At 33.4% G+C, this 72,089-nt stretch overlaps 4 protein-coding genes and 1 long non-coding RNA gene across 7 annotated transcripts; 2 read left to right on the top strand and 3 right to left on the bottom strand.

The window, feature by feature from the left end:
* The first annotated feature begins 2,484 nt into the window (after nucleotides 1-2,484).
* Nucleotides 2,485-6,496, top strand: LOC134265271 (uncharacterized). Its single transcript, XR_009991712.1, has 5 exons — nucleotides 2,485-2,532; nucleotides 4,085-4,169; nucleotides 5,025-5,127; nucleotides 5,730-5,880; nucleotides 6,379-6,496. It is a non-coding gene; the product is annotated as an uncharacterized LOC134265271 (long non-coding RNA).
* A 17,513-nt stretch (nucleotides 6,497-24,009) lies between these two features.
* LOC134265268 (uncharacterized) lies at nucleotides 24,010-29,786 on the bottom strand. 3 transcript variants are annotated; one of them, XM_062747514.1, is made up of 6 exons: nucleotides 29,628-29,744; nucleotides 29,366-29,399; nucleotides 28,229-28,251; nucleotides 27,539-27,747; nucleotides 27,268-27,423; nucleotides 24,010-24,739 (listed from the first exon to the last, which is right to left on the bottom strand). In XM_062747514.1, exons 4-6 carry the CDS (start codon nucleotides 27,735-27,737, stop codon nucleotides 24,528-24,530), a joined length of 567 nt encoding a protein of 188 aa, XP_062603498.1. In that variant the 5' UTR covers nucleotides 27,738-27,747; nucleotides 28,229-28,251; nucleotides 29,366-29,399; nucleotides 29,628-29,744; the 3' UTR covers nucleotides 24,010-24,527. The 3 variants fall into 3 exon arrangements, with proteins under 3 accessions (XP_062603498.1, XP_062603497.1, XP_062603496.1); XM_062747513.1 differs by lacking the exons at nucleotides 28,229-28,251; nucleotides 29,366-29,399 and having other exon boundaries at nucleotides 29,628-29,786; XM_062747512.1 differs by lacking the exons at nucleotides 28,229-28,251; nucleotides 29,366-29,399; nucleotides 29,628-29,744 and adding an exon at nucleotides 27,819-28,064.
* A 3,682-nt stretch (nucleotides 29,787-33,468) lies between these two features.
* On the bottom strand, nucleotides 33,469-35,167 carry LOC134265267 (uncharacterized). Its single transcript, XM_062747511.1, has 3 exons — nucleotides 34,941-35,167; nucleotides 34,603-34,749; nucleotides 33,469-33,912 (listed from the first exon to the last, which is right to left on the bottom strand). Exons 1-3 carry the CDS (start codon nucleotides 35,128-35,130, stop codon nucleotides 33,746-33,748), a joined length of 504 nt encoding a protein of 167 aa, XP_062603495.1. The 5' UTR covers nucleotides 35,131-35,167; the 3' UTR covers nucleotides 33,469-33,745.
* Nucleotides 35,168-46,938: 11,771 nt separating this feature from the next.
* LOC134265263 (uncharacterized) lies at nucleotides 46,939-57,699 on the bottom strand. The gene is made up of 4 exons (XM_062747509.1): nucleotides 57,600-57,699; nucleotides 51,893-52,104; nucleotides 51,474-51,617; nucleotides 46,939-47,108 (listed from the first exon to the last, which is right to left on the bottom strand). The coding sequence occupies exons 2-4, from the start codon at nucleotides 52,092-52,094 to the stop codon at nucleotides 46,948-46,950; spliced, it is 507 nt and encodes a 168-aa protein (XP_062603493.1). The 5' UTR covers nucleotides 52,095-52,104; nucleotides 57,600-57,699; the 3' UTR covers nucleotides 46,939-46,947.
* Nucleotides 48,851-51,007, top strand: LOC134265262 (uncharacterized). Its single transcript, XM_062747508.1, has 4 exons — nucleotides 48,851-49,739; nucleotides 49,958-50,074; nucleotides 50,173-50,275; nucleotides 50,364-51,007. Exons 1-4 carry the CDS (start codon nucleotides 48,863-48,865, stop codon nucleotides 50,812-50,814), a joined length of 1,548 nt encoding a protein of 515 aa, XP_062603492.1. The 5' UTR covers nucleotides 48,851-48,862; the 3' UTR covers nucleotides 50,815-51,007.
* Nucleotides 57,700-72,089: the final 14,390 nt, after the last annotated feature.

Here is a 72,089-nt window from a genome sequence, read left to right as displayed (position 1 = left end):
GTAAATATAAGGAATAACTGTCAGATTTTTCGAATTCATGAAGATGATCAATGGATTGGCTTGTGTGATAATTTTATGCATAAACGCCTTTCGGCGTTTATGCAAATTATCACACAAGCCAATCCATTGATCACTTCATGAATTCGAAAAATAAGACAGTGTTCCTTAAATAAGCAAACGATAATGACTTTCGACAAGAGAACCATTTATTTGTTACTCTGCATTTTTTCAACTTACAAAAGAATCAAACCAAGGACACCTGTCTAATGACAGGTGCACCAATACACTACCCACAGCACTACAAATGGTAACTAAATATTATTGTGCACTAGCTTTACAACAAAATTTTCAAAATTTTCAGCATATGTGTGTAATAAAGAATTTGTTTTTAAATGCATCAATGTCCTTTCCTACTTAAATGAAATATTCTGTTTTTTTATCAAGAATTATTTAATGCTTCAGTGCAAGGATATACCAATAACAGAACATTTATATTTGTGCAGTAACTGTTTTATCTATGATATACTTATATATACATTGTAAAAAAAGTTTTCCATATTTTTTTTTTTTCAAATCCTGAGTCATTCCCCATAGGACGATTTTCGAGGACAATATTTCAATTCAAACAATTGAAAAGAGAAAAAACGACATTAAAAAATCGCAACATTGAAGCAAAGTAGTAAAGTACCTGAATACTTGAGCCGTGGTTCGAAATTTTGGTTTATATGTACTAGGTCTTATCGTCTATGTACAAACATAGAAGCAAACGATAATGACTTTCGACAAGAGAACCCTTTATTTGTTACTCTGTATTTCTTCAACTTACAGAGACAAAAAACGACCCGATTGTCGAAGTCTTTTAGTTATCTTGTACTCGAGACAGTCCCCATGCCATCTTTGTTGTACTTTCGGTTTGACAAATCATCTAAATTTAAACTCTCCTTCGATCATGCATCCCGGAAATAACTGAACATCGTATTTTTTATGCCTTTTATTTGGAAATTTATGTACCTTTCTTTTCACTGTAAGTGAAATCGACGTCAGGCATTTTTGATAGAATAAGCGTCGGGTGCGTTTGACGTAATAACGTCACTGACGAGAATAACGTCATATAGCGTTATTTCACGTGGTATGGACAATTACCTTAACTGCTTTTTTCTAAATATACTAGGCCTATACATCATATCGGCAAAAATATTTAGGAGCCCCTCTTTTTATTCCATGAAAAGGGGAAAACTTAATTAAATTCTAATACTCAGTATAAGATCTCATAATCACACTTAATCATAGTGAATGTAAACAGTTTATATTTCCCATCCTGCATCGCTCTGTAGGCGCTTTATTTCATTGGTCAATTTCCCGAAGCGCCATTTTTGGAGGATCGAGAAGGACGAAGAAGAAGGTGTAAGCAGCTGCTAAATGTGAAAAGTTAAGATGGTTTCACCACCCAGTGTCTTTAAGACTGTGATAAATGCAATGGCCAACGATGAAGGATTACTGTACGTATATTTTTGTTAACTTTTTACGGTAAATAGTAAAAAAAATACTGTTGTAATATTTGGCAACAAATCTTCACTATCGGAGGCAACTTTTGTTCTGACGCCATTTTGAAAAGTTGGATACCTAAGTTTTAAATTGTTAAGTGTATATATTGCAGAGAGAGAGAGAGAGAGAGAGAGAGAGAGAGAGAGAGAGAGAGAGAGAGAGAGAGAGAGAGAGATTTGAGACAGTGATATAGCATAACTTAGATTATGGAGGCCCCAAAGGCACCGTGCATGTGCATGCTGTATGTTATAAAATGGCAACGTTTCGCCTTTTATCATGTTTATTAAAATGTATGCTCCATATGTATGTTCTCTCTCTATATATAAATGAATACTTTTCGGAATTAAAGAAAATAAATATTTTTAACCCCGCTCAAATTATCCGGATGATAATAGTTACACCGAGCATGGTTTTGTAGTTAAATTCAGACTGTAGAACATCCGGTTTGAATACATGTGTTTTCAAGGTATCACACCGGTAATTGACCAATCAAAATGAACTTAGTCAAATGTAGGTCCATATATATAAAATATTTTTTCTTTCCTTTTGAGACGTTTTTCTATTTTCTTCCATGCCATTTTTACAACTTTGGTACCTGTGCCTAGTAAATTTTATGTACTTTGTGAATAAATAAAGGTTTTTGACAGGAACTATTTTTTTCATGGCATAGGAGGCTACTTCCTGTAGTGCACTCGAGGTGTTTATAAACACAGTGAAAACACGTGGATTTGAGGGTAGCCGTGTTTGCAGATGGAAAAAGTCCGAAAATGCCGTTTGGGTACCCTGTTTTTTGGTGTCAGCTAATGTGACAGGTAATGTTTAACACCTCCTGCTAAATATTTTTTCATGTAAACAAATACCCGATTTTTAACGATTTTTTATTCTATATAGAATTATATAGTGAAAATAATTACCGGTGTGATACCTTGAATTCAGACTTTTCGGATAGTCAACTCTTGTTTTTTGGAACTTACGACTTATGGCAAGGTATAAATTAAATATTTTTGGTTCAAAACTTTGATAAAAGCATCGATATTTTTACAAAAAGTGTCTTCAATCTCAGCTTATCCGATTATTCATGAAGGATATCCTCATCAGAACAGTTGGAATAGATTGTAGCGAATAGCGTAACCCTTAATCATATGCATGACGATGATATGGAGGAAAAATATACATAAAAAGTGAATGTAGGTGAAAGCCTGTCCACTTTGCTGAAGAGATTAGGTTTGTTATATTGTTTATTCAATACTGAAATAGTTTACTGCTCAAAAGATTTTTTTTTGTAATGTCTAACCTGTTGAGATGAAGATGTAAAAAAAGAAAAGCCTAATAGTGAATTAATATTGATAGTATGTCAAGAAATGCAAATAAATCATCAGCTTGAATTATCAGTTTTTTCACAATTATTGACCTGAGTAGGTCAATGTATAGCGAATAATACATACTCTTTTCCATATCACATCCTAGCCCGAGACACCAATATCAGCCAGAGGGACAGAGGCCCTAGGGCTGATATTGGTCGAAGGTCTGATACAGGATGTGATGTGGAAAAGGGTATGTTTCATTATGTTTATTACAAACTTGGTAATAAAATACAGAACACTTCAAGTTGAGAAGATCAAGAAAATAAGTAAATAATCATGCACAATAATACTTACTTACATACATGTACATGGTATTGTCTTACTGAACAGATTTAGCTGTCATTAGGTCAAAATTGCAAATAATAACATGCTTCTTATATCTGTTTACACAGGTAACTCTTGATGGCTTGAACTTCAATTTCTCGGAAGTTCTTGATCGCTTGAAGTGAGTCTCCGGTCCCGATTTTTTCCACTATATAACTATTAAGCAGATTTGCTCTTGATTTCTCGAACTCCTGATCTCTCGAAACCCTTGATCCCTCGAAGTCAAAATGCAGTCCCGCTGTGCTGTGAATTTTACCCTTGTTACCTCGAAGTGGCTGTGTGTATACCAAGTTATAATGTTCAAACTTTTGCCATAACTGTATATTTGTGTGTCTGTCTGAGTGTCTGTTGTCAACTTAAACCTTCACCATAACTTTAGAACTATACGAGATAGTGGCTTCATATTTAGTATGCATACTCCACTAATAAAGTGCTTTCAAACGGCAACAAGGACAATGATTATGTGATCTTGACTGTGACCTGTATGCTAAAAAAAATTGCATTTTCGAACTTTGTTGCTGTGTTTCACAAGTGCATCTTGTTTTTAGCTCTACTGGTCAGAGACCAGAAGAGCTTATGCGATAGTAATGCGTCCGGCGTCCGTATGTCTGTCTGCAAACACTACTCCTCCTTAAATTTTAGTCCGATTTTAATATAACTTGGCACACAAGTAGACTATACTAAGATACATAATTCTGTGCATCAGTTTTTGATAAGTACAAACCAGTAGAGCTACAGTCTCGACAGAGACCTCTGGTTATTTTTTCTTCCATCCCGGTTGTTGCTAATGCTATTACATAATTAGTTTAAATTAGAATGCAATAGTACCTGGACATAATTTATCATTTCAGAGAGAAGAAAACTGTGTGACGTTAAAAGAAAACCAGTGAGATAAAATCATAGAAAATGTATGATGATTCAGGATGTGGTCATTTGGTAAGTTGTAATTCATTCATGATTAGTATGTATATGACAATTGTCTGGAAAAAAAAAGATTCTAAATTTTATTTAAATACTGAACTGTGGTATATCACCTGTGAGCTTCAAGAAGTTTTATGTAAAAGCTAGGGCTGAAACAATTTGCCCCCTCCATGTTATGTGTGTATTGCTATAATGATTGACATACAATCAGTTCTCTAATACATACACTTCAATAAAACTTTGTCGTCTTGAACCTGGATTGAACAGGAAAAAACTCTGAGATCTCTCCAAAAATTTGAATGAAAAAAGGAAATGCTTATTAACTGATTTCTTGCTGGTCAGTATTTTGATTACTTAAAGGAAGCTCTAAAATAATATCAGGTAGTTTTATGAAGTTAGAGTGATCTGTCCATAGATTGAGATTATGAAAAATGTTATTTTACAGTCAGTTAGATTATTTTTAATAGATTAAATTATTTTTAGCATTATTTAAAATAAAAAAATAGGAAATTAATTATTTTCATAAATTTTTCCAATGTAAGTAAACAGCAATGATTTCTGCTTACAGATAGTCCATTGTCTTTGAAAATTTCTTGGGGAAATGAGGCACATACCATATGTTCTAAATGCATAAAAAAGGCTCATTATGCACATATTTATATGAAATATGATAGATTTTTTTCTCTCCAAGGAATAATTTCTGCAAGTCACTAAGTTTTTAGAGTTTCCTTTATTTTATAGATATTCAATCAAATTATTTGAAGTATTAAATTTTGGTAAATTTTATGATACTAAAAGGTTATATGGATGAAAAAACAGCATGCGTGTATGACAATCAGGGCTTAAATTTTTAATGTCTTAATTTTTCAGTGACATTAAAACAGGAATTGTCATCACCAATAGACGAATTTCACATTCCTAAGAGTTTTCTCCAATTGTCGGCGTATCGCTCATTTTTCCCACTTTGTCCTTAGTAAGTTACAAGTAAGTTACTTGTTAATATATTTTCAATCTTCAAAAATATTGGACAATTACGATCTGTGTCTGTATTGCCAGAGTATGGGGGCAACATGAAAATCATAATGAATATGTTCATACAGATTTTATTTCTAAGATATTGTCCCTCAACGTTGATACGGTTAAAGAGGGAAAACAGCGTCTTAAGCCGGTTGACCCCAGATCGAGCCTGCGAAGGGGAATAACTTTTGTAAATGTGAAAGTCCTTTATGGTATATCATATAGATCTAAAACTGACTGAATTTTGATCAGCCAATTCATGAACATGATGAATGGATGTAAATAATGTTGGTCAATATATGAAAAAAAAAATTAAATTACTTGTTTATACATGTATATACATTTGTGGTATCTCTCCCATTGAAGTTTATAAACTTGTTATTTATTTCTTAAATAAACTGAGCGTACATGCAATACCGGTATAAAACTACTCATAAGATACATGTATACTTAAACCATGATAAAATCATCTGTGTCCAATGCAGCATATGATAAATCATTAACATACAAGTACATGTGTATATAAACTGTAATACATATATATTGCATTATTTTTAGGTCCTGTTCTGTGGATGCCCTAAGACAGTGTCTACCCATCACTCCATCTGATATCACTTGTTCTGTGCATATTTCTCTCTCAAACTTAAACTACAGAGAGCCTGTGGATAGAGGATGAAGAGTGACCTTGGACTAATTTTCTAGGTCAAAGGTCAGTATCAAAATCTACTGTATATCTTTATTTAAAATCATAGTCCAGAGTAGATTTCTCCCCTGGTGTAATCTAGCTTTTGTGCAATGGGGTGGAGGGTCTGCAATGATCTTCAACCAATTTCTAGGTCGAATATCAAAATTTAAAAAAAAATCTCTCCCTAATATTTTTGTTATTATAAAGGGTATGTTTTCTCTCAAACTAATCAAACTTAAAGCAGGGTTCTTAGTATGAGATACATGTAGTAATATATTCTCAATGACATAATCAGGCTGAAAACATTATTTATATTATGTTATTTTTTTTTCACGTATCATAAAGCATTAAATATTAAAGATATACATTAAATGCTGAAATCATATGTATCATGGTCATGGAAAGTAATTATTGATATTGGTATATTAATTAAAAGGACATTGACTGATCTTTCAAATTTCTAAGTTATATTCAAGCATTATAATTCTGACATCATATAATAATTTTGTATGAATATTGCAGATCATAGGTGATGTGAAGAAAACCAGGAAACTGATGTTGAAAGAAGTACTTAATGACCCTTATAAATGGACTTAAATGTGAAAGACTGTTCCATTGTTTATCTAAGATATATGAGTTTATTTAATATTTTGATATCATTGAAAAATTCAGTTACAGTTTTTGTACATCAAATGAATTATTAAACATATAAAATGGTAATGCTTTTTTCTTTTACATGTAATAAATTTTTTGATAGATTTTTAAAAGAATACGCATTATTTTACATTGCTTCCTTTAGAAAAGTTAGGGAATCTTGAAGTTTCCCAGTAATTTCCACCAGGAATAGGACTCCAGATAATTCCACCAAGTTTCCGCCACACAGAAAGTGCTACACAAGTTCCATATAGTTTCCTGAGTCAAGGAAACTTCAGGAATCATAAGGTTTCACGAGCTTCCATGTAGTTTCCCATAAAAGAAAACCTTAAGATTCCATCAAGTTTCCATTCCACGGAAACCACTACGCTCATATTCCATATGGTTTCCTGAGTCGAGGAAACTTTAGGAATCGTGAGGTTTCCCGAGCTTCCATGTAGTTTCCCGTACAAGGAAACCTAAACCAGTGGAATCTTCAGGTTTCCCATTACGGGAAACTACATGGATGTTCGGGAAACTTCAGGTTTACAGAGGTTTCCGTGTTTCGGGATACCTTATGGAATCGGAGCGTAGGGGGTTTCCGTGTCACGGAAACTTGGCGGAATAACCTAGCATCCGCTACGGAAACCACTGGGAAACATGATGTAAACTTGAGGTTTCCATGTGGTTTCCATAAAGTTTCCCATGATGGGAAACCAATTTTTTCACCCAGTGTTACCGTTTTACTATTGAGGGAACGGTAATCAACACAAAAACGTTTTGTGCCATCTTTCTTTTCTAGGAGGACTACTCCTGCGGCCCAAGGGCTTGAGGAACGTTCTACTATCCCTCTGTCGATCATGTTCTCTACTTCTTCATCTACGAACTCTACAGCGTGACGTGGTAATCTTCTTGGTGGTTGTTTAGTCGGTCTAGCATTTTCAGTGTTTATTTGAGGCTTTGTTAATGAGGTTCTGCCAAAATCATTCTTAGATTTTGAGAATATCTTTTGCTACCTTAATGAAGTTCTTTTAACTCCTTCTGCTTGTCCATTTGTTAAACCCTTGACTGCAACATCATATAATTCTTTTAAATGTTCTGGGATGGTTTCCTCATTATTTCCAGGTTTCACAGAATTCACTACTCCTTCTCTTTGGTTCTCAAAAACACTAGATACTGGTGATGTAATACCTACTACTGTGTTCTTAAATACAGTTTGACTCTGGTCAGTGGTATTCATCAATCGCAAAGCCATATTGGCATTTTAGCTGACAAGACATCTGGCTACCAAGGCTTTTCAACAAATCTGGAATTTAGTGTTCGTTTCTATCATCAACGGCCCTGGTACCACCATACCCGGTGGTGTTATCAAATGGCCAGAATACACCACTTCACTTCTAGGGGTAATAGATATTGTTTCTTTAAGACTTACACGGAAACAACCAATGTGCCCTTGTAACTGCAACTTATGCTCTACACCCTGGACATACAATTTTGTTTGTGAAATGTCCACCAAACATTTGCTTGAGTTCAAGAAGTCTAAACCGAGAATACCATCATCTATGATATTTGCTATAACAGCATGGCATTCAAATTCATTATCACCAAGTCGGAGTGAAAATTTCGCTCTTCCTTTAAACTTTAGGGGTGTTCCATCTGCACCTAGAATACTTTGATTTACAGGCTCTAGTCTACAATCTCCTTTACTTTCTATTTCATTGCATAGTCTATCGGCTAAAATTGTCAAGGTTGCCCCGGTATCAACCAACAGATTGCATGGCACATGATTCACCAAAGCATCGATGAATAAGCCAGCTTCTTTTTATGATTTTCCTTGCTTAACCGCAGTTGTACTAGATACTACTTGGTTGGTTTTCTTCCCGGTTTGAGTCTCTGTACCAGTCTTTGATTCAACGTATGACTCGGGTTTCTGCATCTTTTCATTAGTTTTCTTAAGCTTTACCAAGCAGTCTTTATTCATATGACCACGCTTTCTGCAATTGTGACATTTATATGGAAAAGCATCTGGTTTTAATAAATAATTAGAACCTGGTACTTTTGGAGTCTCTTTTGTAATAGCCATGTCTGCAATTTTCCTTTCTAAACTTCTTAATGATTCTTGCAGTTCATTACGCAGCTGCTTCCTTTCATCTCTCACACTTGAGTCCTTGCGAGACTCTGAGATATTTTCCCGATCTCTATTAGCTCCTCGTGCAAATCCGACATCATGCCGACGTTGACGTTCGGCTCTACAGAAAGGTGACACTCATATTAGTTGTACCCTCTGCGCCACGGTTACTGGCCGATTTTGATGTCAATTCATACAAACTATTTTCTAATAGTTTGTCTCTTACATCTTCCCCGGAGTCTGGAACTACGTGAAAACTTGGATCTTGTAGTCTGGGGCGTCGATTTCATCTTATCTAATGTTTCTCTCAATTTTTCTCTCTTTGCATCAGTTGCACTTAGATCAGCGTACAGCTCTGCTTCTATATTATCCATGCTCATTCAATTTTCACAAGACCTTAGGCTGTAACACTTGACACACAGTACTCAGTTTCAATACATTTTATTACTCTACACTCAAGTATAATATACCTGGTAAAGAGAGAACCCGGTAATACTGCACTTGGTACTTAACATCTGGTATCACTACTTTGCTTCACAGTACTTGGTAATACTGAACCGAGTTCCTTGCACCCGGTGTCAATAGCACCCGGCATCAGTACTTCGTTCACAACACTGCTTAACACTGTACCCAGTTCAGGGCAACAAGTATCAGTATACTTACACTAAAGCACCCGGTATCACTTCTTCAGTGTACCTGGTGTCAATATTATCACAAATGTTAACAAAGTAAATTAGACAACAATCAAAAATTAATCAGAAAAAGCCGTGTCCTTTATCCCTTGACCGGCTGCCACCAACATGTAACGTGTAGATTGGGTTCTACAAGGGATATATGCACGGTATATAGCTTTTTCTCTTACTCTGAGTTAATGATTGGACTAATAATTGTACGGCCGCTCTGTCGGAGGAAAAATCACAATTTATTAAAATTTTTGTTATCTAGAGACGTGGACTGGGTATGGCTTTTGCACCGTGTTTCTACCCTAGGTCCCTTTTGATAGGAAAGAACTGGGTGTCTCAATCTTCTGCAGATTTACTGCACCCAGAACTTCAATTCCCTAGATTACCTGCCACTGGTGCTTATTCTATTCTTACCCTTTACTTCTTCTAATGACTTTCTCTTTCAGTCTTCTTATTTCAGGCATAACTTTCTGAATGCCCGATTTCCCTAAAGCATCGATTTATATACCCTTGGACTGGTCTATTCCAAGGGTAGTCAGGTCATTCCATTATTCATTATTTAAGGTCTTCTCTGCGTTTATTTAAACACCCCTTAACCATTACAAGACCAAAACTGTAGGAGGGGTAGCATTTTTCAAAGTATTTCACAGAAATTTCTATTTTTAGTAACCACGGCAACACCGTTCATCGAAATCAAAAACCGATACACAAAATTATTTATCTTAGTGTAGTCTACTTGACGTGTGCCAAGTTATATTGAAATCAGACCAAAACTGTAGGAGGAGTAGCATTATGAAAAATTCTTGACAGACAGACAGACAGACGGACGCCGGACGCATTACTATCGCATAAGCTCTTCAGGTTTCTGACCAGTAGAGCTAAAAAGGTGCTTTGAAACTGAACATTAGTTTTAAACACATAATTTTGATTAATGTTCTTCTATTTTTGCATTTCACAGAATATAAATATACTCGTTTGAAAGTAACGGGGTTTTTTCAAATCAGTAACGCCAAGGAATCTTGCAGGCAGCGAGTTTATTTGTTATTTATTGTTTCTGTTTTTATAGTGTCCATTTGTAATTTAGTATTCTAGAGATTGCTTCAAATAAAGCTTGAAGTATGTCTGGGAGTCTCTTTTCATTTCCAAGAATTGACTGTGAAATCTGTAGGGCTTATCAATATATCTATATTCTATAATCATATCGTATCGAAAATTAACTTCCAATATCGGGCAGACATTATTTTCTTCTAATTCTGTGAAAAAGTTGGGAATTTCATTCACAAATGATTATATTAAACTTATTTAATGACTGTAAAATCAACGTGTTTGAATAAAATTATCTATGTACTGTAATTTATGTTTTAATCTAATTAAGTGTTATTTGTAATGACTTGGAGGCATGAACTTTGAAATGGTTTATAAAAACCTTAGTTTTTACAAATTTCATCCATTTAATGCACAGCCCTAGAAATCTGGACATTTTTTGAGATTGACCCATATACACCCACAGGATTGATTGATTGTATACTGTTTAACGTCCCTCTCCAGAATATTTCACTGATATGGAGACGTCACCATTGCCGGTGAAGGGCTGCAAATTTGGGCCTATGCTCGGCACTCGGGGCCATTGAGCAGGGAGGGATCTTTATCGTGCCACACCTGCTGTGACACGGGGCCTCGGTTTATACGGTCTCATCCGAAGAACCGCCCCATTTAGTCGCCTTTTACGACAAGCCAGGGGGTATTGAGGACCTATTCTAACCCGGATCCCCACGGGATCACCCACAGGATATAAACTGACAGGATATACACTGTTTAATATAAGTAAAGATTGGCTTACTTGAGCTGAAGGCTCAAGCAGAACCTCTCTGGGCAAAATTTGTCATTTGCCCATCGTCATCGTTGTTGTCATCATAACTTTGGAGACGCCACCTCTACAAATTTAGTCCTATACTCGGCACTCTGGGCCATTGAGCAGAGAGGTATCTTTTTCGTGCCAGTACCTACTGCGACACGGGACCTCGGTTTATTCGAGGGACCGGTCTCCACGTCCCACATTGGGATTCGAATCCGCGACGTAAAGATGATCTCCTTAATTCGCAACCCTAGAGCAGACGCTCCAACCACTCAAGTTTGTTCAAATGAAGAGTCAAGCGCACTCAAGCCCACTTTGAAAAGGGGATAATTAAGAACTTGTGAAATTTTAATGGCATCCTTCAAAAATCTCAAGAACTACTAGATAAGAAATTATGTAGCTTATTTGAAAGTATAAATTATGACTTCAGGAGTAGGATGGGACTTGGATCATAGTATTTTTTTTTACATAGGAAAACAAAGGGAAAATCTTTTAAAGAATGTTAACACCAAATAGTTATGATTATTGATATACATGTAGATATGGAAATTTTCTCAGATATATTGTAGATTCCAGTTTGTTCAAATCATGAGCCCCAGGGATTGGCCATAATGGGTGATCAAAGTTTTACATGTGTACACATGTACATAAGAAAAAGCTTTTTAAATGCAAAAAAGCAAAACTGTGATTGTTCATATTTATACTCATCAATACTAAACCGATTTTCTGCTTTTTTTTTTAGAGTCAATGTGCTCACATGAGCGATATTGCCCCTGGACCTCTAGTTAATTTAACGGGAACCAGACACATTTTCCGGTAAAATTGTAAAATTCAAGGCTCCTGACTCACGACAGGGCTCTATTGTCATTGTAAATACATAAGCGATGGATATGGAGATAACGAACAGTATTCAATCTTAAAAATCCATAAAATAATACAAAATAAGAGCAGAGCAAATACGGACCTCCGAAACATCAGAGGTGGGATCAGGTGCCATGGAGGAGTAAGCATCCCCTGCTGACTGGTCACACCCACCGTGTGCTCCTTGAATTGTCATGATCAGGAAATAACGAAAAATAACGATACTTCTTTGCTTAGTGTTGTAATGTACTCAGGTGATTGCGAAGGCCTTTTGGGCTATATAGTATATATTTGGGGCTTTCCATCATAAAAAGGTATCTTTTTGCGCTCACAGTTCCTGTAGATTAAAATTGTTTTTGATGGGACTAAGATGTATTTATAACAACTATTTTTTCTCATTTTTTAGCACCTGAGTTTTGAAAAACTCCAAATCGAAAGTTGTATGTGCAATGAAGAAAACTCGTTCCAACAAAGGGTAAAGGTAAAACGTAGAGTATACAAGCATTATGTAACAATATGCTCTCTGTTGACCATACTTGCATGAATGATGCATCCAAGGATGCACACTAACATACTTACTTCGGATGGTTTATTCCCCGAATGGCTACTCGGAAAAAAGAACAAGTAATTATCACACTCAATACGCCAGTTTCGAGATTGTAACTCTCCTGCGATAGAGGCGCAAAAAGTATCCATTTCAGCATGGAGGTGGGACAGTTTGCTTATGTATACAAACGTGCATAAATAAATGAACGATGTCTATGGCTTTTAAAATTTATTTAATGTTATAGAAAGATAAAGATGTTAATCAGTGATGCATTTTATGATTTTATCAAGCTCAATTGTGTATATTTATAAATCTACTTTCAATTATAGGGTACTTAAAAACGAAATAAACGTCGTGGTCTTTATTAGAGTAAAAGATTTTCTTGATTGTACAAATATTCTCTAAAAAGTTAGTGGGTTTTTTGAAGTTATAATAAGGTAAAAAAAATCAATGTGTCATTTGGATTGCCGACATGTAATGATCAGATTCATGTTTACCGTATTTATTAGAGGTCCATATCTCATCCCCCGTCTGAAAAGTCTCACATCCACTGAATTTTTTTTTGGTTCCGATTTTTTTGCTTTAAAAAATGACACCTTTACTTTAATTCGGTTGTTCTTGAGTTGAACAGTGCATCGTTACAATTATATAGTTACGATAAACCAGTATATCGATGATGCGATATATCCAATAATAAATATCTGTCCCACCTGTTTGTTTACGCGGCAACCAAACTCCCCTCCTCAACGAAAGAGCGCACCAAGGGAGATAATCTCGAAACTTGCGTATTAAGGGGCCCTCTAAGGGTACAGGAGGACTTACCTGTATGAATAATCTACCAGAATTTAAATAAAATAAAAGGGATTTTATAAATTAAAAATCATATCACACATATTTACAATATTTACAAGTCATTTAGTCTCCATGTTTCATCACAACTAACGGATCACTATCCAAGGTGAAGAAGTTCAGAAGCAGAGTCTGTGTAGGTCATAAGATCAGTCAAATCCTAGATTTGACGTTCATTTTCCGGATGAGCAACCAGGTTTAAGTTTTTGTAGCAGACTCGTTGCAGAGGAAATTCAAGGCTTCACCTAGACCAAACTTTGATGTTTTGTTTGTTGTTTACATGTAACGCCACCACTTGCCGAGGGAGAGCTGCATACTCGGCGTTGAGGGCCTTAACGCGTAAGGGTTTTTTTTTATGTGCAAGCATCTACTGGACCTCGCGGCTTATACACACTTTTACAGCGAGGTTTGAGAATTTTTTTTTAAAAAGATTATCTACGATCGTGATCATGGAAACTTACAAAAAATGTGCGCAATGTTCGAGAGACCTGAACGTCGTAGATGATCATCCCGATTGTTTACGGCACAGATAATGCACAGAGAAGTTTACTTGAAAGATATGCAAAGCGTGGACACCGGGGCGGTGAACCGCATACAATAAAATGGGTGGATAAAGCTCTAGCTAACAAGCTGGTTGATACTCTTGTATAGTCTGAGATGTGGGAGAGCACGAACTCAGGGATAGACGAAAGTAGTCTTGTTGTCCTCGTCGTCTGCGAGCGACAGGTGGTCCCTGTTCTGGTCCCGAAAGTGGTGTGGGGGCCCTGTATTGAATAGCACGCAGAGAAACTGCCTTTCACATTAGTCAGAGACATCTCTTTCATTACAGAGATGGCAAACCCACTTTCAAATTGATATTATACATGTACATTATACAAATTGTTCCTCCATGCAAACACAATTTAAAATAGTTCAGGCCGATTCCCTTCTATTTCATATCTTAAAACTTGAAATATGTAACCCCCTCCCTCTAGCATCAGCATCCACTTAATTACTTAATTATATACATCATTTAACTGCACAGTGTAGTTGTAAATTTTGTTTTATTTGTTTTTTTTTTTTTTTTTTTTTTGAAAACACTGAAAAGTTATATATTATACATTCGCGGATTAAGATGAGGGGGAGACCCCTGTTGTTTCCAGAAATCAGAATATACATAAGACAATAAATCATTTTTTGGTGTATCAGTGGGCCCCTACCCCGACCCCAAATTAATCGCCCCTGCCTTTCAAGATTCCTGGATCCGCCACTGATATAAAATATTTTTTCGATCTGTGAAAAGTGCAAGTAGGTGAAATATTGCAGCTACATTAAATTGACCTTCGGAAAGGTTTTCGGAAGATATTGTAAGCTCTTAGTTTCCTTCAGAAATTCTTTTTCTTATTCTCGCTCTCTGTATTCATCCATCGCACTATCTTGTAAGCACGTGATTAATTAATTACTCCTTCATACTTTCACTTTGTAGTAGTCAATATCTTGAAAGCGCTTTTAAGTTTCAAGTTTTCAAATCTCAAATGCTCAAATCTCAAGGGGAAAAGTCCGAGAGATGGCTTTAAATAGTAATTTTACTATGTCAGTTTAAATAAATTTTCCAGGGATTCGGATCTCAAATCCATGTATGCCTTACAACAATTTATGCTGTAGTTATCCGAAATTTACCGTGATTTTTTCACCTGAGTAAACTCAGGTGACCTACTCTATCCGTTTTCCCGTCTTTCTCTCTCTCTCCAAACGTGTGTTAACATTTGAACATTTTCAGTTCTTCTCTGCAGCCACTTTTCAACCAAATTTGGCACAAAACATCTATGGGTGAAGGGGAACAAAAATTATGAATTTTATGATCCCTGCCCCCCTGGGGCCTGAGGGGTGGGGCCAAAACCACTAAAATTAATGCAACCTTTAAAAATCTTCTTCTTTACTCCTGGACATCAAGCAGTCAAACTGTTTGCATGATTGTAATCAGCATTGAGCCGTCTACCTAAATTGTGAAATTCATGGCCCTGGGGTCAGGGGTTCTAGTGCTAGGGCGGGGCTAAATAAGTATATAGTTAAAATGCTTTATTTCTTTGAAAATCTTCTTCTCTGCTCCTGGGTATTAAATAAACCAACTAAGAACATAGTTATGATGAGCAAGAGTGCCTCTACCAAAATTGTGAATTTTATGGCCCCAGGGTCAGGGGTTCTGGTGTTAGGGTTGGGCTCTATTGATTATATATAGTGAAAATACATGATTTCTTTGAAAATCTTCTTCTCTGCCCCTAGGTATTAAATAAACTAACTAAGTGCATAGTTATGATGAGCAAGAGTGCCTAAACCAAAATTGTGAATTTTATGGCCCCAGGGTCAAGGGTTCTGGTGTGGGGGGAGGGGGGCTCTATTGATTATATAGTGAAAATACATGAATTCTTTGAAAATCTTCTTCTCCGCTCCTAAGTATTGAATAAACTAACTAAGTGCATTGTTATGATGAGGAAGAGTGCCTAAACCAAAATTGTGAATTTTATGGCCCCAGGGTCAAGGGTTCTGGTGTGTGTGTTTGTGGTGGGGGGGGGGGGGCTCTATTGATTATAAAGTGAAAATACATGAATTCTTTGAAAATCTTCTTCTCTGCTCCTAGGTATTGAATAAACTATTTAAGTGCATAGTTATGATGAGCAAGAGTGCCTCAACCAAAATTGTGAATTTTATGGCCCCAGGGTCAGGGGTTCTGGTGTTAGGGTGGGGCTCTATTGATTATACATAGTGAAAATACATGATTTCTTTGAAAATCTTCTTCTCTGCTCCTAGGAATTAAATATACTAACTAAGTACATAGTTATGATGAGCAAGAATGCCTCTTCTAAAATTATGAATTTTATGGCCCCAGGGTCAGGCGTTCTGGTGTTAGGGCGGGGCTCTATTGATTATATAGTGAAAATACATTAAATCTTTGAAAATTTTCTTCTCTGTCTCTGGGTATGAAGCAGATGAACTACCTTTAAGTTATGATGAGCAAGGGCCCTAATCTTGCAAATTGTGAATTTCAAGGCCCCAGGGGTCGGGGGGGGGGGGGCTCAATATATACTGAAAATAAATTAATTGTTTGAAATCTGCTCCTTTGTATTTATAAAACATTTATTTATTTTTTGATAGGCAATTTTAAGGGTGCCTTTTTAAAATTTGTGCAATGTGTGGACCTAGGGTCAGGGGTTTATTTCACAGTGTTAGGGGCACTACTGATTATTGCTGAATATTACTGATTAGTTGGAATGCATTTTTGTTCCCCTACCCTGCATATGGGTATTCAGTAACCAAGCTAAGCAACTGCTAAGTCTATTGTTATTATGATCAATGGTGCCTCTTTCAAAATTGTGAATGCCATATTGCATCTGGCTTAAAACAGGAATCAAATTCAATAACTGGAAAGTTGTTGCATAATGCTCAGGTGACCTATAAGGCCCGTGGGCCTCTTGTTTAATTAGCCTACTCTTTTTCCCTCTTTCTAGCTCTCTCTCCAAACGTTAACTATATGTAGCATTTTAATACGTTTTAGGGTGTGACCGTTGGGGCGAGCGCAGTTGTACCATCAAAAACACTTGAAAAATTGATCTGCCACTTCAAACATCAAGCCGCACGCGACATCTCGACTAGCTGTGGCGTCACACGACGTCACGGAGCTCGTTGGAGCTTACGGAGACAGCTGAGCGTCTGGTTGAAACTATAGACCTAGAGCAATTTTGGTCGAAAAACATTGCCGAGTTATTTTTTGTTTCTTTAAGATTTCTACAAACTGAAAGCCGTTTATGCTTTAAGTTATTATTTATTCGCGCAAAGGACATTGGGTAGTAAAGGAATTCTGGGAATGTTTCACACAAAAATTTGCCTGACCTATGTACAGATTTCATTCCGAATTTTCTCTGTTCTTACACGTTAGTCTATAGAGCTTGCTTCGCGAGTGCTTTGTTTTTTTTTTATTTTCTTTATGTATAACAAATTAAAAATAACCAATATTAGTAATGACCCTATATAGACTGTAGAGTGTACCTTCTTTTTAGAGACTTGATTTATCATGGAAATACTGTAAACGTATTATATTTGGCTGTGTATTCTTTCTAGCGCCTTTGGCGGAAAGACGCTTCCGCTAATTCAAGTAATATGTTTTACGGTGTGACCGTTGGGGCGAGCGCAGTTACGTACAATCATAAACCTACACATTTACTGCCTATCATTCAAGAAAAAGAAAGAAAACAAGAAGAAAAAAAAAATCACTTTCCAAGCATCGGGATCGAGATTCCGAACTTCTCGGAAGTTTCCGACAAAATCGGAAATACCCGAACCGTTAAAGTGACGGAAGTATGACGTCAGATAAAAAGTCCTGTTGGCATAGGACGCAAACGATAGTTTTGTGGCATGGAGATTGCATTAAATCATTGTTTGTAATTTTTTTTCTAGTAAATCGTTGCTATATTTTAGCCGCCATGTTGCTATGCACCACAAAGGATTATTGGGAGTTTGGAATTTTTTCACGCGGTGAGATAAAAATTTCTTGGAACAATGTGCAGATTTCAACCCGAATTTCCTCTGTTCGTACACGTTAGTGTATTGAGCTCGCGACGCTCGCTGTAACGCTTAATGTCTTGCACATATTACTCTTAAATAAGAACATTAAGAAATGCGCTAAATCAAACTACGCTATCCTGTTCAAAAGTCAGTTTCCGCCAAATATAATACATTTACAGTAAGCTGCCATACATTGGTATCAGCTTTGACAAAAAATCCTTGTTACATATTAGAATAATACTACTAAAAATTAACTTGTGAGGAGGGGGAATGTTTAACTTTATTTAAAGAAAAAGAAAAAGCTGGCCTGTAAACCTAAACAGATCATTTGCACTACAGATCATGTGCCAATATTAGGGCTGTGTATTGAGCCAAAAATTTCGATACGATACGATACAATATTTTTAGCCAGGCTTATTGCTCAAAGAACAATTGCCGGCTTATGTCATCCTGTTCAAGACAGGATGCCAACCCCATAGTCGCCATTTTAAAGTTACGTGTAAAAATATAGTTCTTACTCTCAACCGCTTCTAATTAAGATACCCGGTAATACAAACGCTAAATAAAGCAACATAAATAAAACGGAGTTTTATCTAAATAAATAAACATTAGTAGTAATGACTTTGAAAACTTCAGTCTTAAGGATGTATTCTTCTGATCATTTTACCCCAAGTGGGTCGTCGTACTTAAACATGTCGCAAAATTCAAACTGATAACAATTTACAAACAAGGTTTTAAAGTTTTAATGATTTACATGTATAACTATACTTATTTTTAAGTAAAAAATCTATCTATGTTGTATTAGTGACAAAGACGTGTGCAAAATTACGATATTTACGACATAGGCCTAAGAAAGTCGACAAGTGAAATCGACATGATCGAGAGGGGAAAAAACGGGATCGCCCATTTCAAAGCGACAGGAGTGCCGAATGGCACTTCGTTAAAAGAGCCAACCGACAGAAATGTCAAAAACATTAAAAATTGCTGATATCACAATTAGGCCTACATGTATATTCTCGAAAGCGGTCCCCAACCATTAGGGATGTGCGATTTTACCGGTATACCGGTATATCGCGATTTTTTGTTGCGTGATACGTATCGTGATACGGAGACCTAAATACCGGTATTTAGGTACATATTATAAAGTCCAGAAATTATTCATTAATTTGTTCAATCTTTCAATTTACAATTATAGAAAGTCTAAAAAATGTTGTGAAAGGTGAAAAGAACGGCATCTTACCATCCAAACATGATTTATGTTAGGTACATAAAAATTTCAAAAGGTGAAATTTTGTTTTTCTAGCATATTTTTAAGAAAAATAATGACAATTTATTAAAAATCATTGTAAAAAGTGCTTGTAAAAATATCATGATATTATCGTGATATTTAGGGGGAAAAATCGTGATATATCGCGATACGAAATTTTTAGCGATACCCATCCCTACCAACCATGCCAGCCAACAGCGCCGAAGTGTGTTGACGACGTTCAAGTAGCAGTGAAAAAGCGGAAACGTGGGTTTCTAATGCTTTTAAACTTATTGAAAATAGTAATGTTTATGCATTATAGATACAAAAATTTCAAAATACATAGTATACTGTCACATCGCAAACTCAAACACAGCATAAACATGTTACATGTACGTAACATTAGGCCTAAGGGGTCCCCAGATGCGTGCAGACGACAACATTCGTATTCTTTTGTATTGCAACTTCTGCTCTTAGTATAAATTCCCTTTGATATTGTAAATGCAGAATATATATCCCAAATTGATAAACATATTGTAAGAAAATAATAAGATAACATCTATAATTTTTAGCTGTTTACATTCGTAAGAAACTGGGTCGCTTCATTCTATGGTGTCCTATGCGGGTTAAAAAATGGAATGTTTCTGAAACGTCATAGAACATGTAGAAATTATTTGAGTCTAATCTACAGGCTTAGGTTCATAAAACAAAGTCGGATAGACAAAATAATGATTTTACATTTTTTGAACAACGATATTATACCAGTAAATTATAATCTTTTTTTCTAAAATAAATTTTACAGGAAAGTCTTGTTTTCACAAGAATCACAAATGAAGAACTTTAGAAGAGAGCAGGATTTAAGAACCACTAAAAACAGATGGAGAAAACCATGCAAATCAGATTGAGAAAGTGGGACTGGATATAACAGATTGCAGGGAAGCCACCATCCAACACCACAAACCAGGACCCAATCCGGAACCCGCAGGGCAAGAGGAAAAGAGGACATCCAACAAACTATTATGAAGTTTTTATTTGTTAAATGATTACTTTTTGTTCATAAAAAGATTTTCTTAACAATTATTACCTGAAATTATCACACTTTTATGAATATTTGGTCAATAAAACACATACTTTGAAGTCTCAATGCCTTGATTTATTTTCATTAAATAAGTTTATGAGGTATTTTATGGTCTAATACCTTTTTTAAAATGAAATTTCCCATGCTCTATTTTGGCCTATGTTCGAGGGGTTGAATCTCTCTTAGATGAACACTAACATACACTTTTCTTGTCTTTAAATTATTCCTTGGATATTACACTTTCAGAAAAATATAAGCATGTTGAAAGTTTAATGCACGTTTTTTTCCGGGTATCAGAAGAATGCATCTTTAAGTCAAAGAACATAGTTTATTAGCGTAAGGATTTCTGATAATCAGTGTTATCGTAGTTCTCTACACTAACGAGGAAAAACAGGAGAGGGAACCAGTCAGGCCTGTTTGTTTACATTCATCCGTAGTACCAGATTAATTTTTATTCTGACAAAATCGGACCGTGATATTTGGATCGAAAACTCACTGTCAGTGTCTTATAATTTATATTGCTAGTTTTAAATTTTTTTTTTTTTCATCAGAATTTTTAATCTGATATTCTTGTTATTTATCTGTTAACACAATATAAACGTATGATTCATGTAAGAAATTCATTTTACTCTGTTAATGAGCCCGGCTCTCTGTACTTCTGAGTACTTTGAGTTAAAGCGATATGCGATATATTGGATTCTAGAACAAGTCTATCAGAAAAGGCTTATAAATTATTTTAATGCATGAATTTCATAACAATTAAGTGTTTTATTACCCATTTCAAAGTTCTTGTTACGAATAACATTTCAAATTAAAACTTTTAAAGACTGTAAATTCAACATGTATAAATAAAATTAGAACAAGTCCATCAGAAAAGACTTATAAATTATTTTAATGCATGAATTTCATAACAATTAAGTGTTTTATTACCCATTTCTAAGTTCTTGTTACAAAGAACACTTCAAATTAAAACTTTTAATGACTGTAAAATCAACATGTATAAATAAAATTTTGGCATTATATCATTCTAAGGTAATGGTGAGATCAAAACAAACCAATGGCTCTGTAGAATCGTGTCATTTTTTTTTTAATTTATTTAATTCTCACAAACTTACTTATGAAGCATAAATGAACAATGATTTGAAAAGCTGTGAGCAAAGTGTCAAACATTAAATTTTATTGAAACTGTTATTAAAATCAAACCCTGTCAGTATTTTCAGTACCTTGATTAGTAGAGAACTATCGAGTGAAATATCGAGCCCGTTGCTAACAAAATTGTTTAAGCGATAAATTGTTTTTATAAACAAATCCTGTTGCGTGAGCGTGATTCGGAGTTAGATACCCTGTGTTATTATTATACTTTAGGGTTAAAAGTTTATTTCCGAAACAGGTGCCTGTCATATCTGTGCCAACTTTCATTTTGATGTGAATTGTAGTTTTGTTCACACATAGATAGTTCGCAAACTTCAAGTTCTAATCACCATGCACTCATATAAACACACAGACAGCAGTGTTTTCAAAATACAATATTTACATTTCTAATATCTTTGTCCGAGATAAAATTACATATAGTTAATGTACTTTACTTCTACGTAAATGTACTGGTTCAACGATAAGCGCGGTTTAAAAAAAAATCACTTTCGGGTTTGCGGAATCAAGAGCATGTAAATATAAGGAAAAACTCTCAGATATTTTGATTTCATGACGATGATCAATCGATTGCCTTGCGTGATAACTTTATGCATAAAGTGCAAATTATCACGCAAGCCAATAGATTGATCACATCATGAAATAAAAAAATTAGACAGTTATTCCTTAAAACAACAATTATTAGAATAATAATTGTATTTATGTATTTAATGCGATAATTTGTTTGGAGGTTTCCGGAAACATTTACGTTGGTAAATTGTAAAAATTCTCAGACCCACGCCTTGCCTGAGGGATTAATTGTAATAGAATGTGTAAGGTCACGTGGTCAGCTCAGCGAGTCATTCACACTCGCGCGCTCAAGTAACATGAGGCACGTCTGTTTTAAACCCACCTCCATGGCATTCCTATCCCTTAATATGATCATTAATGTGTCTTGTAAAATTTATATTATATTATAGTTTTTACTCAATTGTTTTACTGCTTCTATGTATTTGGTTTTGATTACGATCTTTTTGCAAGCTTTTTCTTTAAGGTTTTGATTGCTTTTTGATCTACCATCTTTTTGCCAACTTTTTCTTGTGATGTTTGCCTATTTTGTTTTTATGTGCCATCTATTTGCTAACTTTTTAATATGATGTTTTGGTTGTCTTGTCTTACAGATACTTTTTTTCTAGTCATTTTTGGGGGATCAGACATTATCATATTTTACGTAACTGATAAGCAAAGCTTGTGAATCTGATCCCCCTTCTTGTTTGTTAAATTGTAGGGATGTGCGATTTTACCGGTATACCGGTATATCGCGATTTTTTGTTGCGTGATACGTATCGTGATACGGAGACCAAAATACCGGTATTTAGGTACATATTATAAAGTCCAGAAATTATTCATTTATTTGTTCAATCTTTCAAATTACAATTGCAGAAAGTCTAAAAAATGTTGTAAAAGGAGAAAAGAACGGCATTTTAGCATCCAGACATGATTAATTTTACATATATAAAAAATTCCAAAAAGTGAAATTTTGTTTTTCTAGCATATTTTTAAGAAAAATTATGACTATTCATTTAAAATCATTGTAAAAATTGCTTGTAAAAATATCATGATATTATTGTGATATTTTGGGGGGGAAATCGTGATATATCGCGATACGAAATTTTTAGCGATACCCATCCCTATTAAATTGTTCACATTTATACCGTCATTTTAATAAATGACATTATTCATCAACATGAAAGTGTTTTATTTGACTTTTACAAAATTAGCAAAAACAAGCTGCGGTGATCTTGCCTATAAGCATTAGAAGACATAAATAATTTTTTTTCTGTCGGTCTAATAAAAAAAAGAAACACTAGGCTGCATACTTTTGTACATACAGTTTGTCCATATCGAGAGCTTATGTTTTATATTACCCGGAAATAGCTGCTAAAATCAGGTGGTCACTGTGAGTTGATACAAATTCCTTGATCGTAATGTATGTACGAGATATAAAACTTTTTAATAGGTTTTATGCAAAAATGAGGAATTTTTATTTCTGTATCAGAAGAGTAGAATTCTAGCAGCAGTTTCTTGTCTCTTTAGATGTTTTATATGCTTTCTTTTTCAATCAAATTAACAGATAGTAATAAAAAAAAAACCATACCACAGGTATGAGTTGAAATGCTGTTTAATGAAGATTATTAAATTTCAATCTAGTATTTAACAACTGTACACTTAAGTTTGACAAGCAAAATACTGGTTAAAATCAATACCAAGTAATATTTACATACATTAGCAAAATGTACAAGTCAAAGTTTAATAATATGTACAAATGTATCTTAAGATATTTGGTACATATTACCAGTTGCAGACACAAAGCGTTGTATAAGCATCAATTTATAATATCCGAATTATTATATTTAAATGCAAAACAATAACTAAAATTACAAATGTTAGTGGCAGAAATATAGATAATTATACAGACTTCCAAATCACAGTTCTTTGTCAATAAATGGGAAAGGGGGGTGTGTGAGGGATACTAAAAAATCTCTCTCAGTCTCCTCTTAAAAAATCGGTCTAATTCTCTCCACATTTTGTACATAATGACGCTAACTTTCAGCCAATCAGATTGCAGCAATAGCCCTAAGGCTAATAAAGGGGGAAATATGCGGAGACTCTTTCAACGGCAAACATGTGCAACTAAAATACTATATGAACAAATAAATGTGCTGAGCTAAACACAAATATTGAATAAGAAAGAAATTGAAAGATTAAGTCATTTGTCATTATAAAACTTTAAACTTTCATAAATGTTAGCTGCATTTAAACAATAATTACATCATACGCGAATCAAGTGTTTACAATGAAGACATAAGCTCCTATATTTCTTCTTATCTATAATATTTAGCGTTTTTCATGACCTCTATAATTCTTAATTTCTTTTTGTAAAATTTCTTATTGTAAAGTATTCATTTAAAAGTTAACATTTAGAAAATGATAACTTAAGACAAAGTGAATGTTCAATAGAAGCGACCTACTTTGAGTTAGCATAAAAAAAGTGCATGTAACATTTAAAATACGCTACTTGAATTTTTCTATTCTGAATGATGGAACCAAATTTGGTAATGTTTTATTTCATTTCTACTTCTTGAAGTTTTTCTCGCATTTCATCTGGAACTTTTCTTCGTAACTCTAGTAGCATAAAACCCCCGGATACAAGTGCTGCTAGCATCCCAAGAATGCAGAAGGCAAAAGCAAAGTGAAATTCAAAGCCTTTAAACTTCTCATCATTAGATTTAACGTTGTCTACAAATAATCCGACTGACATAATAATGGAGACAGCTGCAGAAAAACAAAATAAATTAATTAGAGTTGTGTGTGTATTGTCCAAAAAATTCTACACGAAACTTTTTTTTATAACGTGAATCAAATGTGACAGTCTCTGTGTTATTCTTATCTCGAGTTTAAATGAAAATATCAAATCAACTTAGAATACAAATTAATATTGTTAATATATTATAAACGATATCGATATAATACAAATATTGACTGGGATTGAGGAAAACACTGGTTTTCATAGTTTCCAAGGAATGAAATATAGTTCAACACAGAGCGAGGGGCAATATTTTCATCCCGAGAAAGAACAACGAATATGCAAATAATAATAAGATTGAAGGGTTTATTACGGGCCAAATATATATAGATTCTACTAGTACCTTTAACGTGTACATATCATGACGCTAACTTTCAGCCAATCAGATTGAGCAATATGCACGAAAAAGGTACTAATATGTTTTGTATCATTGAAATCACGCACTGAGTTATAACCATGATCTATCAATATCACGTTCATACAAAATGTTCATATTGTGCATATTCCCATGTGCTGAGCTATGAAAACATCATATATTTCACGAATAAAAAGAGCACGTGATTCGAAAGATAAGTCATGTTTTCAATTTTCTAAAAGCTTTTATGACGGCTGCATTTTTTGTATCCCAATTTTTAGCTGGTATTTAAATCAAAATTGAAAATTCTGTAGGCCAGTTAGGAAACCTAAACATTTCACAATTAAAGGATTTGTACCTCAAGGAACAAGATTCTACATTTTTTCATTTTTAACTCCGAGTGGCTTTCTTTGAACAGTAAAAAAAAAACAACTGTGTTTAATTTGGTATACAGATTCATAAGAATATCTAGGTCAAGTTCTGTTTAAGGTAGTCCGATCCCCAGGTTTATAAAATTAGCAGTTAAGTAATTAAAGATTTAAAAGTAATCATTCCACAGAAATGTAAATTTATCCACAGTATTTCTTTAAAGATTAAAGATTAAAGTTAATCAAATTATATAGGAAAAATTGTCAAATCTCCAATATTTTTGCAGAAAAAGCGAATTGGAATATCAGCAATGTATTTTCTAATTGCAAATTAATCAACAAATATATTTTAGGTTAAAAAACGATAGGTATCCAGGCATTCAGAGAAATTGTCATGATTTTAATACTTATTTGGTATTGTTTTCATTCTTCTATTTCCGTCATGTATTCTATAATGCATGGTGTAAAAGGCTTTTTCTATCATTGCAAGGCACCACAAATCACTTCTTATTTCATGTCATGCTAATAAGCTTTTGTATCTAAGGCTGGATTCAAGAAAATCTTATTTCTCTAAAACTGTATTATTTTTTTCCCCCTTTATAGGGCATAAATGTAAACTTTTATAACACCTTTTCTAAGACTCCAAAAAGCCTTGAATCTTATAAAGATTAATAAAATAAAAATTGTTGCATAAAAAATTACATTTTCAAACTTCATTTTGATGTTTTTCAAATTAAAATATGAATTTTAGGAGTTATCCTTCCTAGCTGAGGATCGGATATCCTTAAGTTACAATCGAGCCATTTTGGACAGAGTTATGCCCCTTGCTGCATGAAAAATGCAAAATAAATTAATTATCTTGTGTGTGTATTGTCCAAAAAATTCAAGAGATTTTTTTATAACGTGAATCAACTGTGATCAAATATATATTATTCTTAACCTGGTTATAATGAAGGAAAATATCAAATCAAGTTATACAAATTAATTTTTTAATATATTTGAGCATTTTCAAATGTCATGTACACTTAAGCACATGAAATTGCAATAAAATACGATTTTTTTTTCATTTCTTGCTACTGGACAGTGGTGTGATCTTTCACAGATATATCACGGAAAACTGTTATGTATCAGGAAAAAAGGAATGGCTGAGATCAAAGGAAAACCTCACCAACAATGATACAAATATATATATATAACGTTTACCCTGCGCAGGCTGCTAAATCGGTACTGCTTGATGCTTAGTCAATCTGTTTAGGACCCTTCATATCGTTTTACACTGGAGTAAAAATACATTGCATTTTTTTTAAAGAACTAAAGACGGAGTTCAATGTCTGTAATTTTGTAAATTCTATGGTCGATACTATGACCTTGTCAGCAAAAACAAATAATTATTGAGTCTAATTCTGATGGACGTTTTTCATACTTATCGTTAAGCCATTATTTACACGTCACGGAGATTCGACGGATTTTACTTTTTTTTTCTTGGTCATGACAGGGAGCACACGGTGGGTGTGACTGGTCTGCAGGGCATGCTCACTCCTCCATGGCACCTGATTCCACTTCTGATGTTTTGTTTTGGCAGTGTTTACTCCGCTCCTATTTTGTAATGCTTAATGGACCTTTGAGCTCGAATACTGTTCGTTTTCTCCACATATTTCATGTTATACTAGTATTTTGGGGATAAAAAAGAAACTTAACTTTATCCAATCGTTTCAAAATGAAACTCCTAGGATGCAGTTTTATTGAATCAACATCTTCTTAAATACGATCATACCTCCAATATAAACTGAACTGATGGCCACAAAAAGTAGCGGAGTTCTGTCCTTGAGAAAGAATAACTTTGTGACGGTCAACACTAAAGCTAGCATGAGTGCCAAAAATCCAAGAATGCTCATGGCTTGAGACGTTCGCAACTGGCGCTTTGGCATATCTGCAAAAATAATTTTTTCCCTTAAAAAATAGTTGAAATATAAATTATTTAATAAAATTTTTGTGTCATCTTAAGAAATAACAAATCTTTTTACTTAATTAAAATATTTTTTCACCGTGTTCTAGTAGGAAATCATCAGTATCCTTGCAATCACATTTCTTCCACAGACCAGTGTAAGTGGGATCATAAGAACTTCCTGGATCTAATGAATTTTCATCCGAAATCCAGTATGGTGAGGCTAAGCCAAGCAGCTGAAGGATGGTTGCGCAAATTATTAGAACCAGTGCAGTGATTAAAACTTTAGAACCATCCATATTGTTTCTTCTGAAATACAGAAATTAAATAATACACATTTCAGCTTATCATTCTCTTTCCTTTTTATTTTTCATACTTACTTAGTTTTATGAACTGTTCGATATTTGTCACAGATTTTATATTTTAATTTGTTCATACAATTGGTGCGCATTGTCAATTAAACACGATCGCTGCGTTTGTGTTGTGTGTCTTGTGTGGATGTTTTGAGAGGTCATGTGACATTGTTTATTTTGGTATCTCCACGTGTTTTCGTTTGAGTGACATAATGGGGCCTCACTGCTGACCAAAAACTGACCGTTTTATCTTTTTAATATGCATGTTTTAATTTCTGCACCTAGTATATCAGCCGCCAAATCTTGACCCCATGCTTTTTGCCTTTACGGTAGTATAGACTGCATAAACTGTATTTGAAAAGATAACAAAGTATTCTTCAAACTGAAGCATAACTTGGAGTTAATTTAACTGGATTCCTGGTAAGTTTTCTGTTTACCTTTATTATTGTTAAATGTTTTAGAAAAACATGTTTTATAATTTACTTTTATTAATTAATCCCGACACCGAACAATCATACAATGTATGTGTTGTTAATGTATGATGTTATGGTAGTACAAAACACCCCTGGATTCTATTTTTACTAATTTCTTAAAAAATACTGGAGAAAAAAGGAATACTATTACTACATGGACAACAATGAATGACCCCTGTAAGAAAAATAACAAGTTTTGGCATGGTTGCATCATATTTTGTGAAAAAATCAGAGAATCCTATATGTTGGTCACTTGGGAGTTTACATTTTGGAATGTGTTTACGCTATCTAAGTGCAATAAACAAGCATGTAACAGTCTGATATAAAATGCAGTGTAACTTTTGTTCAATAAATAATACAGGGCTGATATTTGGACACACATATAAGGAGTCTCCGTTCTTTGTGTACTATAAAGGTCAAGGTCATATCAGGAGGTCAAAGGTCAAATATTGTAACGTCATCTACTGAATCTTAAATATTTTTTGCCATATAAATTTTTTTAATCGCCAAAATATCAGAAACTACCGGTTCAGTTTTCTTTATTTTTACACATTTTATTCTGGGTCCCATTTTAGTCTTACAAAAATTGAATTATACATTTTTTCTTTAGAAAACTTCAAGTGTAGGATATTTACATGTGAATTTTCAATTCTGACGCTATGTATGTTCTATTTTTACTTAATATTTTTCTTAAATGGTCCAGTATCAATATGACTTACTAATTTAAAGTAACAAAAAGGTTATCTTTATCAGAATTATAACACAAACTTGCAATAGATCAATTGATAATTCTAAAATAAGGCTCATTCTCAAGTCGAGTGTCTGATTTCACAATCTTCTAACAGGAGTCTGATAGGCCATATTTCAGACAATGTGGGCAAAATATGTGCGGTTGAATTTCTTTCATATTATATATTAAGAGAGATTTTGTATCCTAGAACAAAATATCAAAGTTTCAGAAAAATTGAATTTGAGGAAAAATTTGGCCTATCTATTGTGTCCTACCTTAAATGTAAGTATTTGTCTTGTGTGTGTATTGTTGTGACAGTGTGTTTGATATACTTTGCAGGGTTTTTTTTGTTCTAAGCACATGAATAAATATTGTTTGTGCAGATTCCAGTGTCGAATTTTTATCCTGCAAAAGAGTCGGTGACATATTAATAAATCACGCTTTAAACTTGTTTTAACAACACATTATTTTTCTATGTGTAAACATATATTGCTGACACAGTCTCATTTAAACTGTAATTATTTGAAAATATTTAAATTATGACAGAAATTTGAATCGCGTGTAGAAAAAGATTAAAATAGTATTTATGACATCAAATCAAAGATTCAAAAAATTAAGACCAAAAATACTCACCTACTAAAATTTTCTGACCGAAGACCTTTGATTCACTTCAATGTTTTGCTTAACATAATAGTATGATATACGTTTCAGGAAGAGCCACTCAAGATATAAACAACGTTATTCAGTACACATATGGTGTTATGAATAGCAATTGCTTTGTTGGCATATTAAATGATACGCCTTTGCACATTTCATATATATACTTCTAGACGCATTATGCTAGTGTAGTAACTTGCACAGCACGTGCCAGTTTAAGAAAAAAATTGTTCTTATAGCAGAAGTTGCGTTTATAGTTCTATGAACGCATCATATGAGAGTAAGTTCATATTGAGAGGGAGTTAAAATATGTTAAAATACTAGCTGAATGGGGTCTTATGATGCTAACAGAACTATTCCAACTACTATCTCTCCGATTCTACCGACAGTTTATTAGACATGCTTATAGCATAAATATCACGAAATACTTCAAAGTCCCGCTGTTAGTTTAGGAATAGAATGGATTAGATAGTAATTCACCCATTTACATTTTTTTTAACTTCCACAAATATTAATTTAATTAAAAGCCTCTTCTTCTTACATGTTACAAAAGAAAATTTATTCTGTTGTACTTAAGAAATAAGGTATCTTTCTTTGAGTTTTATTGGGATGTAAAACGGGTTGGCACATGATCAAATCTATTGGATTTGATCACGTGACTAACCCATTTTACATCTCAAAAAAAAAAAAAACTATATTAAAAAAAATGATAACTTATTATTACTTATATTAACATTTGTGACTGAGTTATTACAAATATTAAGGTTCTAAAGTTTTAAACACATAAATAATTTATTTTTTTTTCAAAACTAATATATGTTGAACTATATTATTACTTATTATACTTCGGATGATCTGTTTCCATTTGCATCAAGGATAAGATAATGAATATGCAAATTAAACAACAAATTTGTCAGAATTTTAAAATAAAAAAAACTTAGTTTTCAACCCATATGTACATGCAGGCCTAAAAGATATCTTTTAAAAATAAAAGACTGTATTGAGAAAATCCACTGATATGTATTCATCAAAGAACACATTTTTAAAAGAAGTAATACGTATATTTTAAAATCAAATTGTATCATTTTATATGTCTTAACAAATAACTATGGCCAACAATCGACATTTATTTATAAAACAGCACAACTGACCAAGATATTTTCACAAATTCATTGCGATACCAATTGCTGAACATTCATTTCCATACCCATTCATGATAAATATTCGCCTCGATTTTCTTTTTGACATCGGGTTCGATACCATCTGACTTTATAGAACTTTCAACAAAGAGTGAGATCGGACATAACCGGAAAAGACTTGCACATTTTATTTATTTATCAATGACAAGAGCTTATTTTCTTTATATCACTTAAATCAAGTTTTGATTGAAAAATTCATCAATGACGTTTTTAAAAATAAGTACTAGTAAGCGCTTGTTTGTTGTCAGTTTTATTACAAAATACCAGAAACTTAGATCAGCAAACCGGAACCACCACTTTACTCTCTTTTATGATATTTTTAGGGGTAACCGAAAATAAAAGTAGACTTTTGATTAAATTTATGATAATTACTATGAGAGTTAAATCTTAATGTAGATTACACCACTTTACTCTCTTTTATGATATTTTTAGGGTGTTAACCGAAAATAAAAGTAGACTTTTGATTAAATTTATGATAATTACTATGCGAGATAAATCTTGATGTAGATTACGGACATCACCTAAAACCTAGTGTATTCCCACAGACTTAAGTAAGAACTCTTGTGCTGTCGCGTCGGAGTTTATTTGCAAAATCTGTAAATTTATAGGTATAGATTTATAGTATATATAGTGACCAAGCGTTTTACAATTTGAGAGTCCATGTGCTGCCAATTTGAAAGAATTTCCACCTGACTTTGAAGCAATTGCTTTAAAGTTAATAAAACTTTAGTTTGAAAATTATATAAATTCAAAAGCAGTACCACAAACTCTACTGCATCAAGCAGTGTTACAAACGTACTGTATTAAAAGGGGTGTACTACAGCTGTATTTAGGTAAACAATTATAATTAAGGTTTTACATAATATATCGAAAATCCTGAACATTGCGACAAATAATTCAGAAGTCTATTCCTGCGGCTTTTCATGCAAACTAGCATATTTTCTATTTATAGACGCCACATGACGATGTCGTTAAAGTCTAAAGAATGGATAATAAAATTAAATGTGTTTCAAGTAAATCTGCTGTGTCTTGATCTTGATATCTTTACAGCGGAGATTTCTTAAAAGATGTTTGTCTCATTCCTGAATAAAATTGTGATTGGTTAGCTATGTTTCATTTCAATTAAATAGCTCCGAAAGTAAGAAGGCTCTTAGAAGTTATATACAGTGTAAAAGAAAACAACTACAAGTGTTAATATTGTTTCCTATGATACATCAGGGTCTTCTTGAATTACAGTCTTCAGCAGTTGTTTCGACGCATCTGGAGAAAATACCTCAAATTAACAGAAAGATTCTTAATGATCAATTAACCAAAAAAACCATCCTGAGAGCATTATATTAGAAATATTAATCCCCTTACGGCAAGTGTGCTTTAGATCCCATTAAAACTGAAAATAATAATTTTATCAAAGTCTTTGAAGAGGAAAGAAGACTTATCAAAACCTCATCAAGGTAAAGTAACATACCAAAAAGCAACCCGATATCAGTAAGTGTTTAGAAGGACAAGTAAATTCTCGAGAGGGACGTTAAACAACATACAATTAATAAATCAATCATTTTAAAGAATGGAACAATTTGACGAAAATTCTCGAGACTAACGTTATAAAGATTCATATTCAGAGTTGTTTCAGTACCAACTCAAGTAACTCAAGTAAGGTGTTTAAATAATGCTTAAAAGATGAAATTTTAAAATCATAATCCTTGTACAGTAAAATGCACGTTTAGCACAAAAACGTTTATATCTTTTTCAAGGATATATTATCAGTAATGAGTCTGCTGTATATAAACGTTCAAGGAAATGTTTGTATTAAAAGATACTAGAAATACAGGATGGATTAATAAAATAAGGATTGGCACGCACTTAATAAATTTGGGAGTCCCCGACATCAGAAAGCCTTTCTTCTCCTACAAAATATCAACATAATGTCCACTAATATTTACAAATAGCCAATTGTGTATTAACATTTCGCTCACAAAGGAACACTGCTTCAGTGTTCAGGGGTTATATTTATACAATGGACATAAGCAGATGCGGAAAAGACGTATTTTCCTTTTAACCTTTCCCTTGACGCATGTATATCTTTAAAGGTTATTATCTGGAGGACCTGTCATATTGAGGATGTAATGCCTTTATGACGTTTTAAGTCTTACTCAAGTATAGACCTATCGGAGACACACGTTGCGAATTCCCTGATAATAGGACAATCAAGAAGGGGTGGGAAAAGTCCAAACTTTAATTATACTTTGTTGTAAGAAAAAAAATATATCATACAAATAAATTCATTGATATATAATTACTGATTAGACATAATAAATCTGCTGTTTTAGTATACATTGGGAAAATATTTGAAAATATTATTCGTAATAAAAATTTGTATATTATTTTTATTTTTTAGTCAAAAATATTTTTAAAAAAAAAACCCTTTAATCTATGTTAAATTGGAATGTTAACTATAGATGTCTGTTTATTCTCTCTTACTACAAAGGGCAGATCTCTCCTACTGCATTTAACTACCATAGGAATAAAAAAAAACTTTGATTAGCATTGCATATTAAAGGTGCAAAGAGCAGGCATACATGTACAACAAACGCTTAGTTTTTCTTGAAAGACTCTGTCTATGACGTTTTGTGGAGTTTTATTCATTTATTTTAGCAAAAACAATCAAATTTATTTACAATACATTACATGTATATCATGAAATATGTTCTTTTAATTATACTAAAACATTTATAATAAATACATGTCTACAAATTCAAGGTTCGAAATTAAATTTTGTAAATGGATATTTTTACTCCTTATAAAAAAGTGCAGCTGCAGTAAACGCATTTTAACCCCATTTCTAGGAAAGTGAGCTTTAATGAAAAAAGAAAAAAATGTCATTTTTTATTACAAGAATTAGATCCTTTCAAGAACAATCAACACCAACATCACACAAACTCCAAACCCTGTCACCATTCCTAAGATGCTGCAGGGGAACGCAAAGTGGTAGGTAAAAAGTTTTCCTGCGAATAAGTCATTCGTTTTGGCTGCATAGACCGCTATTGATATCAAAATGGCAAAAGCTACAAATAAAAAAAGAAAAACATTTCATAATCATCAACATTTGTAAGTAATATGTTTCGGTTTGTTTTAACTGTAAGACACGGAAGATAAGAATAAAAAAAAAACTGGATTACACTGTACATGAAATCTTTTAAAAGGCTAAATGTAAGTAATTAATTTAAAAGGGAGGATTCCATTTATCTACTAGTAACTATAAATATTGTTTTGTTCTGGAATAATAGAGGCATCGTAAATCATGTACAGATTTTGCAGGTTTGTAAAATCAAGATACAGTTTGATAATGAGTTATTTTTAATTGCAGCATAATATACAGATCATTGCTTAAAAGATATTGTTCTTTATAAAAAGAATTACTTGACGCAAGTGTTTGCATGTTTTTCCCCTATTTTTTTCTCCAGATTACATGTATTTTTGGGGGTTGGGTGGGGATGTCAATGCTCAGTTAGAATGGTAGAATGCTCAGATAGTCATACATGAATACGACAAGTCAAATGCAAATGTAGAATATTTTAAATTACTAATTTTAAAAATATATTTTAACAAAACACATTTTAGAAAAAAAAATTATTAGTCGGGTCCTCAAGTATCTGAATGAGTGCCTTGTTCCAAAGGGGTATTATTATAATAATTCTGCTCTCCTAAGTATTCATTATAACGTTATTTCAATCTTACATGTACATATATATTACCTCCAAGAAAATTTGTACCCAATGCCACAATAACGATTGGTTTTTGGTCCTTAAAAAGAAAAATCTTTAATCCCATCATGACTGCAGCAACAACAAGACTAATAAATCCGAAGATACTCAACCCTCGTACTGCCTTAAGCCAGCCGTCTATTAAGTTAGAAAATGTAGATTTAGTACAGATTTGTTACTCATGAAAAACAATGTAATTAATGAGGTCTACTTCATTTTTTATTTTGAATGTAAGACTTGAAGTGCATCAGATAATTAATAAAAAAAAAATCTTTGATCATAAATATTTCTTTAAATAAAAACCGAAAATATGCATTGTTTATGTATACCATCAGGATATAAGCCAGCACTGTCAACACAAATGGATCCAGATGTTGTACTTTGACACACCTTCCATAAACCAGCATTTGATTTCGAAAATATAATCCAATATGGTGACACCAAACCAATTAATTGAAAAATAACAGCACAACCCATTAACACCAGTAAAATGTACATGTTCAATTTGATCTTCTCCATGATAATCTTTCTACAAAATGAATGGGTAAATATTTTCAAACTTTTTTTTTTTTTACAAAACACTAAATTACAGACAAAATTTTCATAGCAAGATGATATAACTTATATGAATAAAAAACTAAACATGGCAAGAAACCTGAATAAATTTAAATTTTTATTACTATCTTAAAAATTCAATTCAGCTTATCGATTTTTTGAAAGTATTACATGCCATTGTATAAAAAAAATTATAAAACAAATTTCGAAGTTTGATTATATTTGAATTCAAATCAAATATATCTTAAATTAATAGATTACCAAGATAAATATATATCTCAATGCTGATTACGTAATTCTTATTAAAGTAGAATACAATACACAGGAGGAAGGATACCCAAATCAGGGAAATTTATTTCATAAGGAACCAACTCCTAGGCAGGACCATATTAAAATCTAATTTGAACCATGAATTTCCCTAGTTGTTGAAATTTCTTTCGATATCTAGCTTTAGAAAAGCCTTTTTGTTGGTTTTCTAGATAGCCGAACTATCTAGCGCACTGTTTTTTTTTAACTTTACATACAACTATTCCCCAAGATAAATTAAAGTCCAGGCTTTTTGACAGTTGCTTCTTTAAAATAAAAATTGAACTCGTTAGTTTACTTAACATGTCATTCTTCATTTGCGAAATTATTTTGTTAGAAAAACACTCTGTAGTTGATAAAAAAAAAAGATGACTGAACTTCTGATTGACAATATCTGTGGTTTTTAGAGAACGGGTTTTCCATCAACATACTTGAATTCCCATTGGTTCCAATTTTGCCCCGTTTTTAGCAAACCTATTTTTATATACATATTAAGCAACGTTTGTCCAAAATCTTAAACATGTACTTGAAAAGAAGAAAACACTAGTCTTGCTGTGTCCTCAAAATCGACATTTATATGACGTATTGTCAATTAATATTCACTTGTTATTTCCATTCTTATGTCAATATATGTACGACATATCCCGTTGAGCTTGAAATAAAAGATGCAAGAGTCTGACACACCTCTTTCATATTTAGATATATATTTTACTTGAAAAAGACGTTAATGGTAATCTAACAACCAAGTTTTATGATAAACGTGAATACTTTGACTTTTCACGCGTCAACTTCCTTTTCTTATGCAACAATATACATTCACCTGCATACGGGGTTTATATCTCAGTTGACTCGATACGCGAGAGTACGCTTTACGTATGAACGATTTCTAAAACGAGATATATTATTGTCACACATTGTCATTGCTGAATGAAGAATATCATCAGACTCGTTGGTCGATATAAAGACCTTGTAAGCAAATTTATCGTTATGTCAAATGCTGACTGACGTTTTTAATGCTAATTCTTAGGTCATTACATACATAATTAATTGTCGTCGGATTTTTCCGTACGCGTATTTCCTGATTATGACAAGGAGCAGATGGCGGATGTGACCAGTCGGCAGGGAAAACTCACTTCTCCATGGCACCTGATCCCACCTCTGATATTCTTATTCATATGTCGGTTCTTTATCTCCATATATTTCATGCTAAGGTACTTCTCGGGGAGAGTTGGTTGGCAAATCATGTCGAATTAGATTATTTATTTACATGGTCTTGCAGGAAAGAAAGTGTCCAAGATGACCTGAGACAAGGAGAAGAAGAAGAAAATCTACCCAATCCCGATAACTCCATTTTTTAAGTGGATGGGTGGGGTGGGGATAGGAACCAGGTACCTCCATTTAAGATCAAACTATTTTTTTCTCAGACAACATATATAATGACTGATTATTTATTTGCCATCAGTCAGCGCTCCCCTTAACTTTTATCTATGTTCAAGAAAGCTCACAAAATGGTACTAAAAAGAACTGACACTGTAAAAAACATATCATAACAGTTTGTCGAAAAGATACAGTAACTTTAGTTTATCATGAGAACCATATCATTTATCATGAAAGTCATATTCAATTTGTCTATTCCTGATTATGATTTTAATTTAAATACCAATCAACCAATAGTTCAAGATAATTGCTATTGAAGGGTTTTTTTTTAGTGCTGATTAGATATAGCAAATTAAGCAGATTATTATCTTATGTTAAGGCTAGATAGAGCGCAGAAATATAACTTACTGTAGCTAAATGTAATATCACACTATTTCTACGGCGGTTTTGATAAGATCTAGTAAACAACTTGATTTCATTACATGTATGTAATATCCTGTTATTTGTACTTGAGTTTTAAGATGTTTATTTCACCAATCCCTTAGAATTGTTGTTAAAAACAACGCAATTTCTTATATGCCCCTTTAATTTCAGATTTGGCGGCATATTGTTTTATCTGTCTATTTGTCTGGTTGTTTGTCCGCAAGAGCTTTAATCCTACATATAGTGTACTGGAATTTGGGTGATTGGATTTTTATGTTTAACATGCGTATTTTTTGTGACAAGAGGATTTTTAATCTTCTTTTGCACAGTTTGACCAATCTCAAATTTTGAACATACATGTAACTATTAAACGGTTGCTACAAGGTCCTTCATGTTTTACACATGTATGTAAAAAGAATTCCATATAACCAAATTGTTTTCGGGAAAGGAGATCCCAATTTCAATAAATTATGATCATTTAACTAATGTAGCTTCCTTTAAAGATACATTTTTTTCTTTATATCCTTGCACATTTTTAAAACATAATAAAATGTTTAACAGCTGTTCGTGATTAAGTGTTATTTGCTGCATAAAGTGGGGTCTGGACATAAGTACAATGAAAAATAAAGTTCTGTAAACAATGAATAATTTAAACAAAGCTTTCCCTCCTAATAAAAAAAAAACGAGATTATGTCGTAATCGAAGATTCGGGCGTATATAGTTTTTTTTCGTGTCCGCCCGTCTGTCTGTCTGTTGGTGCGCAAAAACTTTAACCTTGCCAATAACTTTTGATTTAGTGGAGATTTCACTTTCGTATTTCAAATGTGTATTCCTTGTGACAAAACCTTTCTTTGGATACCACCAAAATTGACCTATTGATCTTGGAGTTTGACGTACTTTTACACAAAAATTCCAAATTTTTACCTTGTCCATAACTTTTGAACGGTAGATATAGGACTTTCATATTCCACATATATATTTTTTGTGACAACACCTTCCATTTGACACCAACAACTTTGACCTTGGCATAGGGGAATTATGTACTTTTGAAAAATTTTAACCTCGGTCATAACTTTAACACGGTAAAGGGTAGGATTTTCGAACATCAAATATGTAATTCTTGGTAGAAGAACTTTCATTGGATACCATGAACTTCACCCTTTGACGTTGACCTTGGAGTTTGACCTACTTTTTAAAAACAAGCTTCACCATACCAATTGAAGGGTTAGGGCCAGAGCTTTCATAATTCATATATTTAATCCTTGAGAAAAGACCTTTCCTTGGATACCAACAACTTTGACCCTTGACGTTGAGTTTGACCTACTTTTTAAAAATATAAACTTGGGCATAGATTTTGAACGTGTAGGGCAAGGACTTTCATTCCCTTCGCGGTGCCCAACTCTTACCCGCAACTCTTCTTATACTACTGAATGAATTTAATGAAACATTCTCAGAATTTTTGTTATATCGTGCTATTGTGCACCTCCTATTTTACTTTATTGATCGGACGCATTTTTCGGGTTTCCCATAGCAAAACATAGACACGGTCATTCTTTCTATAATATTGAAGGCTATCCTTCTCTTATCTGCAACTCCTCCTATACCATTGAATGAAATTGAATGATAATTTTACAGATTCTTTATTTCATAATCATGGCATTGTGCACCTCCAACTTTATTTTTTGATCTAACACTTATTTCGTGTCTCCCAAAACAAACAATGGACTTTGCCATTATAATCTATGGAGGTATGGGAGGTGTGGGGGTATCATTTATGGAGCTCAATGCTCACGGTACTTGTAGTGTTTACATGTCGTAAAATCGAGTTAATGTTTGATAGTGAAGGTACATTTATTTAATCTGGAATTTTACATGAATACCGACGACTTTGAAGGATTGCATAGATACAGATGATTCATATGGTTGTCAGGGATGTTTGTCATCTAATTAGCGGAGATTTTTAATTCAATTCAATTCGAGGACTCCACGGTACGGACGCTTTGTGGCTCTAATACGACCGTTTTTACAAAACAAAGAAACGTAGCAGGTTTCAGTAAATGTTCAACCAAGCCTCTTTCTTTAATCCTCACTTAGATATTAACAGTAGTAAGAGAATCTCCAAGAGAATTGTGGAACAACATATTCAAGAAGTAGTGTAAATCAGATGTGGAAACTTAAATATTCAAAGGAACTGTTGGACAATCTGAAATCACAACACCTTAAAAACTTACGACTTTTCAACTTTATACACAAACAATCTCCACGATCAATTAAAGTCAAGGCTTTTTTTATATAACTGAATGTTGCTTTTTCAATGAAAAAAAAACGGAACGTACCTTGTCATTGGTCATTTGCAAAATTTTGTTTAAAAACACTGATTGTAAACTCTCAAGTACTCTGAAGTAAAAAAGATGCTCGAGTTTTTGATTGACAATATCTATGTGGTTTTTGGAGACCAGGTCCTCCAACAAATTTTGTTACTCCTATGGCTACCAATTGCGCCCCCTTATTAGCAGAACTATTTTTGTATTCATTTGAAGCAAACTTTGTCCAAATCTTTTACTTGAAAAGATGAAAACCCTTGTTATGGCATTCAACTCGACATTTATAGTGATATATCGACGACGTATTTCAAAAAAACAATGGTAATTTTCATTCTTCATTCTATGTCGATATGATATACATGTATCCTTGTGAGCTTGAGAAAAAAGATACCACATAGTCTTACACATTTGTTTCATATTTGGATATTTTACTTGATAAGACGATAATGATAATCTAGCAGCCAAGCTATATGAAAAATAGGATGAAATTAACTTTTCAATCGTCCACTTCCCTTACTTATACAATCTACATGTTGATTCGATACGCAAAAGCATTTTCTACGTATGAACAATTGCTAAAATGAGATTAGTTATTGACAAACAAGTTGATAAAACAAGAATATCAGCAGTCTAGTTTAATGTCATCTTTTCGTAAGTTCTATGCTCGATACAATGAACTTGTCAGCAAATACAGTTTATCACTGAGTTAAAATTAAGTTGACTGATGTTTTCCTTACTAATTGTTAGTACATTATTCATACACTGATTTTACAACGGATTTTTCGGTTTTTTCCCGATCATGACAAGAAGCAAACGCCGGGGGTGACTGGTCGGCAGAGGATGCTCACTCCTCCATGGCACCTGATCCCTGATGTTTTAAAAGTCTGTTTTCTCTGCTCCTATTTTGTATTGTTTTTTGTATTGTTTTTTGTATTGTATGTTTTTCTTCATCTTGAATACTGCTCGTTATCTACATATGTTTTAGTATAATAAGTCGAGAACTATATGTCCCAAGGATATAAATACTGTTTCATTTTAAAGTAATTTAGAAACCTGTTAAAAGCACTTAAATGTATACATTCTAATTTTCTACGACTGTTAAATTTATAACCTTTAATTTACTTTCCCAATTTTAGTAAAGATGAGCCTGATATACCTTATATAACTTGATATACACAAGAGGCCCATGGGCCACATTGCTCACCTGAGCACTGTGGCAAAAAGTAAAAATCCAGTTTTAAAAACATTAAATGCATGTGGTCCCAAACTACCCCTAAAAGACAGAAGGGGGATGATTTTATTTTAACTTGAATCGTTAAAGAATGCTTACATATATCTTTGACTTACTGTTGCATTTTTCCCCTATAAGTTTGAACTTTCATTTTTTCCCCACCCTATCCCCAGGGGTCATGATTTGAACAAACTTGAATCTACACTACCCGAGGACGCTCCCATATAAATATGACCCATCATGGATTTGCTATTTTTGAGAAAAAGATTTTTCCAATATATTCCTATGTAAAACTTTGGTCGTCCATTGTGGCCCCACCATATCCCCGGGGGTCATGATTTTAACAAACTTGAATCTACACTACCCGAGGACGCTCCCATATAAATATGACTAATCATGGCTTTGTTGTTCTTGAGAAGTTTAATCATGTCCCCTTGAATAAAGGCGTGGCCCTTTTTTGAACAAACTTGAATCCCCTTCACCCAAGAATGCTTTGTGGCAAGTTTGGTTGAAATCGGCCCATTGGTATTAAATTTTGAGGATGTCAAAGCTAATAATGAGGTATAGTATATTACGGTGCTTAAAGAAGAAAACAACAAATGATTTACCCATTTTTCTTTAATATTGACTAGCATTTGCAGTGGAAGGAACAAAGGAATTTGTTGTGGCAGAATAATGAAATTAAGGTATTTCCATCCTCAACATTTTAATGATTCAAAGTAGAAAAACTATTTTCAATGAATTTGTTAAAATTAACTAATGAGAGCAGATTTGGTTCAAATACACTATTCTGATGCTGAAATTTCACAAGTAATTGCTAATTTATAAATATGTGTGAAGTGTGCACATCATGGAAATCATTTTAACATTAGTACAATAAGGAAAATGTCTGAATGACGATATGAGGAGAGTTACTGCAGTCATGAAAATTTTTAAAACTTGAATTTTAGATAAAATAAGGAAAACATACAATTTTATAATTATTTCACTTTTTTTTGCCATATATCTATTGAAAAACATTGTCACGAGAGATATTTTTCTATTGGTTATGAATTTAGATTAATAACAGATTTTGCAAAAAGATGTACATACATCACATCATGGGAGGATTGAAATACCATTCAAACGTTTATATTCAATAATCATCTGCTGTGTGCAGAATAAAGAAATTAAAACGTTTTATATCTCGTATTCATCTGCTGTATGCAGAATAAAAATATTCAAAATGCTTTGTACCCAATCTTTGCCTGCTGTGTTCAGAATAAAAAAAAGTTTTTTCCTGTGTGCAGAACATGAAATAATAATGTTTATATCCCATTCTCAATTGCAAAATAAAAAATATTTAAAATGTTTTTCCAAAAATTTCTGCAGTAAACAAATGTACAAATTTAGCATTTGATAAATGATTGTCATTGCGGGCAAAAGAACATGCATCCAACATTTCCGAATAGACTTCGACCGAGTCCTAATGTTCGATGTGCATGTGTTCAATGACGTTATTCTTTCCAAATTTAACAGACATCTTTTGTTGGTTTAGTAGGAAATCTTCAATACGACCAGGGTCGTCTTTCAAATCTTCTTGGTTGCTGATGATGAGGAATTTCACGATTTCAAAATGGAACATCGAGAGCTTTCTTTTCTCTATCTTTTGGTTGCATAAAAATGTACAAATTTTATCTGTAAACTTTTGTTTCATGCTGCAAGAAGGACATATTACAACTGAATCGATAAATTCATATACTGTAGTATATATATTTTTTGCAGCTGCCACAGGCAATGCTTTTTGTAATCGCTACTTGCGCTATTCTTCCGTTAAGTTTGGATAATGTTTCAGTAAGAGGCAAGGTAGCAACAGATTCCATTGCAGTTGTTTCCACCATTGTTGATGTTTTGGTAGCTGTTAGGAATTTGGAATCATTAAAGATTCTGGTGGACAAATTTTGAAAGTGCATACAAGACTACTTAAAACTTGTATATAACGCCGAAACAGTTAAATTCAGCGGAAGCTTGCAACATTTGTCTACATTGTTTGAAATTTTAGGTTCGTCAGTTAAAATCATAGATGTACGTTTATAAATATAATTTTTAGAAAAGAAAGTAAAGCATAAAAAAATACACATATTTCAAATTCAAAAAAATAATAAATTTTGGTAGCTGCTTAGGAATTTAAAACATTAAATGTTTTTTGTCAAATTTTGTCCCCGTTTCGTCAAAAGCACAAAAACTTTATATAACGTCCGAAACAGTTCAAAAAACTTTAACCTTGCCCAACTTTTGATTTAGTGTTATGAAATTTCATATTTCACATGTGTATTTAAAATCACAAGACCTCTCTTTGGGTACCAAAATTTACATTTTGACCTTGACCTTGGAGTAAACCACTTTTAAAATTAACAATTTCAAACTTTTAAATGGTAACTAGGATTTTATTTCACATATGTATTTTTGTAGCAAGACATTTTATTAGATACCAACAACTTTGAACTTTTGACCTTGACATTAGAGATTTATGTACTTATGAAAAAACTTTAACCATGACCAAAACTTTTGATTTAGTGGAGCTATGACCTTTATATTTCACATGTGTATTCCTTGTGACAAGACCTTTCTTTGGGTACAACCTTTTGACCTTGACCTTGGAGTTTGACGCTTTTTTACACAAAAATTACAAACTTTTCCTTTGGCCATAACTTTTGAATGGTATGTACTAGGACTTTCATATTTCACATATATATTTTTGTAGCAAGACCTTTTATTGGATACCAACAAATTTGACCTTTCGACCTTGACCTTGGAGATTTATATACTTATGAAAAAACTTTAACTTTGACCATAACTTTTAAACGGTAAGGGCAAGGGCTTTCATACTTCAAATATGAATCCTTGCGAGAAAACCTTTCATGGGATACCAGAAACTTTGACACTTTGACCTTGACATTGGATTTTTAACTACTTTTTAAAAACTTTAACCTTGGTCACAACTTTTGAACGGTAGGTATTAGGACTTTCATATTTCACATATGTATTTTTTGTGGCAAGACCTTTAATTGGATACCAACAACTTTGACCTTTTGACCTTTGAGATCTACGTACTTATGAAAAAACTTTAAACTTGATCATAACTTCTGAACGGGTAAGGGCTAGGGGTTTTGTATTTCACATACGTAATGCTTGTGAGAAGTCCTTTTATTGGATATCAATAACTTTGACCTTGATTTCGGAGTTTGACCTTCTTTTCAAAAACTGTGACCTTGGCCTTAACTTTTGAATGGCAGATACTAGAAATTTCATATTTCACATATGTATTTATTATTTTAGCAAGACCTTTCATTGGATACCAACAACTTTGACCTTTGACCTTGGAGATTTTACGTACTTATGAAAAAACTTTAACCTTGACCATAACTTTTAAATGGTAAAGGCTAGGGCTTTTATTCTTCACATATGTAATCCTTGTGAGAAGACCTTTCATTGGATACCAAGAACTTTAACCCTTTGACCTTGACTTTGGAGTTGACCTACTTTTAAAAATAACTTTAACTTTGAACGGTTAGAGTTAGAGTTTTCATCGTTCACATTTGTATTACTTGTGACAAGACCCTTTCACCTTGGAGTTTGACCTACCTTTCAAAAATTTATCCTCGACTATAACTTTTGAACAGGTGGTGCTAGGGATTTTGTATTTCACAATCGTATTTCTTGTGAGAAAAACCTACTTTGGGTAATAATATATTTGATTTGCATTTAAGAAAAGTTTAATCTGCATTATGTACCCATACGGGGTCATCTGTGTTTCACAAACACATCTTGTTCCTTAAATTGAGAAGAGATAGTGCTTTCATATTTGACATGTGCATTTCCTGTGACAAGACAATTCCGAGCATGCTATATCTTACCCCTTGACCTTCCCGATTGACCTTATTTAAAAAAAAATCAACTTCAATGATAATTTCTAAATAAATGACATATGATAGGATGTGCATATTAGACACAACATGTCATAAAAAATAACATCTCACCCACAAAGACACCGAAAGCGGGGGTCCACAATTCTTTGAATTTGCTTGTTTCAATAAGGCTTGTAATGTCGTTTTAGTATTGGTGTCATTATATCTCAATCTCCATTCTGTCTGTCCGTCCGTCACAAAAACTTTAACCTTGCCCACGTTTGATCTAGTGGAGCTATGACTTTCATATTTCACATGTGTATTCCTTGTGACAAGACATTTCTTTGGGTAACACAAAATTTAATCTTTTGACCTTAACCGTGGAGTTTTACCCACTTTTACACAAATATTTAAAGCTTTTAATTTGACCATAAATTTTGAACAGTAGATAATAGGACTTTCATATTTCACATTTGTATTCTTCATGGCAAGACCTTTCATTGGATAACAACAACTTTGACCTTTTGATCTTGGAGATTGAAAAAATTTCAACCTTGGCCAAAACTTTTAAACGGTGTGAGCTTTCATACTTCACATATGTAATCTTTGTGAAAAGACCTTTTATTAGATAACAAGAAATCTGACTTTGACCTTAGAGTTTGGCCTACTTTTTAAAAACTTTAACCTTGGCCATAACTTTTGAAGGGCATTGGCTATGGCTTTCGTACTTCACATATTTAATCCTGTTGACAAAACCTTTCATTTAATTAGAAGAACTTTGACCCCTTGACCTTGGAGTTTTACCTACCTTTTTAAAACTTTTAACCTTGGCCATAACTTTTGAATGGTAAGGGATAGGGCTTTCATACTTTACATGTGTAATTCTTGTGAGAAGACATTTCCTTCGATACCAAGAATTTGACCCTTTGACCTCAGAGTTTGATCTACTTTTAAAAAACAAACCTTGATCATAACTTCGGAAGGGTTATGGCTAGAGCTTTCAAATTTCAACTATATAATTTTTGTGACAAGTCCTTTCATTGGATATCAAGAACTTTGACCTCGAAGATCTCCGTACTTATGAAAAAACTTTAGCCTTGGCCATAACTTTTGAACAGTAAGGACTAGGGCTTTCATACTTCACATATGTAATTCTTGTGAGAAGACCTTTCATTGAATACCAAGAATATTTACTCTTGACCTTGACCTTTGATTTTGACCCACTTTTAAAAGACAACCTTTACCATAATATTTGAAAGGTTAGGACTAGGGCTTTCATACTTCACATCTCTAATCCTTGTGACAAGACTTTTCATTTGATATCAAGAACCGTGACTCTTTGACCTTTGAGTTTTACCCACTTTTAAACAAAAAATCCAAACTTTTACTTTGGTCCTAATTTTTAAATGGTAGATACTATGAATTTCAAATATCAGTTTTTTGTGGCAAGACCTTTCATTTGAAACCACCAATTTTGACCCTTTGACCTGGACCTTGGAGATTTCCGTACTTACGAAAAACTTTAACCTTGGCCACAACTTTTTAACAATAAGGGCTAGAGCTTTCATATTTCACATATGTAATCCTTGTGACAAGACCTTTCATTGGATATCAACTACTTTGATCTTAACCTTGGAGTTCGACCTACTTTTCACAAATTCTAACCTTGGCCATAACTTTTGAACGGTAAAGATCAGCACTTTATCTACCCATATGTAATGTTTGAGACAAGGCCTTTCTTTGAAAACCAACAGTCTTTACCCTTTGACCTTGACCCCGGAGTTTGTCCTACCTTTAAAAATGTTTACCATGGTCATAGCCTTTGAACAGGTAGTGCTAGGGTTTTATATTTCACATTTGTATTTCTTTATAAAAAAGGCCTTACTTTAGGTACCAACATATTTGATCTGCTTTTAAAATAAAGAATACCTTCCCTATGTTATACGGGGTCATCAATGTTTCACAAACATATCTTGTTTAATGCTGCATTTGATATTTGTAATTATAAAGGAAAAATGTATTCTGTGAGTCATATATGGAAAGTTTTATTGAAATTTTAAGTTATCAATTTTTCAAATGCATTAAATTGATTAGAAAAAAAAAATACACATGGAATTTCAAATTAGATTATTTGTACAATGCTGTAAAACATAGACTTTAAATGACTTATTAATGATTAAAACGGAGCGCTATCATTTCCAAATGTGTTATACAAATCTAAATTGCTATTTAGTTATCCTTTCATGATCTCTACCAACATGACGGCGCCCGCTCCGATCGCTGCTATCATCCCAATGATGCTGAAGGCGAAAGCAAAATGGTAATCAAAGTCTATGATCAACAAGTCGTTCATTTTGGCTGCATACACTGATATTTCTTCGAACATAACATTTACTTAATTCCTGAAGGATGGACTGTCATAAAACTAATAATTAAGACAAAAGGTCACTGTATGCTGAAAATGATAAATTATAATAAAATATTTCTACAAATTAAAATCTCAATAACATAATTGATTGGCCACATGACAAAAGGTCCTTATGGCTTTCTTTGTAGAACAGAGAAAAAACGTCACAAAGATGTGACGTTGATTTTGTCTGAAAGCGTTCTTAGTGAAAGCGCGGATTTTTTCCCCATCAAAACGTGTTTCATTTATCAAGTATGAAACGTACAAGTGTAAACAGAATAATGTTTATATGCTTTGTGAAATTAATTTTATAATATTTACTTATTTTTTTTTCAATCTTTATTAAATCCGAATCTTTATATTCCGCGCCGGTTTCTTCAGAATTATACGGACGACAACTCTTTCCTTGACAACACTTACTGAAGAAGAAAATAATGCTTCAACAATTTAATCATTTCCTGTAATGGATGAGTTTGAGGTATTGGCATGTCTCTTTAAGTATTAAATAATTTCAAGATTTGTCACTTGCTATAGATTTATAAATTATGATATACATGTAGCCTAGACATCGCTCTGAACATGTTGATCCGCCCGTCTGCATCTGTTTACGTTTGGAGTCATTGACAACACTACGACTGACGAGCTATAACTTCATAACATCTTACTAAATTGACCATAAAATACTATTCAGAACCTGGTTGTTTTTTCAATTCTGTATCGAAGATTTCAACACCATTGCATGAAATACACAATTAAATAAAATCTCACGTTTGTCAAACGCCTATAGCATTTTATATTCTGTTCGTTAGTAAACAAAGAGAGATAATCCATCTACACGAATAGGGAAAAAATGAGGCCTCACAAGGGGAAATGATTTTAGCATGAAAAATACGAAAACAAACGTAAATGCCAAAATATATAATATTATCAGTTCATCAATGTTATTTGAAATAAACATGAGAACTGGAATTTCAGAATTTACTAAGAAATTAGATATTTTGTGTGAAAAATGTATATCAAAAATATATTAAAATTGATAACAAATTAAAAAAAAAATTCAATACTGAAATTAGAATATTTTTATCTTTTTATGAAGATCTCTAACAATGTACATGCATGAAATTTGTTAATTAAAAATATTTGATGATAAGTAAAGAAAATAATTTTAAGGCAAAAATAAAAGTTTGATAAACTAATGAAAAAATAAAAATAAAATAATTTGTTTCACAGAATTAAAATTTGTAAACTGCTTAATATTGCATTTGATATCATCTAGTAAGATTCTAAAACTGATTATCTTTTCTAAATGTTGAATTTTCATAATGTTACCTATCTCTATAGTCGTTTTACGCCACTTTTTTGGGTTTTAATAAAAAGAAATTAATTGATTTCATTAAATTATTTTATTTTAATTTTGTTTCAGGAACTTGATAATCTCTTCAGTGATCATTTTGGCATTCACACAGATGGTCGTAACAGAGAGCTACAAGACGACAAATGTACAGAAAGTACCGATGATGAAGATGAAGTAGATGTCGACGAAATGGTGAACTTAAGGGTCTCACATTTTGTGCAAGATCGCAACGACGGCAGTATGGATGCTAGAGAACAAGAAAATACTGAGCAAGCAATCGGAAACACGGATGAAGATTCAGAGAATTTGAAATGTAACTGTGTGAATAACTGTTTCGAAAACTTTAATTCAGCAGAAATCAGGGACCATATTTACAGACTACGTGAAATGACGAAAGACGAGAAAGAAATGTTTATAATGGGGTCGATCAAACAAATTGGGAGTAAGAAAATCACATCGAAACGCAAAGAACGTAAAAGGCTAAGTTACGAGTATACATTTCAAGGACAGGGAATCTGTAGAACAGCATTCATGACCATCAATGACACATCTGAAAAAGTAGTGAAAAATATTAGTAGGCATTTAAATGACAACGGAGCAGTTCCCCGAGAACATGGAAATACCGGGAAAAAACCCACCCATGCCCTAAAATATGAGGATGTTCAAAATGCCATTACTTTTATCATCAATTATGCTGCAGAGGTAGGAATGCCCCAACCGGAGGCTCCAAGAGGAAGCGACGGAATCCCACCTATCTTCTTACCGTCATCAGATACAAAGAAAGGTATTCACGAGCGTTACCTAGCCTCTTGTGAAGGTACAGATGTTCGTGCTCTGAAATTATCGTCTTTTACAGAGGCGTGGCAAAACTGCATCCCAAATATTAAAATTAGCCGGCCTCGAGATGACGTCTGCCAAAGGTGCGAGTGCCTCAGAAAAGAGATTATTGATGCAGTGACTGAGGAAGAAAAGCTGGCTTCCACTGAAAAGTTTAAAAAACATTTGGAAGATGCAAAGACAGAAAGAACTCATTACAGAAACTGTGTGGAGAAGTCGATAGAAGAAATGTCAACCTGGGAGGGAGCTGAGCTGACCAATGTGCACTATACGTTTGACTTCGCACAACATTTTCAATTACCTCACCACTCCCGTCAAATGGGACCCACTTACTTTATACAGCTGCGAAGAGTGCAGGTCTTTGGAGTACGGATAGATGGTGTGTCCAGACAAATCAATTATGTGATTGACGAAGATCAAACTATAGGTAGGTTTCCACTGTAAAATCTCTCTCTCTCTCTCTCTCTCTCTCTCTCTCTTGCTCTCTCTCTCTCTCTCTCTCTCTCTCTCTCACACACACACACAAAAATACACACCCTCCCTTAAATATAATGAATATTTATATATGTATAAAAACACTATAAAAACTATTACGACTTTTATGCATATATGTATTTGCAATTCATGATAAAATTTTATTTTAAGGACAAGATGGGACATTGACAAATGGACCAGATGCTGTTATAAGCATGCTGGACCATGCACTCACAGAAAACGGATTTGGGGAAAGAAAATGCTCTCTTCATGCGGACAATTGCTCAGGTCTGTTATCATTAAAGTATCAATGCTTATATGTTATGATTTAGTTGTACATGCCTTGTGTATGTGTTAAAAAAAAATCTTGATTTTTTGCACAATAGGACAGAATAAAAACCAATATGTCTTGGCATACTTGTGTTGGCGTGTGATGACCGGTCGACACGAAGAAATCGAATACTCGATGCAAATTCCTGGACACACAAGGTATACAATATTTCTCAGTTGTTAAAGCTATTGTCATCTTTAAAGTAAAAAAAAAATTATTACATGTTATATACTTTAATTTTTTTAGGTGTCTTGTAGATAGTGGCTTTGCCCACATTCGGAAGTTGTACCGGCGTTCAGATGTCGATTCTTTGGGCCAGTTCCAAACGTTAATTAATAAGTCTGCCGTATCAAACGAAGCAGTGTTATTCCAGACCGGTACTTGGCAGTGGAGAAGTTGGAAAGTGTTTTTATCCTCCCACTTCACTGCATTAAGAGGCATTAGGCAGTACCACCACTTCAGATTCAGCGCAGAGAATCCCTGGAGTGTGTCCGTTAGAGAGCGCGTCGACAGCGAGGAAAAGTTAGTGTCCATAAGAAAGAGAGGAGCACCAGAATTCGATGCCACGACACTTCCAGAAGTGATTGTCCCTCCTGGTCTTTCCAAGGAAAGACAGCAGTACCTATATAGGACTGTGCGTCCATACGTCCGACCAGCCCACCAGGAGGAGTTGTGTCCCACTCCCGCGGAGGAGTAGATATGTCCCGGACACAACCACACAATGAATGTATTGTTATTGGTTTTAGGTTATAAATTAAGTTTTGTTGTTTTAATACAGTTATATTTTCAATAAGTTAAGATGCCCATAGTGATAAAATTTTCTTTATAAAGATATATTTGTAAATTATCACAAATTCACTGTTATATTATTTCTAATGAATTTTTCAATGGTATGCATAGCAATAGTTTAAAGATAAAATTTACTACCCACCCAGAAACGTTGAGTTCCCTTATTACTTTGATGATGAGTAACATGAAATGACGTAGTACATATATTAAGTATTCTTTACTAAATTAGATTAATATTTTAAATGAAGAAATAAAGATGATAATTTAAAAAAATACATGTAGTATCAAAGAAGAATTAGTTTTTATGAAATATTAGATCAACAGAGTTATTTGCAAAGATTCATAATGACGTTCATGACGTTGAAGCATTACGTTGCTGAAGATCAACGTCATTAGCAAAAACTCATTACTTTAAATGAAAAATAAAAGTATTTATGGTTGACAGATCACAATGAAACTTCATATTATTAATCATCTGACTTGTATCTACTTAAATCAACAATAATCTGAAAATGTGAAAAAAATGCCATAAGGACCTTTTGTCATGGGGCCAATCATATCTCTTACCTCCAGCAAAAGCTGTGCCTATCGCTACAAACAGAATCGGTTTCATATCTTTTAGAACGAACAGTTTTAACACTGTCATGATTGCTGCTACCACCAATACCAGAAACCCAAGGATGCTCATGGCTCGTACTGCCTTGAACCAATCTTTTAAAAATAATATCATTACAATGGGAGACTGTGATACGCAAAAGACAACGATTTCAAATGTTTATTTTTTTCATAACACTTTCGGTTAGTTTAGATTGAAATCTTTAAGCTTGTTTAAAATATCTCTTTAATATTCAGTTTTACATGCAAAAAATAGTTACTGTAAAGCTTAATGCATCCAGTGTGTGAAATATATTTTTCCTTCATTTTTCTCTATTTTAAAAGAAATCTTAGTCTCAAAGTCATAAGCTTTGTAAAGAATGTATCTGTACCGTAATCTGTAAGTTCCACATCGATGCATTCGGTATTTCCAGTCAAAATTACTTTAGAACACGTCTTCCACAAACCAGAATTTATTTTGAATATTATTATATCATAAGATATCCAGTAAGGCGACGCTAATCCAATCAGTTGAAAGATAACTGCACATATTGTAAGCACCAGTGCAATAAGCTGAAATTTAGAGGCTTCCATATTTTTGGACCTGAAACAAATTGTAATTGTTATAATGTTTCCTATATATGTGAACTACCAGAAAAACATTTACAAAAGGGTCAATATAAGAACAAATATATTAGAAATATTAAGAATAATGTTTTGCATGTTTGATAACTTTGCATCAAATCCGTGTCATTGGTCTTTTATTAATTTCTTAATTAATATTTTGATTCTACACACAAGTATTTCAATGTTGAAATTAAAAAAAGATGCATGTTCTGATTGATACATGTATATATCAAGGTTTTTTTTCTATCACAAGTTTCCAAACTCTGATGGAATTCCAATGGTTATTCATTTCGCCTTATTATTAGCAGTCTTATATTTTGAATTCATATGAAGTAGAATTTACTTTATTACATCTTAGTCTCGTTTTCCCCAGACTCTCGCTCTCGAGACTTTGCCCGAGCGAGAGTCTGGTCTGATTCCTATTTAATTTTTGTAATTTCAAATCGAGGCTTACCGAGAAATCGGTATGGATTTTCATTGGCTGATACATTCTCTTCGATGCTAAGATCTGTATTCTTTAAAAAGTCAGAGGCTGCGCCTTTACTTTTATCTGGTTTTATAATAAAATTCCTCTGTCTGCTTTACAAGGAACAAAAAACGCACATATCTTTGTTTAAAAAGTAAATTCTCACATGTATTTTCATGGAAGTCGCCATCTTGTTAGCCGGTTTAGCGACCTCTACTGGTTACAAAAATTAAATAGGAATCAGACCAGACTCTCGCTCGGGCAAAGTCTCGAGAGCGAGAGTCTGGGGAAAACGAGACTATATTACATCTGTATGAAAAGAATAAATCCCCTGATGTGGTCCTCACGTGTGTATTTAAAGGTTAAACTTAGATATTCTAGCTTGTTTATACAACATGACGTCAACTTAAGCAGTGTGACGTGAACTTTCGGAATAACGATTTCTTTATATTGATTCTAGTCTATTTAAGAAATTAAAACATGCAAAACATCAATTATTTAATGACATATTGGAATGTATAAATAAGGAAGAACATAGCGATTGGATACTATTTCCATGACTTAATAGCTGTTGGTAAAATATTTGCTGACTGAAAACAAGATAAGAATGTTTGCGGATAAATATTTACACTTCCAATGTCTTTGTTCGAAATAAAATTACAAATAGTTGATAAACTTTATTTCTCCATCAATGTACTGGTTCATCGATAGGCGCGGTTTAAAAAAGATCATGTGCGGAACGAGACAAAGACAGACAAGAAGCGAGGCTTGTAGAACTTGGATTAGCGGAATCAATAGCATGAAAATATAAGGAACAAGTTGCTGTCCTTTAAAATAAGGACTACAATACGTGGACCATATGCATGTGTTTCTAACCGAAATTCAGTCAATTCAAGACAATTTCTAGGTTTAGTGAATATTCATGTAGGTTTGATCACATTTTCTATTATGATCTGCCTTCTTTGACTGACAGTACTTTCATAGCAAAATTGTTAAATGTTATCTCCGATTGGCCTATATAGTTTTGTCATCTTTTAAAATGGGGCTATATTGATCAAAGGCGGATCCAGGACCGGCGCGCCGGGCGTGCCCCCCCCCCCCCCTCCCGTTTGAAATTTTTTGTAAGTTAATGTTCATTATCCTAAAATCAAGGAAAAAACATCTCATATTTGTAACCCCCCCCCCAAAAAAGGACCTTGCTTTAGAGCTTCGGTGCAGCCACCTGACCTATGGACTTCTACTGCGCCCCCCCCCTCCCCCGTTACAAAATTCCTGGATCCAGCACTGTTGATACATGTACCCCATAATGGCTGGGACTTGACATCTGTTTTGGATTTATACGGAAGAAATCTATAATTGGAAAAATATATCTGATGGTACACGTGTAGCACAAGTACGCAGATTTTTTTCAGAGTCCCCCATCCTTCCTCCACATGAAAAACTCTTGCTACAGGCCTGTATCACGCTATACTTGGATTGCTGTATCTCAAATTATTTTTGCGAGCCTTGATGGACAAAACATGCTGATGAAGTCAAATTCTTCCTACTTTTTAAAATGCATCTACCATAGAATCAATTTTAAGTTTGTATATAAAAGTATATGTCTAAGAGCGCCAATAAATAAATAATGCAGGACCTGGTTTAAAAGCGTGATTTGCCAATGAACAATGTATATTCTCGAATGGGGCAAATTCGCGGGTAAGCTGTCTTAGCAGGGGGGGCGAACTCTCCCAATCGCACATTCTCGGGCCTTCCCGATTGGCTAAGTTGTTTTTCCGACCTCTGACGGAAATACCCGAGATGATGCGATTGCGAACTCTCCAGCATTCTCGCGCATGAGTAGCCTGTCGTATGCCCATGGCATCCGGTTTAACCTCGCTTATATATTTTCTGCGTGGACCTCAGGGTCCACGCAATAACTTTCAGATTTTTTGATTTCATGACGATGATCAATCAGTTGGCTTGCGTGATAATTTTATGCATATACGCCTTTGACGTTTTATGCAAATTATCACGCAAGCCAATCGATTGACATCACGAAATCGAAAAATTAGACAGTTATTCCTTAAATATGTATACTTACATGTATGTACCATATTATGGGAAATTTCTGCGGTTCTATTACTAGTTTTGCAGAATTTTGTGAAAAGGACAACAACAACAACCCCCCCCCCCCAAAAAAAAAAAAAAAACATTGTAAGCTTAAGAATGTTGGAACTTTTTAAATAATTTACGTAGACTTACTTAATTATAAAAGAGCTTTGTTTAATATTTCATCACCTTGAATCATCATGTCATTAAATTAAGGGAAAAATATAAGCTATGTTCTGCCAAATCCTCGGAATTTGGTGTTCATCTTCCGTATAAATTTTTTTTTTTGCGGTACTATTCACATGTATTCGCAAAAATCGAAAACGCAAAAATGATTTTTTTTTAAATCTTTCGGGGTATCTCAAAAATATCCAGCCACAAAAAATACAAGTTATATGGTATATAAAGAGTGTTTAAAAAGTGCATTCTACATTTTTCTTTCAGTATCGAGGACGATTAAAATTAGAAAATAGTTAAAATTTGTGTTAAAACACAGAGAAAATTTGTTAAAACTCCATGTTCACGGAGTCCATTCTTGCTATTAAGCATACCCGATCCTCAACCAGGAAGGATAACTCTTTAATTTTTAATTTAAAATCTTTTCATGCATCAATTTTTATTTTATGCTTTTCAATGTGATTCAAGTTTCTTTGAAGTTTTTAGATATTTTTTTATTATTTTTTTAACGGTATTACACATGTAAAAAGGTTGAAATTTGTACCTCATAAAAGTAAGCAAAAGTTACATGCACACAGTTAAACAAATCCATGTTCTTTTGATTCAGCCTTAGTTACCAATGTTTATTAGGATGATATGAAATAAGAAGTGATTTATGGTGTATGATCTATGACAGGAAACACTTCATACACTTTGCTTTATAAAATGATGGAAGTGAAATAGGAGAAACTAAAGTACGGAATAAGTATAAAAGTAATACAATTTTTTCCAAAAGCCTGGATACATATCATTTTTATTCTTAAAATGTATTTGTTGATCAATTTTCAATTATAAAAAAATTTAGATTTACTAATTTTCCTATGTAATACGATTAACTTTAAAAACGAAGTTTTAAGAAACCTAGTGGGTAAATATGCATTACTTTGAGAATTTAGAAACATCTTTGTGAGTATTTTCAATTACTCAAAGCCTGATTTTCATAACCTGAGGATCGGACTACCTTAATGAGATTTTTTGCAGTGTTTTGTTCAAAAGAAAAGGAGAGGGCAGGTAGTAAATCAAATGATATCCGTGCAGTAAAAAATCAAGGATCAAACAAAATGGAGAAATATCTTAAGTTTTCAGGCCAATATGTCTTTTCTAATATTATCTATGCAAAATTAATCAAGAACTTATGTAATCGACGTCAGCTTGGTTGGTTTATCTCTAAAACCTTATAGACACAAAGGGTTATAATGGAATCCCTTTTATAATAAAAAAAATCAATTAACTCCATTTGTTCTCTTCAGTGCCATTTTAAAAATATTTTTTCTATATTATTCCTCAATCTTTCATTGAAATAAACGTTCTTTAAATATTAAGACAAAGGTTCCAGTGTATATCCGATTCACAGATATCTTTTTCTCAAATTATTTAAAGATAAATTTATGACGCTGTTCAATTTTTACAAATTTAAAACCATTATACGAGGGTTGATCCAAAAGTAATGTCACAACTTCGATAAAATTTCTCCTAGTCGACGTAAATTAACAAAATTTTACAGGATGAAATCTATATTTATTTTAAATCAGTCCTGAAAAATTCAAATTAAAATAATTTATACTTTTCAAAATATCGAATTGAACACAAAGTGCGATTATGGTAGTCGCCGCACCTAAATAACGTCATAAAACGGATATGCGCCGTCACACACTTTTAAAAACGCCTTCCCATTGTTTTATTTAAAAAATTGATATTCACAAAACATTCACATATTTTATTTTCTTTAAGAACAATTGGCACCAATTGTACACTTTATCTATAATTTAATCCTTCATCACAATTCTTTGAACAATACCAGAAGACAAACTTAAAAGTGTCTCATATCACTCAAACTGCCACGAATCTCTTTTACGACAACGTCGACGCCATTGAACGTTTCCACCCGACCTCCTATTTTTCGGTATTTCTGTCCCCAAATGATCATTTTATTACCTATTACCCGCCCCAAATCTCTAAAACCATCTATGAACAAGTCTCTCGTTAACATTCTTTCCTCTGCGAGTTTGATTTACCATCATATCTGTTTCTACTTGTTATATCCCGATTTTGAAGGAAAAATACATTACAACTCGTTTCGGTGTTTTTATTCCATTTCGACATTTCCTTTCTGCAATATATCAGATATAAACAATACTGTTTATGATGAAAAAAAAAAACAATGCTGCCATTTGATTTTTAACTAAAGATTAGAAAATGTCGTAAATTTTGTCTTTTAAAATATTGGACGATTAGACGATTTTTTAGATGCTTTTTTTAAATGTGTTTGTCTTTTTTCATTCGAACAATATAAACTTTAAAACGTGACGTTTAGTTGCGAAGCGGCGACACCCCTATGTTTCATGTTTTAAACATCTATAAAATGAATTCAATTGAACATTATTAAATAAAATTTTCAATTCTGATTAGATTTATGTTTATGCATCTTTTGGTGCATTATATTTGATAATATGACGCCAAATATTAAAGATATGGACACAGTGACATTACTTTTGGATCAACCCTCGTAATAGAAAAGCTGTAAGTAACTGCATTTTGAAAGTGCAAGAAATTTTTTTTATAATATAATGACTAATATTTCAATTCAAACAAATTCATCTTTGACACCACAAGCTTTGTTAAGCAAATACAATATCATGTATAAGCAAATCATTTTTGAGCAGTGATTAAAAGAGTAAAAGGAAGGCAGTGATAATTACCTGATCCGATGTGCTCTTTCAAATTATATATCTGTTTTACACCTTGAGTACAAAGAACGGTTTAAAGTGTGTGACGTAATGGGAGTTTGCAAAGATATTTGTTCTTCTGTAGACATGCGCATTAATGTTTTAAAAAATATAATAAAGAGATAGTGTTCTCTAAGGGAGTTGTCACGACCTAAATATTTTATAGAAGTTCATAAAAATGTCAGTATGCAAAAAATATTGCTATTGATTTTTAATACCTTGTGCCATTTGTTTTCTGAAGTGGTGCAAAAGGGTGGACCATCAAGATAATTCTGCATACATAAGCCTGTTAAGTCATGTATTTCACGTAACTTGTATCCTTTTCTCATACATATTAAAAACAAAACTGGAGATGTACAGGTCATTGAATTAAATAAATGGCTGGAGAGATCTTTTTAAATCTTGAAAAAAAAAATCTAAAAAGAATTTAATAAATATCAAGGTAGAATGCCATACCAATTTTTTTTTATTTCATAGATCTTTGAGTCATCCTTTTTAAACAATGGTATCAGCATTGAATGGCCGATATTAGCTCTTAATTATTTTATATTATATTAATTTTTTGTATTTTTTCAAAGAAAATGAAAAAAAAAAAATTATATACAAATAAGTTGTTTTTGAGTTAAAAGTTTGCTGTAAATGAATGCATCATATGAATATCTAATAAAATATGTAAAGAAAGGCTGGCTAGAATTTTAAATTTTAAAAAAAATTATTTATTAAAATAAAACACATTGTTTGGGAATATTTTTTAAACCTACGGTTAAAAACACCATAAAACTAGTCACAACTGAAGAGAACATATTTGTCAATCATATTTTAAAAAGAAATTGAAACGAAATTGAGAAATTTCAGAGAAATTAATTTTTTTTTATATTTGACCTAACCCGATTAAAATTAAACTGACCCCGATCAAAATTAACACAAAATGAATAAAATACTAATTTACTGTATTGCCTCTTTATGTATTTACAATGTAGAAATCTATTTTATTGTCAAGGTTAATAATGTTTTAACCCTAGCTAATCAAACTAGTGTTCTTGGGGAAATGTTATTTATTTCCAATAATTGTACAATTATTGTTGGGATCGGTATTCGGGATATGATTGGGATTGGCCAAAAGTACGTTTCAATTTCTTTTATAAATATGATTAACGAACACGTTCTCCCCAGTTGTGAATGATTTTAAGATTTTAACCACAAGTTTAAAAAATATTCACAAATCATGTGTTTTATTTTCATTAATATTTTTTATTTAAAATTTTTTAATATCTATACAGCTTTTCTTTACATATATCATTAGGTATTCATATAATGCATTCATTTTACAGCAAAATTTTCACAAGAAAGCATATTATTTTGATGTAAATAATTGCGTGGACCCTGAGGTCCACGCAGTAAATATATAAGCGAAGTTAAACCGGATGCCATGGGCAAACAACAGGCTACGCATGCGCGAGACTGCTGGAGAGTTCGCACCTTAGGTAACTTGCCCGTAGAATAATTCGCACTATTCGAATTAGAATATGCCATTCATTGGCAAATCGCGCTTTAAATCTGAATATCGCATTTACATATTCATATTCATCCGAATTTCCCTCTTATACATATACTTTAATATACAAACTAAACTTTGATTCTACGGTACAAGCATTATAAAAAGTAGGAAGAACTTGCCGTATATAGATAGTACATGTAACTTAATAACTTGAATGAAAAACGTCATACAACGACTAGTAGATAGCTTTTAAAAGATAGAACAAGTTTTCACCGGCATTGATTAGTTTTGTGCATCAAGGCTCGCAAAATAATTTTTAGGTCACCTGAGTAACTCAGGTGACCTATTGCTATCCATTTTCGTCCGTCGTCGTGCGTCGTGCGTTAACATTTGAACATTTTCAGCTTCTTCTCTGAAACCACTGAACCAATTTCAACCACATTTGGTATACAGCATCTATGGGTGAAGGGGAACAAAAGTTGTGAATTTTATGGTCCCAGCCCCCCTGGGGCCTGAGGGGTGGGGCAAAAACCATTAAAATTATTGCATTCTTTAAAAATCTTCTTCTTTATTCCTGGACATCAAACAGGCAAACTGTTGGCATGAATGTAATGAGCATTGAGTCCTTTACCAAAATTGTGAAATTCATGGCCCCAGGGTCAGGGGTTCTGGTGTTAGGGCGGGGCTCTATTGATCATATAGTGAAAATGCATTATTTCTTTGAAAATCTTCTTCTCTGCTCCTGGGTATTAAATTAACTAACTAAGTACATAGTTATGATGAGAAAAAGTGCTTCTTCCTAAATTGTGAATTTTATGGCCCCAGGGTCAGGGATTCTGGTGTTAGGGCGGGGCTCTATTGATTACATGGTGAAAATGCATTTATTCTTTGAAAATCTTCTTCTCTGCTTCTGGGTATTAAATAGACTAACTAAGCACATAGTTATGATGAGCAAAAGTGCTTCTTCCAAAATTGTGAATTTTATGGCCCCAGGGTCAGGGATTCTGGTGTTAGGGCGGGGCTCTATTGATCATATAGCGAAAATGCATTATTCTTTGAGAAACTTCTTCTCTGCTTCTGGGTATTAAATAAACTAATTGAGTAGATAGTTATGATGAGCAAGAGTGCCACTTCCAAAATTGTGAATTTTATGGCCCCAGGGTCAGGGGTTCTGGTGTTAGGGTGGGGCTCTATTGATCATATAGTGAAAATGCATTTATTCTTTGAAAATCTTTTCCTTTGCTCCTGGGTCTTATGCCAATGATCCAAGTAAACATGTATATATTTATGATGAAGAAAAGTGCATCTAGCAAAATGGTTATTTTTTATGCTCCCTGGGTCGAAGGGGGGGGGGTTGTTAAATAGTCTGAAAATAAATTAATGCCTTGAAATCTGCTCTTTAGTATTAATCAACCATTTTATGATAAAATTTGCAAAATTTTGAAATATGTGGCCCCAGGGTCAGTGGTTGCTTTGGGTTGAGGTGCAAAACTGGTTATAAAGTGGAAGTACATTTTCTCTTTGTTACTCTGATCTACCTCTGGGTATTAAGTAATGTATTATGCTAACTTTATAATTATGATAAGCAATGGTGCCTCCTTCATAATTGTGATTTGTGAATTTCATGGCCTCTGGTTTAAAACACGAACCAATTTTAATTGGTTGAAAGATGTTACACGATACTCCGGTGACCTATAAGGCCCGTAGGCCTCTTGTTTATTTCAGCAATCTAAATACCATTTAAAAGAGGTATATAGCAACGACTTTTAATGAACAGGGGGGTGGGGGAGTCCGACAAAAAAAATACTGCGTTCTACAAGTGAACCATCAGATCCCTATTTTCCCCTGATAGATTTCTTCTGCATAAATCCAGAACGGATGTCAAGTCCCAGCCAGTATGGGTTACATGTATCAAAATAGCCCGAGTTTTGAAACTGACAAAACTAAAGGCTAATCGGAGATAAAATTTAATAATTTTGCTTTGAGACTACAATCAGTCATAAGTATGTAGATCATTGTAGAAAAAGTGGAGGTATGTCCAGTGCACCATGTTTTTTTCGATATTGTCGACATCGCTGTAAAAATACCAGTCCTCCTAATATCATAACATATTCAACATGACAATAATACCTTTGTTTATCTCTCTATATATAATAATGTTTAACAATATAACATCAACATCTTGTTAACACTGCCTTCCCCTTTTCTATTGTTGACATCGTTCACATCGTCGACATCGCAATGTTGGTCGATATCGAGTCGACATCGTGTCAACATTGCCCTTCTTATTTTTCTTGTTTACATCGTTCACATCGTCGACATCGCAATGTTGGTCGATATCGAGTCGACGTCGTGTCAACATTGCCCCTTTTCAAAATCTTGTTTACATCGTCGACATCGCTATTTTGGTCGATGATTGAGTTGATGTTATGTGAACATTGCATTCTTATTAATTTTTTGCTTATATACTTAGTATCTGTGTTGGCCTGTATAGAGTCGTCATCATCTTAACATTAAGTTTCCTTTTTTGTTTTTTTTATCTTGGTAAAATTATTGAAAACGCATTAAACGCATAAAATCAAGTTGAGTTCATATTGATAAGGCAATATATTCTGTTTACTTTTTGCATAGCATCACCAGGGCAATCTTTGACAATGAGTGCTCATCAAGAAACAATACCAAGTGTACATCATGTATAAGCATGTCTCTTACATTCTGAAAATGAACTAAAAAAGACCGATTTCCAACCTCGGAAACAGTGTTTGTCATCTGTACAGTATATGCAAATAGTTTTAACATTAATTAGATTGCGTTGTCAATATACAATGTAGAAATAAAAGCAATGTAGACAATGTAAACACGATATCGTATCAACATTTTCAACATTGCGATGTCGACGTCGACGATCTCGTCATGTAGAAAAAATGACAATATAGACGATTTAAACGCAATATCGTATCAACATTGTTTACACTGCGATGTCGACGATATCGTCATGTAGAAACAATAACAATGTAGACGATGTAAACGCGATATCGTATCAAAAATGTCGTCATGTAGAAACAATTACAATGTAGACAATGTAAACACGATATCGTATCAACTTTGTTAACATTGCGATGTCGACGTTGACGATGTTGTTATGTAGAAACAATAACAATGTAGACGATGTATTCACGATATCGTATTGACATTGTTTACATTGCGATGTCGACGATATCGAATTGATTAAGGGAGCTGGACATGAATGAAAAAGTTAACTAACCTACATGAATATATTCACTACACTTAGAAATTTTCTTAATCGAATTTCGGTTAGAAAAACATGATATAGTCCACGTATTGCAGTCCTTTTTTAAAGGACAGCAACTTGTTTTTTTTTTTCATTTTCTTTGAAAAAATACAAAAAAGTTTCATTTAAAATAATTAAGAGATAATGTCGTCTTTTCAATGCTAAAACAATTGTTTAAAAAGGTTGACTCGAAGATCCATAAAATAAAAAATTGGTGTGGCATTCCTCTTTAAATGCAATTTTTACATGTCGATAAAACAAAATATACAAAAACAAAAACATTTCAACAGCACCAGTTTTGAATGATATAAAAACCTTAAGATGACAACAATTTTACATCTGCATGTAAGTGAAATAAGATGAATACCTAAAGAAGAAATAAAAAATCATATGATTGTATTTTTAATATAATTTACAAGGAAGTGTCACAAAAAAGCAGGGGCGCCGCAAGAGCATCCCTTCGTAAAGAGCAAAAATGTAGATTAGATTTTAAGATATCAAAATCTGATTCAAGCTAAATTCTGCAAATAAGGTAAAAGAAGAGTGATAAAGGTATAAACAATTAATGTAAAACTTTTTAGTCTACAACTTTTTCAGTAAATTCAATCCTTCAATAAGTCAAATGCTAACTGACTTTTTTCATGCTAATTGTTAAAGCATCATTTACACAAGCATGACAAGGAGCACGATCGACAAATGATCTTAATTCCTCCATGACACCTGATCCCACCTCTGATGATTTAAAGGATCGTGTTTGCTCTGCTCTTGATTTGTGTTGCTGGAATTTTTGAGTTTGAATATTCCATCTCTCCATGTCTCCATGTAATTCGTATCAATTTTCGAATCTCTTACAACAAGAAAAAAACTTGCTCGTCATTTGTGATTCCTAAAACACAGTTTGTACTAGACGATCTAATAAAATTTGTAATTGAGATTGAGTCAATTAAAATAATTAAATTATGGCAAAATATTAAAATCAGTTTGAAGTTGAAAGTTATATGAAATAATTCATTAAGCATAACCACTGCTTAAAATTAATATATTATGCAATATCAAGATTACCATGTACCACCATCACCGAGAATAAAACATATAATTTTCGATCCAGATAGCAAGGACCAACAGACTACTAATGACTATAAATGTACACAAGCGAGAGGAATTCTTAAGAATAGAAATGTAACTAATAAACTGCACCAAGGAGTTATTAAGAATTCTATTTTAAGTTTCCCTTGAACTAATGTTGAATATTCTCTTTACTTTTCTCGTATGCATGAAAAATTGAAATCTTTTTCTTTTTTTTTTTACTGGTAATGTCGTTTTATCTGAATTATAATAAAACACAAGCTGAGACATCGTAACCGAGTCGATACCAGTAACAAAGGAGCATAAATTATAGTTATTTATATTTTTTCCTTTTTTATCATTTGTGTGGATGTATGGCCACTAATTTTTAATTTTTGAAATGTATAATGGATTCTATGTAATATCATTTATACGACATGTTTGTGTTTTTTTATATTTGTGTGATATTATTTTTGTACATTGTATAATTGTATATAGATAATATACATGTATACTATGAAATATGGGAATATCGACAAGTATTCAAGCTAACAGTCAATTTAAACTAGAGGTACTGTGAACACATACCTCACTAAATCGTATCCCGCTTCCCATATGATTATAAGGGCAAAGTCCAGTTTTGCCCTGGGAAACCCGAAATAAGTGTCAGATCAAAAAGTAAAATAGGAGGTGCACAATGGTATAATGTCATACAGAATCTGTGAAACTGTCATTAAGTTTTATTTAGTGGTATAGGAGGATTTGCGGATAAGGGATAGGTACCCTTCAATATCATAGAAAGAATGGCAGTGTTCATGATAAACTTTTTTCTATGGGAAACCCATTTATTCATTCATTCATTCATTCATTCATTTAATATTCGCTTATTTATTTATTTCTATCTTGACCTCTATATTGCATCCGTGCACAGCACCCACAAATTCCCAAACAGTTAAGTAAAATTTTGTACCTTTCAATTTTTTTCTTTACATATTTGTCAGTCTACAAGTTTTCTTTCAAAGAATTCATACAAAAACAATCATGTAGGTACTGTATCAAAGAAACAAACATAGGATATTTCATGAACCTCTGGCTTAATACACAAAACTCTACATAGGGTTTCACTGTTTTGAATCTAGAGCTTTACCACTAATTTATGTATTAATATCATTAAATCATTTAATTCACCCAAATCATTTTGAAGTGTAATGCAAGACACCAGTGTGTAAAATGAGATTGGTTTCGATTTAAATCAAAAGTAGAGAGAAATTTATTTTCTTCGAAAAGTGGAATCTATATTTTAACCCCCATTTTCATAAAATCGGGGATTCAGGATTTCCCAACCCATTTTTTAAAATTGTCCCAATCAATATATTTTTTTCACCAAAATCAAATCAAACAGGGAGTGTCATTGTAACAATGTGTTGTCATAGTTGCAAACCATCAAAGGTAAAATAACTGATAAGACCAACATTTTATTTATTTAAGGTGGAATGCCACACCAACTTTTTATTTTATAGATCTCTGAGTCATCCTTTTTAAACAATGGTTTCAGCAATGAAAGGCCGATATTAGCTCTTAATTATTTTATATCATTTTTTGTATTTTTTGAAAGAAAATGAAAATAATTATTTATGTCCAAATAAGTTGTTTTCGAGTTAAAAGTTTGATGTAAATGAATGCATCATATGAATATCTTACAAAATACGCAAAGAAAGGTTGGTCAGACTGTTTAATTTTTTATAAAAAATTATTTATGAAAATAAAACACATTATTTGTGAATATTTTTTAAACCTATGGTTAAAAGCTCCATAAAACTATTCACAACTAAGGACACCATGTTTGTCAATCATATTTTAAAACAAACTGAAACAAAATTGAGACATTTTGGAGAAATTAATTTTTTTTAATGTTTGGTTCCAACCCGATCAAAATTGAACTGATCCCGATCAAAATTAACACAAAATGAATAAAATGCTAATTTATTGCCACTTCATGTATTTACAATGAAGAAATTTATTTTATTGTCAGGTTCAATTATATTTTAACCCTTATAACACCTAACCAGACTAGTGTTCTTGGGGAAATGTTATTTATTTCCAATAATTGTACATAATTATTATGGTTGGGATCGGTTTAATTTTCATCGGGATTGGCCAAATTAAAAAAAAAATTGATTTCTCTAAAATTTGGCTATTTCGTTTCAATTTCTTTTATAAATATGATTAATGAACGTATTCTCCCCAATAGTGATTGGTTTTAAGAAGATTTTAACCACAAGTTTAAAAAATATTCACAAATTATGTGTTTTATTTTCATTAATATTCTTTTATTTTAAAAAAATTAATATCTATACGGCTTTTCTTTACATATTTTATTAGGTATTGATGTGATGCATTTATTTACAGCAAATTTTTTTTAAGAAAGCATCTAATTTTGATGTAAATAATTTTTTGAAACTTCTTTGAAAAAATACCAAAAAAAATCATAAAAAATAATTAAGAGCTAATGTCGGCCTTTCAATGAAACCATTGTTTAAAAATTTAAGGATGACTAAAAGATCTATAAAATAAAACGTTGGTGTGGCAATCCTCCTTAAAGTGGCTTAGGGGGTTGCTCTCGGTTTGACATTTGTACATACCTGATAAAAAAAAAACATTCAAATATGCTTATCATACAATTTTCTACAATTGGTGAAAAAAAATTAAGAAACACATATTTTTCTTTTTAAATTGCAAATCGAACTTTTTTTTTTTAAATAGAAAGAATGTGTACTTAGTCTTTACCAAATATTTAGCCCCAAAAATCACTATATTTTCGCGACACCTTATTTTCGGGACTTCGCTATTTGAGTGAGACAAAATTTTCGCGAGCTGTGGTTTCTCTTTTTATAAACATTAATAATACAAATATACGCAAGAATAAAATTTTCGCGAGCTGTCAGACTTGTGTAATTACGCGAAAATAAAGTTCTCACGAATAAAAAGTGATTTACAGTACCTTGACCTTTTCTCTAAATGACTATTTTAAAATTGCTTTACCTTATGTAATGAAAACATAACCCCCAAAATTGCAGCACCTGACCAATCGTCCACTTCCCTTACTTATATAGCAATATTCCTTCACCTGAATTCAGGGATTATAATTCTTAACTGATTCGATACGCAAAAGCATGCTCTACCTATGAACATATTTTTAAAGAAATTGACAAACAAGTTGCTGAAACAAGAATATTAGCAGTCTCGTTTAAAGTCATCATTTCATATGTTCTATGGTCGATACAATGATCGACCTTGTCAACAAATTCAATTTATCATTCCTATGCTGACTGGAATTTTTCTTGCTATTCTTCATGCAATTAAATTCACATTTAACTGTCGACAGATTTTTCCGTTACTTCTCGATCATACCAAGGAGCAAACTGCGGATGTGACAGGTCAGCAGGAGATGCTCACTTCCCCATGGCAAACGATTCAACCTCTAATGTTTTTCATACTCTTTGTTAGGCCATTATATTCACTCTGAACTGTCGACGGATTTGTCCATTATTTGCTGATCATGACAAGGAGCACACGGCGAGTGTGACCGGTCGGCAGGGGATGCTCACTCCTCACCTGATCCCACTTCTGATGTTTTTTTTAGGTCCGTATTTGCACTGCTTCTATTTCGTATTGTTTAATGGACTTAGCTTGAATACTGTTCGTTATCTCCATTAATTTCATCTGGAACAAAACTAATTGATGTTAACATTGTCAAAAAGATGCCTATGTCAAAGAAAATTTCGAATTTTTGTATCAGGTATATATGTGTATGTGTGTTTAAATTTAATGATGTTGTGGAGACTACTCATAGTGACCTATTTAGAACGCATTTTATGCCTCCTATGAGAAATGTAGCCTGATAGAGCAGTGAAAAATAACTCAACACAAATATGCAGTTTTGCCGATTATGTCATTTAATTGAATGACATAAAATAAAATGTTTAACAAAACATTAAGGGGGATCACTTAATTAACAATACCGGATAAAACATGTATATAGGTGAAAAGTACAGTGTGATCCCCCTTAGACTGACTAGAAATATACATGTAGTGAAAATAATGGAATACATGTACATATGCATAAAATATAATATGAGTTAATCCTTGGAGGCGTCCAAACATTTTGCGCCACAAGCCCTCATGCAGTGAGGGATTAACGCCAAACAAGGGAAAAAAATAAAAATAAAATAAAATAAAAATATCCAAAGTAAAACATACAAAGACAGTAAAATGTGTAATGTTTCTATTAGTCAAACTCCAGACATGTCGTGCTGCATGCTTTTTTATTCTGCCCCAGAGTTACATTTTAGACTAAACATTAACAAACTGATATAAACGGAATCGGATAAAAACGGATTGCATGTACATATCATTACATCTTTCCCCTTTTAAAAATAAAATGTACAAAATAAACTTTTACTGTTAATTTAGATAGAAAATTTCAAATTCATAATTTACTGAAAGTTAGAGATATAGAGTATAACATATTTACATAATATATATATACAGTCAATCATGAATTCATCTTTCAATATACCGGTAAGTTCTCAAATTTTATAACATTGGGGATTATTATGCCCCTCACACAATTACTTCACTTGGGGATTATTATGCCCCACACATAATCACATCACACATAATCCTGGAATCATTTAGGTCGTCTGACCTCACGTCCGGATCGTGTTTTATACGTTTCTGCTCGTATCGGCTGATTTGGCTCTAAGGATTGTTCTGGCACACTTTTCTCGAGTACTGGCTGCACGGGTACTTCTGTCTCACTGAAGTCATCTAGGTTATCATGTTCTGAGATAGCTTTTCGAAAACTCGTTTCCTCTGATTTGATGATGTCTCTGCGATTTCGACGAAATTTATCACCATTTAAGTTTTCTACATTGTACGATCGATCATGAACTTTATCTTTCACGTATCCTGGCATCCAATGTCCTCTGTGTTGGAATCGAACTGTATTTCCCGGTTTCAAATATGGAAGATCTTTCTGTCCACTGTTGAAATACTTCTTCTGTTGATCCTGTGAGTTTCTTCTTTTTTCATAAGTTTTCTCTGCTGGAATGACTTTAGGTCTGAGTTGTTCTTTGGTGATGGGTAGAATAGATCTGAGTTGTCTGCTCATTAGTAGTTGCGCTGGTGAATCAACATCTGACGGCGTGTTCCTGTATTCTAGTAGACTAATGTAAGGATCCTGTCCATCGACTCTGGCTTTTTCCAACATACGTTTTGCTGTTTGGACAGTTTTTTCCGCTAAACCATTCCCTTGTGGATAGTACGGGCTTGATGTTATGTGCTTGAATGCCCATTTGTTTGCGAAATCCTTGAATTCTCTGGATGTATATTGCGGTCCATTGTCGCTGATTACTTTAAATGGTATGCCATGACGGGCAAATGCAGATTTCATATGAATGATGACAGTTTTACTCCTAGTATTTTCAAGTTTAGCGATTTCAAAGAATTTGGAGTAGTAATCCACGATAACCAAATAGTCTTCATTGTTAAGTGTGAATAGATCAGTTCCGACAAGCTGCCATGGTCCATTTGGTAGGGGTGTTGGTCTTAATGTTTCTTTTGTATTCTTCTTTCTGAAGTCCATGCATGTGTTGCATTTGGATATCATTGAGGCAATGTCTGCATTTATTCCGATCCAATAAACTACAGTCCTTGCACGAGCCTTTGTTTTTTCAATACCGAAGTGTCCTACATGAAGGTATCTAAGGATTTCTGGTTGTAGAACTTCTGGAATGACGATTCTTTCGTTAATCATAACAATTCCATCCACAGATGTTAACTCAGATTTCATCCTCCAAAATTCTTGTAATGGTTTGGACAGCTGATTCCTGTATTCTGGCCAACCATTTTCAATATGACGAATCACTTCCCTGAGAATTGTGTCATTCCTGGTTTCATTCTTGATATCTTGTAGAATATCCTTAGCTATAGGAATCCCCTCAAAAAACACAGAATTCACATAAGCTTCAATTTCATTATCTATCTCATCTTTCTGTTTTTTCACTGTAGGTAGATGAGCACGAGACAGTGTGTCCGCTATTATCAAATCTTTTCCCGGAGTGTATTTGAATTCAAAGCAATATTTCTGTAGGCGAAGTAGTAGTCTTTGTAGCCTCGGTGGAGCTTGAACCAGTGACTTCTTGAGAATGTTCTCCAGCGGCTTGTGGTCATTTTCAACAACAACGTTTACTCCATAAGTATACTGGTGGAATCTTTCTAGACCAAAAGTAACAGCTAACAGTTCTTTTTCTATCTGAGCATAACGTTTTTCAGTCTCTGTTAACGCTCTAGACGCATAAGCAACTGGTTTTTTGTCCTGTATAAGCACTGCACCTAGTCCACATTTTGAAGCATCCACACTAACGCATATAGGTTTTTTCACATTGAAAAAAGTAAGAACTGGTTCCTTGGACAAAATTTCCTTGATAGCCTTGAACGCATCCTCCTGTGGTTTCTCCCAGATAAACATATTTTCACTTCTGAGTAAGCTTCGGATTGGTTCATTTATGACTGACATGTTTGGAATGAATTTGGCAAGATAATTCACAGTCCCTAGCAGACGCTCGACTCCTTTCTTATCCGTTGGCGGTGGCATGTTGATAATTGCTTCGACTTTCTCTCGGTCAAGTTTTACTCCTTCCTTGGAGATCACATGTCCTATGTAAACAATCTCTGTCTTGTTGAACTGACATTTGTCCTTATTTAGGGTAAGGTTAATTTCCATGCATTTCTGTAGTACGGCTTTTAGTCGTCTGTTGTGTTCCTCTTTATTTCTCCCCCACACAAGTATGTCGTCTATGTCCACTTCAACACCTTCAATACTGTCAAAATGTTGAGCAATCCTCTTCTGAAAAACTTCCTGTGCACTTTTTATGCCAAAAGGCATGCGTCTGAAACAGTATCGTCCATATGGTGTATGAAATGTTGTAAGAAGTTGACTGGCCTCATCTAGTGGTATTTGCCAGTATCCACTATTTGCATCAAGTTTGCTGAAAATTGTGGCTCCGGATAATATGGTTGTGATGTCCTCAATGGTAGGTAACTGAAAATGTTCACGTTTGATGGCTTCATTCAAGTCACGAGGATCCAGACATATGCGTAATTTCCCTGTTTTGGATTTTTCAGCGATCACAAGAGAATTAACCCAGTCAGTTGGTTGGTCAACTTTCTTGATCACTTCCTTGGCTTCCATATCATCTAGAGTTTTCTTGAGTTCCTCACGGAATGCTACTGGTATTTGTCTAGGACTATAGACAACAGGTGGTACGCTACTGTCAACACGGATGGTGTATGGTTCCTTCAAGCACCCTAATCCTGTGAAAACACTTGGAAATTCCTCAATAGGTGAAAAATCACTCTGTAGTTTTTCTGTAGCTAGTGTCACTTTGATCAGCCCTAGTTCACAACAACTCTTATATCCTAATACTGATGGTCGATTTGCGTGTGTAACGTAACATTCAAGTTGTTGATCTTTGTATGGAAGAACACACTTTCCCGCTATAGGTATGGAATCACCTGAGTAACTTGTAAGTTTCACATTAGTTTTGGTGAGTGTGCTGTTTAGTTTCTTGAAGATTTTCTCTGTGATGATATTCACTTGAGAGCCTGTGTCCAACTTGAACTTGATAGGAATGTTGTTTATTTCCAAACTTGAGTAGATTTCATCTTGACTGTTTCCACTTGAAATAGCACCAATAAAGAACTTCTCACTTGTCTCACAGCTGTTTGTCATTTCATCTGTTTCTAGTTCATTTGAATGAATAGACTTAGTCCTGCACTTTGATGCAAAATGTCCTAACTTGTGACATCTGTTACATTTTTTCCCGAATGCCGGACATTTTCCTTTCTCATGCTGGCTTCCACATTTTCCACATGTAAAGGATTTTGTGTTGATAGGTTTACTTGACACACTTTGCTTCTTGGGTTGATACACATTTCCCTTCATATATTTCTGGGTTGACGGAAATTTGTTTCCTACTGACGCTTTGACAGACTGTTTATATTTCACAGCATCCACATGTTCCTCATGTTGTAGATCCTTTAATCTATTCTGTGACTCTTCATTAGTACGACACATACTTAAAGCTTTCTGTAATGTGAGTTCATTGTCTCTGAGTAATCTTTCTTTGACTTTCTCTGAATAAACTCCACATACAATTCTGTCTCTTAGCATTTCATCTTCCAATGCACCAAATTTACAGTTTTTAGAAATTATTTTCAAGTCTGTGACATATTGGTCAATGGTTTCTATTTTACCTTGAACTCTGGTGTGAAACCTATGTCTCCAAACTGTAATATTTTCTCTAGGAGCACAGTAGTCTTTGAACTTCGTAAAAAGTGTATCAATCTGATCAATATCTTCATCTGGTATTGTCATAGTGTTAAATATTTCTCTGCCTTCTTGACCAATGATATAGAGAAAAGCACTACACTTATCTTTTTCGTTTCTCTCATGCATGGCAATGTTCAGGTACAATTTCATCGTTTGTTCCCACTTTCTCCATCTCTCCGGTAAATTTCCGTCTGTAGTAGAGAAGTCTAACTC

The sequence above is a fragment of the Saccostrea cucullata genome, unplaced genomic scaffold (genome assembly GCF_032062105.1).
Source record: "Saccostrea cucullata isolate Sc308-1 unplaced genomic scaffold, CSIRO_AGI_Scuc_v1 ctg1200, whole genome shotgun sequence".
In the NCBI taxonomy this organism is placed as follows: domain Eukaryota; kingdom Metazoa; phylum Mollusca; class Bivalvia; order Ostreida; family Ostreidae; genus Saccostrea; species Saccostrea cuccullata.
The sequence above is the reverse complement of the archived record's forward strand: the minus strand, read 5'-3'. Positions and strand labels throughout refer to the sequence as shown.

What these genes read in the sequence shown, in the direction of transcription:
- LOC134265268 (XM_062747512.1), bottom strand. Translation starts at nt 27,889, where the DNA reads ATGCGCACCAATTGTATGAACAAATTAAAATATAAAATCTGTGACAAA. An exon ending in CGAACAGTTCATAAAACTAA is followed by an intron (nt 27,748 to 27,818) that starts GTAAGTATGAAA and finishes TCTGTATTTCAG; the next exon opens with AAGAAACAATATGGATGGTT. An exon ending in TGATTTCCTACTAGAACACG is followed by an intron (nt 27,424 to 27,538) that starts GTGAAAAAATAT and finishes TTATTTTTGCAG; the next exon opens with ATATGCCAAAGCGCCAGTTG.
- LOC134265267 (XM_062747511.1), bottom strand. Translation starts at nt 35,130, where the DNA reads ATGGAGAAGATCAAATTGAACATGTACATTTTACTGGTGTTAATGGGT. An exon ending in TGCTGGCTTATATCCTGATG is followed by an intron (nt 34,750 to 34,940) that starts GTATACATAAAC and finishes CTAACTTAATAG; the next exon opens with ACGGCTGGCTTAAGGCAGTA. An exon ending in GGGTACAAATTTTCTTGGAG is followed by an intron (nt 33,913 to 34,602) that starts GTAATATATATG and finishes TTTTATTTGTAG; the next exon opens with CTTTTGCCATTTTGATATCA.
- LOC134265262 (XM_062747508.1), top strand. Translation starts at nt 48,863, where the DNA reads ATGACGAAAGACGAGAAAGAAATGTTTATAATGGGGTCGATCAAACAA. An exon ending in TCATGCGGACAATTGCTCAG is followed by an intron (nt 50,075 to 50,172) that starts GTCTGTTATCAT and finishes TTTGCACAATAG; the next exon opens with GACAGAATAAAAACCAATAT. An exon ending in CAAATTCCTGGACACACAAG is followed by an intron (nt 50,276 to 50,363) that starts GTATACAATATT and finishes TAATTTTTTTAG; the next exon opens with GTGTCTTGTAGATAGTGGCT.
- LOC134265263 (XM_062747509.1), bottom strand. Translation starts at nt 52,094, where the DNA reads ATGGAAGCCTCTAAATTTCAGCTTATTGCACTGGTGCTTACAATATGT. An exon ending in TGTGGAACTTACAGATTACG is followed by an intron (nt 51,618 to 51,892) that starts GTACAGATACAT and finishes TATTTTTAAAAG; the next exon opens with ATTGGTTCAAGGCAGTACGA. An exon ending in AGGCACAGCTTTTGCTGGAG is followed by an intron (nt 47,109 to 51,473) that starts GTAAGAGATATG and finishes TCAGGAATTAAG; the next exon opens with TAAATGTTATGTTCGAAGAA.